Consider the following 72,089-nt stretch of genomic DNA (forward strand, 5'->3'; position numbering starts at 1 on the left):
CTCTAAACCCATGCGATCGCATGGGTGTCGGTGGCAGATTACATCTATAAAACCAACTCGATTCCTGGCTCTCTGGTGCACTCTACCTCTCTCAATATCTCTCTATATATAATTATATTAATTATTAATATTATTATTATTATTATTATTATTATTATTATTATTATTAATATTAAGATTATTAATATTAATCTTATTATTATTACTATTAGTATTTTTAGGAGCGATATTTTTAGTATTATACATAAAATACTACGACGAGGGTACGTAGGAGCGATTTCAAAATGGTATTTCGAGTGGGATAGGGCTAAGGAAATTATGGATTATAGCTATGGAGGTGATGGGTAATGTTCGAGGGTATGCCCAAGAGGTCAAACTAGTGTTTATCATCTCCGTTGCGGCTACGTACTTTCCTGCAATATTGAATCTCATTATTGATACGTGAGCACTCATAACTTAACTTTTATATATTATTAGTGTATCCCTGACTAGTTCTTGAGTATTTAGGATTATGCATGCTTGTACGTTTAATATTGTTGTTAGATAGTTTAGGTTGAATCCTGAATTAGATACATATGTTTCTGAGATATGGTATATGATATGCATGTCGTTGGAAAGCTAGTGAAAAATTAAGAACTTTTCGTTTAGAACTCGAATGGTTTTGATGAACAGATTAGAAGTTATAGTCAACTGAATTTTTGTACTATTGTTAAAATGATTATTATTACTATCGTCGTTATTTTCGCCGTTATTATTATTATCTAATTATTATTATTATTATTATTATTATTATTATTATTATTATTATTATTATTATTATTATTATTATTATTATTATCATTATTAATATATGTATCATTATTTAAAAATCGTTATTTTTTATTATTATTATTATTGTTACTATCATCAAAAATTATTATTATAATACTTATTAGTATCATTATCTTTAAAACTAATATTAGTATTATCTAATTATTATGATTGCGATTATTATCATTATTATGAATGCGATATAAAAGAGAATTAAAAACTATTAAATAAATCGATTAGGAAACAATGAGTATAAGTAGCGTGATGAGATAAAAATATTGTAAGTTATTGATTTAGATAAAAATATCATTTTCATTATTTTATCATTATTATTATTAAAAGTATTATTAATATTAAAACTATCATTTTTACAAAAATTATTATTTATAGGAATATCATTGTTAATATAAAATATCATTATTATTATTATCATTTTAGTGTTAATAAAAATTATCATTTCATTATAATATTATTTTTAGTAAAAATAAATATTGTTATTATTATTAAGAGAATAATAATTATTATTACAAAATAATACAACTTTTACTTACTTTTGTTATTATCAATATTATTTTGTCAAATAAATATATGATACAAAGATATTTTACTACGTGTAATATAATTACATTAATAATACCTATCATATTATTTTTATGATATTAAATGAACTTTATAAATTTTATTACTTAAGATATATAAAAGTATATTTTTTATATATATAAATTTTAATATAAATTTTATAAATGATTTTTATTATTTACTCTAATAAAATCTGTTAAAAATATTTAAATATATAAAATGACTATATTCAAGATATATAATAATCATGAATAGATTTTGGAAGTCATTTTGGTCAAATTGACTTTTGTTGACTTTTACATATTAGTCTCGAGCGTTAGGATTGTGATACACTATGACTTGATCTAAATTGTTAGACAAATATTGACCCACATATAAATATATATATATATATATATATATATATATATATATATATATATATATATATATATATATATATATATATATATATATATATATATATATATATATAATTAATATAGGTTCGTGAATCCGAGGCCAACCTTGCACTTGTTCAATGCCATCATATGCTTAATTACTACGAAATACAATATTGTGAGTTTCATTTGCTCCCTTTTTAAATGCTTTTGCAATATATATTTTTGGGACTGAGAATACATGCGTCGTTTTTATAAATGTTTGACGAAATAGACACAAGTACTCAAAACTACATTCTATGGTTGGATTATCGAATCGAATATTACCCCTTTAGCTTGGTAACCTACGAATTAGGGAACACCACCCCTAATTGACGCGAATCCTAAAGATAGATCTATGGGCCTAACAAACCCCATCCGAGGTACGGATGCTTTAGTACTTCGACTTATTATTATACAGACGAGAGGATTTTGTTTTGGGGATATTCTATATGCATCTTGTTAATGTCGGTTACCAGGTGTTCACCATATGAATGATTTTACCTTAATGCAGACGAGAGGATTCTGCTTGAGGATTATGTTTATAAAAAGAAAATCTTGTGGTTTATTAAAATTATGAAAATGATCGATTATGATAAACTAATGAACTCACCAACCTTTTGGTTGACACTTTAAAGCATGTTTATTCTCAGGATTGAAAGAAATCTTCCGCTGTGCATTTGCTCAATTTAAAGATATTACTTGGAGTCATACATGGCATATTTCAAAAGACGTTGCATTCAAGTCATTGAGTTCAGTAAAGATTATGATTAAGTAAATGACAGATTAGATCATTTATAGTTGGATATTATGAAATGGTATGCATGCCTATCAACTTTCGATGTAATGAAAGTTTGTCTTTTAAAACGAATACAATGTTTGTAAAATGTATCATATAGAGGTCAAATACCTCGCAATGTAATCATATGTTATTGTATTCGTTCTTATTGATTAGGACGGGTCTTTACATGTGGTATCAGAGCGGTGGTCTTAGCGAACCAGGTCTGCATTAGTGTGTCTAACTGATAGTTGTTAGGATGCATTAGTGAGTCTAGACTTCGACCTTAGTTACATGTCAAAAATTTTTGCTTATCATTTCTTATCGGAAATTACCTGCTTATCATTCTTAAGTCTAGACACATCTTACTGCATTGATTTGATGAATAGTGTATAGACAAAATTCATATCTTAGCGTATATGCTAATTCATATCTTAGCGTATCTGTTACTGTAAACTTTGCCTGACATATTCCGTAAATTCCTCCGTAATCTATGAAATCTTTTAATCTACATATATAGATATTCCATGTAAGTAGAATACCATCTGATAGCCATGAATCATTTCATATCGAAAAATCTTTTATTCAATTGTACGAAATGGATCTCCACTAGTTCAAGTCCCTCGAATTCCGATATGGAGTTTCACTCAAGCTCCGAAAACAGTGTGACTGGAATGGACCAACCAATTAGCCATCATCTATTCTGGATGAATTGGGGATGGGTTCGTAGTCTACTTAATCATTGGAGACAAGAAGAAGGCGATCCCTTCCATCCACCACATTGATCTCTTGGCGATGAACCTGAAGCACTTACCGGCGAACCTGTCCGAGACACCATTTTCTCTCTCATTTCCAGAGTGTCTCGTCACGACTACATATTATCTCAAATTCTAGATCTTATTCATCCTCTCGTACGAACCGCCAATCATACCGGTGTAATAGAAGAAGTCAACGAGCTTCGCGCTCGGGTAATGACTTTGGAGGATATGGTGCAAAGGTTGCAAGCACCAGCAGCAGAATCGGCAGCAACAGTACCACCATCACCGGCACCAACAGTACCATTAACAACCACATCCCCACCGCAAACCTCAACTTCACAATCTGTCCCACGAGCATCAATGTCGTACATATCATAGATACCAAGGAGTACTAATAAGAATCAACGATGAAGTATTGATTCATAACTTCATTGAAGAAAGCTTTTGCGGCGATTATGTAATCTCCAAAATCTTAGAGATTATTCTGATTTTGATTACAAATCAGATGAGTGAACAGAGACAGTAGAGTAGAAACCCTAACTGGAATGGTGCACGATTTACAAGCTAGACTCGTTTTACCAACAGCATCAACAGTATCGTCAACATCACCAGCACTGTCAGTACCAACAGCATCTATAATATCACAGGCTTCGCCAGTTCAAGAATCACCTTGGATATCATTACAAATCAACAACGAAGTATTAATTCATAATTTCAATTTCATTGAAGAAATACTTCGTAAAAGTTATGTAATTTCTACAGTTTTAGGGATTATTCAATTCTAATTTCAACTGTAAATCAAATGAGTTTAATTTAATATTAACTCATTAAATCTATGTTACATCTGAAGAAAATATACACTTATATATTTTCATAAAGACTGTAATAAAATTTTTGTACAAAATATTAACTGTGAAATTTTTTTTTTTTAATGGGTAGGTAATACCCGAGAGATATATATAAAATCACAATTAATATGTTACATTCTTCGAATCTGATTCAGCAATCACCAACTATGCTCACTACTCACACAACAATATACATTCTTTTATAAAAATCAAAACAACCATTCTCATCAAAAATTGATTACATATTCTGATTTTGACGAATCAAAATCCAAGTCAAGATTTAACAGAAGACATCACTCTTAGATTCTTACATCTTTCAAAGCTACACTTTGACTTCAAAACTGTGCTAAAACATTATTTCTATTCATAGAACCCAGAAATTATAAACCGTGTATATCGATGCATATAGCAATATAAAAACACGGGAGGACTAAAAACACTATAAAACCAATAGTATAGTAGAAGTAAATAGATTCTTCCGGCGGTAGATGAAAAAGAAGAACGACAGATATGAAAGTGAGGAGTATATCGAGAATCAACACTGGATGGAGCATATTGACGGATACTTTAAAATATGAGTTGAGGGAGAAAGAAAAGAAGGGGTAAGTTGTGGAAATAAGGAAACGAAAGGAGTGAATTTATAGTGAAATATCCGACAGAGTAAATCGATACAGATTATCACATTTAACCGAAGAGGATCCTAATTTTCTTAATTACCGAAGAATCAAATCTTATTACAAAGATTTTCTCCAAATCCCTTGAACTCTGAAAATCAATCCTATAGTGACCCAAACTTTTCCATGTTTATATATATTAAATGAAATTGTTATTTACATGATTAAGTGTTTCCAACATGTTAAGCAATCAAACTTGTTAAGACTTGATTAATTGAAATAGGTTTCATATAGACATTTGACCACCCAAGTTGACCGGTGATTCACGAACGTTAAAACTTGTAAAAACTATATGATGACATATATATGGTTATATATATAGTTAACATGATTTTATGATAAGTAAGTATCTCATTAGGTATTTTAACAATGAGTTATATACATAAAAATGAGACTATTAAATTAAGAAACTCGAAAACGATATATATAACGATTATCGTTATAACAACATCTTACTAAGTACATATGAATCATATTAAGATATTGATACACTTGGTTAATTATGTTAAATGATAAGTAAATATATCATTAAGTGTATTAAAAATGAACTACATATGTAAAAACAAGACTACTAACTTAATGATTTCGAAACGAGACATATATGTAACGATTATCGTTGTAACAACATTTAACTGTATATATATCATACGAAGATATATTAATATATCATAATATCATTATAATGTAATAATTTAACATCTCTTTAGATATAATAAACAATGGGTTAAAAACATTTAACAAGATCGTTAACCTAAAGGTTTCAAAACAACATTTACATGTAACGACTAACGATGACTTAACGACTCAGTTAAAATGTATATACATGTAGTGTTTTAATATGTATTCATACACTTTTGAAAGAATTCAAGACACTTATCAAAATACTTCTACTTAACAAAAATGCTTACAATTACATCCTCGTTCAGTTTCATCAATAATTCTACTCGTATGCACTCGTATTCGTACTCGTACAATACACAGCTTTTAGATGTATGTACTATTGGTACATAAACTCCAATGATCAGTTCTTAGCAACCCATGTGAGTCACCTAACACATATAAGAACCATCATTTGGCAACTAGCATGAAATATCTCATAAAATTACAAGAATATTAGTAATCATTCATGACTTATTTACATGTAAACAAAATTACACATCCTTTATATCTAATCCATATACCAAAGACCAAAAACACCTACAAACACTTTCATTCTTCAATTTTCTTCATCTAATTGATCTCTCTCAAGTTCTATCTTCAAGTTCTAAGTGTTCTTCATAAATTCTATAAGTTCTAGTTTCATAAAATCAAGAATACTTCCAAGTTTGCTAGCTTACTTCCAATCTTGTAAAGTGATCATCCAACCTCAAGAAATCTTTCTTATTTACAGTAAGATATCTTTCTAATACAAGGTAATACTCATATTCAAACTTTGGTTCAATTTCTATAACTATAACAATCTTATTTCGAGTGATGATCTTACTTGAACTTGTTTTCATGTCATGATTCTGCTTCAAGAACTTTCAAGCCATCCAAGGATCCTTTGAAACTAGATCTATTTATCTCTTTTCCAGTAGGTTTATCCACAAAACTTGAGGTAGTAATAATGTTCATAACATCATTCGATTCATACATATAAAGCTATCTTATTCGAAGGTTTAAACTTGAAATCACTAGAACATAGTTTAGTTAATTCTAAACTTGTTCGCAAACAAAAGTTAATCCTTATAACTTGACTTTTAAAATCAAATAAACACATGTTCTATATCTATATGATATGCTAACTTAATGATTTAAAACCTGAAAACATGAAAAACACCGTAAAACCGGACATACGCCGTCGTAGTAACACCGCAGGCTGTTTTGGGTCTGAAAATTAAAAACTATGATAAACTTTGATTTAAAATTTGTTCTTCTGGGAAAATGATTTTTCTTATGAACATGAAACTATATCCAAAAATCATTGTTAAACTCAAAGTGAAAGTATGTTTTTCAAAATGGTCATCAAGACGTCGTTCTTTCGACTGAAATAACTACCTCTTACAAAAACGACTTGTAACTTATATTTTCAACTATAAATCTATACTTTTTCTGTTTAGATTCAAAAAGTAGAGTTCAATATGAAACCATAGCAATTTGATTCACTCAAAACGGATTTAAAACGAAGAAGTTATGGGTAAAACAAGATTGGATATTTTTTGATTGTTGTAGCTACGGAAAATATTGTAACAATTCTATACAAATCATATCCTAGCTAACTTATATTTTATTATACATGTATTCTAATTTATTATGTAATCTTGGGATACCATAGACACGTATGCAAATGTTTTGCCATATCATATCGACCCATGTATATATATTATTTGGACCAACAACCATAGACACTCTATATGCAGTAATGTTAGAGTTAGCTATACAGGGTTGAGGTTGATTCCAAATATATATATACTTTGAGTTGTGATCTAGCCTGAGACGTGTATACACTGGGTCGTGGATTGATTCAAGATAATATATATCGATTTATTTCTGTACATCTAATTGTGGACAACTAGTTGTAGGTTACTAACGAGGACAGCTGACTTAATAAACTTAAAACATTAAAACGTATTAAAAATGTTGTAAATATATTTTGAACATACTTTGATATATATATACATATTTGTTATAGGTTCGTGAATCGACCAGTGGCCAAGTCTTACTTCCCGACGAAGTAAAAATCTGTGAAAGTGAGTTATAGTCCCACTTTTAAAATCTAATATTTTGGGATGAGAATACATGCAGTTTTATAAATGTTTTACGAAATAGACCCAAGTAATTGAAACTACATTATATGGGTGAATGATCGAAGCCGAATATACCCCTTTTTCTTGGTAACCTAAGAATTAGTAAACCGATCTACTAATTGACGTGAATCCTAAAGATAGATCTATTGGGCCTAATGAACCCCATCCAAAGTACCGGGTGCTTTAATACTTCGAATTCATTTTTATCATGTCCGAAGGATTTTCCGGAATGATAGGGGATATTCTTATATGCATCTTGTTAATTTCAGTTACCAGGTGTTCACCATATGAATGAATTTTATCTCTATGTATGGGATGTATATTGAAATATGAAATCTTGTGGTCTATTATTATGATTTGATAATATATAGGTTAAACCTATAACTCACCAACATTTTTGTTGACGTTTTAAGCATGTTTATTCTCAGGTGATTATTAAGAGCTTCCGCTGTTGCATACTAAAATAAGGACAAGATTTGGAGTCCATGCTTGTATGATATTTTGTAAAAACTGCATTCAAGAAACTTATTTTTGATGTAATATATTCTTATTATAAACCATTATGTAATGGTCGTGTGTAAACGGTATATTTTAGATTATTATTAGTTGATAATCTACGTAATGCTTTTTAAACCTTTATAGATAAAATAAAGGTTATGGTTATTTTAAAAATGAATGCAGTCTTTGAAAAATGTCTCATATAGAGGTCAAAACCTCGCGACGAAATCAATTAATATGGAACGTTCATAATCAATATGAACGGGACATTTCAGTTGGTATCCGAACGTTGGTCTTAGAGAACCAGAAATTTACATTAGTGTGTCTTATCGAGTTTGTTAGGATACATTAGTGAGTCTGGACTTCGACCGTATTTTCTTTAAAAACGATTGCTTAACACTTTTGTTGGAAACTATATGTAATTATTATGTGATATATTAACCCCTTAATATGTTTGATATTGTGTGATAGATGTCTACCACTAGTACAAATCCCATCGACTCACCTGATAATAATGAAGAGTCGAATATACTTTGGGAAGATTCAAAAATTCCCGAAGAGGAACCGGAAGAGGAGGAACCGGAAGAAGAGGAACTAGAAGAGGATGAATCGGAAGAGGAGGAACCAGAAGAAGAGGTTCCAGAGGAAGAAATATTGATACCTATAGTAAATCGATTAAATAAAAGAAAATCCTCAACCAACAGACCAAAGTTAATAATGGTCAATGGTGTTTCCGTCGAGGAAGCAAAATATTGGGAAGATTACCAATTTTCCGATGAATCGGATCCCGATGAGGATTCCGATGATGTAATAGAAATTACCTCTACCCAATTTAATAAAGCGAAAGAAAATAATAAGGGAAAAAGTATAAAAATAGAGAAACCCGATTCCAACCCCGATGAACTTTATATGTATCGACAACATCCGTATTTCCTAAAATGTAATAATGACCCGGGAACCTCTAAACCACCAGGTTTTTCTAAACCATTATGGAAAACGACGGCTCGTATTAGAGGAACACCATATATTCCTAGAAAATTAGGAAAACGAACCAAGTCCGAAGAAGAAGAAACCAGTGATTCAGATTAGAGAGTTGTAATCATGTTGTGTATTATATGTATTGTAGTGTGCTTGTTCTTTTATGTTCTATGTAAAAATTGCTTGTATTGTTTGTTAATTATCTTTTACAAATCTAATCCTTATCTATTTTACAGTATAAAAACAAAATGGACGTTAAGGGTAAACAACCAAATATTTTAGAAGACCTACCAGAGGATATGATTGAGGAAATCTTGTCTAGAGTCGGTCAGAATTCATCAGCACATTTAGTTATGGCGAAATTAACTTGTCAAACATTTGAAAGACTTTCCAGAAATACCTTAGTTTATAAAAGGCTTTCCTTTGATAGGTGGGGTATATCACATTGGGGAGACCGTAAGTTACGCCGTGTTTTCTTTAAAGTGTTAAATGCGGGGAACCCAAATGCAATTTTACGCTACGGGTTAAGAACCTATTTTGACTTAACATATCCCAACATAGGATTTCGTGAATTAGAAAGAGCTTCTAACATGCAACATAAAGAAGCATGTTATGCTTACGGATTAGTTATGTTCGCTTCTTACCAAAGTGAGAAAAAGAACATCGGATTGCAACTTTTAAATAAAACCTTCTCACAAGTGACGGATTCAGTAGTTGGGGTGAGAAACAAGGTTTTTAGATTATTACGGGGCTGTTGGACATTACGAAACCCTCGTCCTTTTGATGACATTACAACATGCTGCCTAGCCAGTGGTCATAACGGTTATTTTCCACAAGACCAAGGATGGGAAGTCGTCTTAGTAAAACCAGAATGCATGACTTGTTTCTGGACTTATGAATTACGTGTCTTTATTTCCTTTGCAGAACAACTTGCGTATTAACTAGATTTATCTTCAAAACTGTCCTGTATCAAAGTGTACTATATTTCATGTTATATGTAATATAGTGATGTTGTAAGTTTGAAGAATATTTATATGTGATATATTATTATAATCAGTTTTTCATATGGAATTGTAGTAGTTGAATTGTATATTAGCTACTAAGTATGAACTTAACGGGTAGGTAGTACACGAATTTAAACTTATAAAACGCTAATATGAAGAAAAAGTTTTTTATAAATGAGTTCATATAATACTACGAAATACTATTGACTACTCTTAATATTCTATATAATTAACTCAATTCAGTTGGCTATTTTGAAGGAAATGGCAGCGACTACTTGACACAGTATGAATATGAGCGAAGAGGAAATTCGTACCTTTCTTGCTGCAAACATAGCCGCAGTACAGGCTGTACTACATACCAACAATAACTGTGAATGTAGAAATGCATCTAATGGCGCACGATATCGTGTAGGATGCTCCTACAAAGAATTTACCGCCTCCAAACCTTTGGAATTTGATGGAACCGAAGGACCAATTGGATTGAAACGGTGGACCGAGAAAGTCGAATCGGTGTTTGCCATAAGTAAGTGTACTGAAGAGGACAAAGTTAAGTATGCTACGCATACCTTCACAGGTACTGCGTTAACGTGGTGGAACACCTATCTTGAACAGGTAGGACAAAATGCTGCTTACGCACTACCGTGGTCGGCATTCAAGCAATTGATGAACGATCAGTACCGTCCTAGAAACGAAGTCAATAAACTCAAGGCAGAACTTAGAGAGTTACGAACACAAGGGTTTGACGTTACCACATATGAATGACGATTCACAGAGTTGTGACTATTGTGTCCAGGAGCATTCGAAGATGAAGAAGAGAAGATCGACGCGTTTGTAAAAGAGTTACCAGTAAGGATTCAAGAAGATGTGAGTTCACACGAGCCCGCTTCTATACAGAAGGCAAGTCGAATGGCTCATAAACTCATAAATCAGATTGATGGAAGAATTAAAGAGCAGGCGGCAGAAGAAGCCAACACGAAACAACTCAAGAGGAAGTGGGAGGAAAACGGTGACAAGAGTCACCAGTACAACAACAACAACAACAACAACAATTAAAACCACAATCGCAACAACTATCCCAACAACCGCAACAACAATCGCAATAATAACCGCAATCCTAACAATAACTACAACAAACATCCCAACAACAACAACAACTACAACAACCATTTCAACAACAATAACAATCCCAACAACAACCTCAATAACAACAATGGCAACAAAAACCAAAAACAGCCATGTCATAGGTGTGAAGAAAATCATCAGGGGTTTTGCACGACATTTTGCAACAAGTGTAAAAGAAATGGTCATAGCGCGATAAAGTGTGAGATCTACGGACCAAAATTTAACAGAACTAAAGGAACAAATAATATCGGAACAAGTAATGCCGAAATAAATAGTGCCGGAGCAAGTAATACCAACGCTGTTTGTTATAAATGTGGAAAACCGGGCCACATTATTAGAAATTGCCCGAATCTAGGGAATATTAGTGGGCAGGGCCGTGGAAGAGTTTTCAATATTAATGCGGCAGAAGCACAGGAAGACCCGGAGCTTGTTACGGGTACGTTTCTTATTGACAATAAATCTGCTTATGTTTTATTTGATTCGGGTGCGGATAGAAGCTATATGAGTAGAGAATTTTGTGCTAAATTAAGTTTCCCATTGACGCCTTTGGATAGTAAATTTTTACTCGAATTAGCAAATGGTAAATTAATTTCAGCAGATAATATATGTCAGAATCGAGAAATTAAACTGGTTAGCGAAACATTTAAGATTGACTTGATACCAGTAGAGTTAGGGAGTTTTGATATGATAATCGGTATGGACTGGTTGAAAGAAGTGAAAGCAGAGATCGTTTGTTACAAAAATGCAATTCGCATTATACGAGAAAAAGGAAAACCCTTAATGGTGTACGGAGAAAAGAGCAACGCGAAGTTAAATCTTATTAGTAACCTGAAGGCACAAAAACTAAAAAGAAAAGGTTGCTATGCTGTGCTAGCACACGTCGAGAAAGTAAATTCCGAAGAAAAGAACATCAATGGTATCCCCGTCGTAAAATAATTTCCCGATGTATTTCCGAAAGAATTACCGGGACTACCTCCACACCGATCCGTTGAATTTCAAATAGACCTTGTACCGAGAGCTGCACCAATAGCTCATGCTCCATACAGACTCGCACCTAGCAAAATGAAGGAACTTCAGAGCCAATTACAAGAACTTTTAGAGCATGGTTTCATTCGACCAAGCACATCACTGTGGGGAGCTCCTGTTTTGTTTATCAAGAAGAAGGATGGTACATTTAGGTTGTGTATCTACTACCGAGAGTTGAACAAACTTACCATCAAGAACCGCTACCCACTACCGAGAATCGATGACTTATTTGATCAACTACAAGGCTAGTCAGTTTATTCGAAGATTGATTTACATTCTGGGTATCATCAAATGCGGGTGAAGGAGGATGATATTCCAAAGACTGCTTTTAGAACGCGTTACAGTCATTATAAGTTTATGGTTATGCCGTTTGGGTTGACTAACGCACCAGCTGTGTTCATGGACCTCATGAACTGAGTGTGTGGACCATACCTTGACAAGTTTGTCATTGTTTTCATCGATGACATACTTATTTACTCAAAGAATGACCAAGAGCATGAAGAACACTTGAGAAAAGTGCTAGAGTTGTTAAGGAAAGGAAAAATGTACGCTAAGTTTTCAAAGTGTGCATTTTGGTTGGAAGAAGTTCAATTCCTCGGTCACATAGTGAACAAAGAAGGTATTCAGGTGGATCCAACAAAGATTGAAACCGTTGAAAAGTGGGAAACCCCGAAAACTCCGAAACATATACGCCAATTTTTAGGACTAGCTGGTTACTACAGAAGGTTAATCCAAGACTTTTTCAGAATAGCAAAACCCTTGACTGCATTAACGCATAAAAGGAAGAAATTTGAATGGAAGGATGAACAAGAGAAAGCGTTTCAGTTATTAAAGAAAAAGTTAACTACGGCACCTATATTGTCATTACCTGAAGGGAATGATGATTTTGTGATATATTGTGACGCCTCAAAGCAAGGTCTCGGTTGTGTATTAATGCAATGAACGAAAGTAATTGCTTATGCATCTAGATAATTGAAGATTCACGAACAGAATTATACGACGCATGATTTAGAATTAGGCGCGGTTGTTTTTGCATTAAAAACTTGGAGGCACTACTTATATGGGGTCAAAAGTATTATATATACCGACCACAAAAATCTTCAACACATATTTAATCAGAAACAACTGAACATGAGGTAGCGTAGGTGGATTGAATTGTTGAATGATTATGACTTTGAGATTTGTTACTGAAGGTTTTCGTATGCCCGAGAGACATATTTAATTAATGTGGCTAATATGTTATGATCCAAGTCGGGTCATACCCAATAACAAGCTTACCGACACGTTAATCGTATTTGATCTTAATGAATGGATCATTAAATCAATACGCGACACTTGGATTTTTGAAAATCGGTTTTCTAAAATATTATTACTTGAGATAAATTATTTGGATAATTTGTAAATTAAGGACTTAATTGTTTATAAGGATAAACAATACATTGTGTTATATTTTATAAAAGGTTTATAAAATAAATATGTATGTAACTTAACAAGTCATGTTTTTTTTTATACAAGTTTTATAAAAATAAAAGGGTTATTTTATATAAAACCCATGTGAAGTGGAATGCAGATTTTGGGACTCCAAGACAAGTATCCCATGCTTGTTTTGTTACTTTTAACATAACACAAGTATTAAGGTACATGGGTATCAAGTCCTTGACTCAAGAGAGAATACATAATACATCCATACATGCAAAAACACTCTTTTTTTCAAACTTGCTGCATTCTGGCCGAATTTTGGAGCTAGAATAGAGAGTCCTTGAGCTTGTTTGGAAGCTTATCTTCAAGTGTCAATAAATCCTAACCATAGTATTAGGTGTTGGGTAAAAGTTTGGGGTATTATCTCTTGAGGTTTCATAGTTTTGAGGCTCCATTCACCATCATCTTTCTAGTTGCTGCTGATCAGAATTTTGGGTGCAAATAAAAGGGTTTTAAGCTTGGTTAATTATCTAGTTAAGTGTCTAAATCTTAACTAACTTAAAGGGTGGTGTTGGTTCATCAAAGGATTAGGGTATTGCACACTTGAGGGTTCATTTTAAAGCTCCATTCTTCAACATCTTCATCATCACTTACAAGCTTGGAGTAGGTATAAACTCTTTACTTGCTTGTAGTTTGTAAGCATACTTCATAACTTGATCCTAATTGAGATTTAACTTTAATTGGTTAAAGATTAACAAGTTTAAATGGTAATAACAACATGCTTCCGCTTTAATTTGATTCTTAAAAGGTTTTATGTATCATGAAACTTGTTAAATCCCAACAATGGTATCTAGAGCCGAAGTTGTTGAAATATGCTTCGAGATGGTTTTTTAAACCCTCTAGATTTTTGCATTTTATGAACATGCATGATAGTAGAATGCAAAAATTTTCAGTTTTGGGTGGGTGTATGTTTTGGCCGAATTTGGGAGACCCAAAAGTGGGTTTGGGTTCTTCCATTTTGGTCATATTTTGGTTGTATGTAAATGTTCACAATCTAAGCCTTGACCTTGTGTTTGGTTGCATGCTTATTTGGTTGATTAATTATTCATTTGGTATGTAATATTAATTATTCTTTTGGCATGTAATTTATTCATTCATTTGTTATGTAATTTATTTTATATTTGGTATGTAAAATAGATTAGGTTGTATTTCATTTTCTAGAGAAAAATGTATTAGGATATATATTTTGTAAAGAGAATGAAGATGCACAAGATGGAGCAAAGGAAGAACACATGCATTTGGATGCAAGATTAAGTGGGAGATTTGAAATCTCCTACTTTATGTTATAACCCTTACCGGTGGCATTTGTTTTCGGCTAAACAAATGTCTACCAAATTGGCTTGATTGTGAACATATTTGTTTTGCATGCATGGTTGTTTTTTGTATGATTGTGAATTGCATGTTTGTGTGCTACAAGTTAATCACACAAGTAAAACAACAAGCAAAATGGCAATTTAATTGGTTAAATTAAACATTATTAACAACATGCAAAATGACAATTTAAATGGTTAAATTGAAATGGCAAAAGGACATTAATAAACGGTTAATAAGAATACATAATAAATGGTTATTAAAACACATATAAAATGGTTTATATCAAATCATGTAATTGGCTTAATTACAAGACATGAAAATGGATTTTCATACAAACCATACACTAAATGCATGTTGGTGTATGGTGTAAAAGTTTTCTCAAACTAGAATTAATGAAAACTTAAAATCCCTTATTAACAAGGCAAACAAGTTAAACGCCATCCTTTTGTGTGACACTTAAAAATATTAGGGAACTCATAATGGGATAAAGGTCACCTAACCGTTATGAGCAAACTAATATGATTAAGGTAAATTTGGCACACTTGTGGGATAAAGGTCACCTAACCACTTGTATGTTAGATTTACACGTTTACACAAGTAGGATGACTTGATTTGGGAATCATGAACTTAGGGTCACCGAAGCATGAGGAACAAATAGGCGTTGATGGGATAAATATGCCATGCAAAAGGATTGCATGATTCCATAACTTAGAAGTTGCAAAAGGATTGCAATTGTCATACAATGACTACCTAGCTAAATCAAATGACGGATAAAGGTCACCTAACCGAAATTTGGTTTACCGTTGGTTTCTAAAATTTAATAAATATCAATTGGATTTAAAGGGTATTGATTGTTAAATTAAAATTGATACTTAAACAACTTTGTTAAATTTTGTAGATGGCCGCCAATAACAACAACATTCCAAACGCACCAATCAACTTTAACAACCTATCGTTGAGGTCAATCCTCGAAAAAGAAAAACTTAACCATACAAACTTCATGGATTGGTTCCGCAATCTAAGAATTGTCCTCAAACTTGAGGATAGGGCGTATGTGTTGGAAGACCCCATTCCCGATCAACCGGACGAGGATGATACGGAAGGCATGGCATATTGGGAGAAATATTGCACCGATTCGTTGCAAGTTTCTTGCCTCATGCTTGGGACTATGATACCCGAACTCCAAAAGGACTTCGAGCATCATAGTGCATATGACATGATCACACAGTTGAAGGAGATGTTCCTTCAACAAGCTCGTGTCGAGCGCTTTGAAACGGTCCGAGCACTTCATGCATGTCGGATGGATGACTCCCAATCCGTTTCATCTTATGTCCTTAAGATGAAAAGCCTTATTGATCGAGCAAACCGTCTAAATTTCAACGTGTCTAATGAATTAGCCACAGACCTTATTCTCAACTCATTGTCAAAAAGGTTTGACACATTTGTAATGAATTACAACATGAATGGTTGGGATAAAAGCATTGGCGAATTACATGCCATGCTTAAGACGGCCGAAGCGAGCATGGGTAAAAGGGCTTCACCCATGTATATGATCAATGAAGGCGGGTCCAAAAACAATAACACTTCTAAGCCGAAGGCGGCTAAGAGGAAAGGACCCACCTACCAAGGCAAGGGCAAGGGAAAGGGGAAGATGGTTACCCCAACCAATAACAACAAGAAGCAAAAGATTGCCGGAAAGGCTAACCCCAAGGAAGATCCGTGCTTTGGTTGCGGTGAAATGGGTCACTGGAAACGCAATTGCCCGGTCTACCTAAAAGAGTTGAAAGAAAAGAGGGATGCAGGGCAAACCTCAGGTAATGTATATATGGTATACATTGAGCTTAGTATTACTTCTTCTAATACATGGGTATTAGACACAGGATGTGGAACTCATATTTGCAATTCTTTGTAGGGGTTCAAAAGAAGTGATCAAGAAGCGGGAACAACAAGTCTCTTCATGGGAAATGGAGCAAGGGTGCAAGTGAAATCTCAAGGAGACTTTGTTTTGAAGCTACCAAGTGGTTTGGAGCTTATTTTGAAAAATATTTTGTATGCACCCGATTTATCTCGAAACATTATTTCTGTATCCCGTTTGAAACAATATGGTTTTAATCTTAATTTCATTAATGATGATATCCATGTTTCTTTAGATAATGTGTTCTATTTTAAGGCTTCACCTTCGAATGGTATTTATGAATTGGTTCATGATGACACATCATTCAATAGCTCAATGTTCCATGCAAACACCAAGAAACTCAAAAGGGGTTTGAGTGATTCCTACTTATGGCATTATCGCCTTGGTCACATAAACAAGAATCGAATGCATACACTTCAAAAGAATGGCCTTTTGAAATCAAATGAACTAGACTCGTTTGATGTATGTGAATCTTGTTTAAAAGGCAAAATGACTAAAGCACCTTTCAAAGGGACCTATGAAAGGGCTAAGGACTTATTGGGATTAATACATTCGGATGTATGTGGACCCTTTAAGCCCATAACTAAGAACGGTGAAAGATACTTCGTTACTTTCATTGATGACTTCAGTCATTTCGGATATGTCTACTTATTAAGACACAAGGACGAAACTTTTGAAGCATTCAAGGAATATCAAAACGAAGTACAAAATCAACTCAATAAGACAATCAAGGTACTTCGTACCGATAGAGGAGGTGAATACCTAAGCGATGCTTTCCAAGATCATCTTAAAAGTTGTGGGATTATCTCGCAACTTACTCCTCCTGGAACACCCCAACTTAATGGAGTTTCCGAAAGGAGGAACCGAACCCTAATGGATATGGTTCGATCTATGATGGCTAGAAGCTCATTACCTCTATCATTTTGGGGTTATTGTCTATGCTCCGCGGCTCATATTTTAAATATGGCCCCAACCAAGAAAGTGGAACGAACTCCTCATGAGATGTGGTTTGGAAAACCTCCATCTCTATCATACTTAAAGGTATGGGGATGTGAAGCTTATCCTAAGCGTTACGTCCCTAATAAGTTGAATGCTCGATCCACGAAGTGTATCTTCATAGGATATCCCAAGGATGATATGGGATATTATTTCTATGATCCTTCCGAGCAGAATGTATTTGTTGCTCGGAAGGCGGAATTCCTTGAAACTAAGTTCCTAATGGAAGGTAATAGTGAAAGGAAGATAGATCTTGAAGAGGTTCAAGATCAAGTAGATGATACACAATTGGTTGACACTAGCACTCAACATGAAAATGTTGAGAATGATCAAATGGATGATCAAAGTATACAAGACGTTCGCAAATCTGGTAGGATTAGTAATCCTCCTGAGAGATATGGGTTTCTCATGGATGATTGCTATGTGGTTGATTTGGATGAACCAACTAACTACCAAGATGCTTTATCAAGGATTGATAAAGATAAATGGCAAGAAGCCATGAACGCTGAGATGCAATCCATGTATGACAACCAAGTTTGGGAACTAGTTGTACAACCTGCTAGCTCCAAGTTAGTTGATTGTAAATGGATTTTCAAGATGAAAACCGACATGCATGGAAACTTAAATACATATAAAGCCAGACTTGTAGCAAAAGGTTTCACTCAAACTCAAGGGGTTGACTATGATGAAACCTTTTCGCCTGTGGCAATGCTAAAGTCTATTAGGATATTATTTGCCATTGCTGCTCATTATGATTATGAAATTTGGCAAATGGATGTCAAAACCGCTTTCCTAAATGGATATCTTGAGGAAGATGTCTATATGGTTCAGCCTGAGGGTTTTGTCGATCCGAAACATCCTAACAAAGTATGTAAGTTAAAGAAATCAATCTACGGATTGAAACAAGCATCTAGAATGTGGAATCATCGTTTTAATGAGGAAGCCAAGAAATTTAGCTTCATTAAAAATGGTGATGAAGCTTGTGTATACAAGAAAGCTAGTGGGAGCACTATCATGTTCCTTGTATTATATGTGGATGATATATTGTTATTTGGAAACGATATTCCGACAATGCAAGGTGTTAAGACTTGGCTGAAAAGCTGCTTCTCCATTAAGGATCTTGAAGAAGCACAATACATTTTGGGGATTAGGATCTACAGGGATAGATCCAAGAAATTGATAGGTTTGAATCAAAGTGCATACATTGAAAAGATCTTGAAAAGGTTCAAGATGGAGAACTCTAAGAAAGGTTTGGTACCTATTCAAAGAGGAACGCTCCTTAGTTCATCTCAGTGTCCCACCACAAAAGATGAACAGGAAAGAATGAAGAAAGTCCCATATGCGTCTGCTATTGGGTCAATCATGTATGCAATGATATGCACTAGACCGGATGTGTCATGCGCTCTTAGCCTGACAAGTAGATACCAGAATAACCCAGGAAACAGTCATTGGATTGCTGTTAAAAGTATATTGAAATACCTTAGGAGGACTAAGGATATGTTTCTAATATATGGGTCTGGTGAGGAGGAGCTCACTGTGAAAGGTTACGTGGACGCGAGTTTCCAAACTGATCGTGATGATTCTCGATCACAATCCGGTTATGTCTTCACATTAAATGGAGGTGCGGTCTCTTGGAAGAGTTCAAAACAGGATGTTGTTGCATTATCCACTACGGAGTCGGAGTACATTGCCGCCTCATTGGCAGCTCAGGAAGCTGCATGGATGAAGAAATTCATCGACGACTTAGGAGTAGTCCCTTCCATTCAGGACCCTCTTGAGATCTTTTGTGACAACGAGGGTGCGATTGCTCAAATCAAGGAACCTCGTGCTCACCAAAAGACCCGTCACATTGAGCGGAGATTCAACTACATAAGGGATGAAGTTGAAAAGGGAAAGATATGTATTCGCAAAGTTCACACAGATCTTAATATAGCGGATCCTCTCACGAAGCTCTTACATGGAGCAAAATATGCAGGACATGTTTGTGCATTAGGGCTTCGATATTCTAGTGATTGGTCATGATCTGTTTTAAGTGTTGTAACAGAACGAAATTTGTTCAAACTCATTAATATAATTATGGTGTTAATTTATTAATCACGAGTCAGGTTCCTATTTTGCATATTTTATCCATGAATAAGCTATTATTCTAAATTCCGTAGTCGATCACATTTGTGGGAGCAAGTGTGAGGTTTAGACTATTATGAACTTGGATTGGTATACATTCACGGAATGAATGTGGGGCAAGGTTGCAACCAAGGTTCATAGATATTTGTGGGATACAAATATTGGAAGAACCGCCCTCAAGATTTACTGAATGGAGCCTTTGTGGTTGATCACGTGTAATCTTGAGTAAAGGCGAATATCATTGTATCCTCTGACCTAAGATACATATTGGGTTCGGATATTTATCGAGTATTGTGCCTTGATTCTTTCCTTCGCTATTCTGAAATATGGTAGTTCATAAGGAAGAGCTCAGGTATAATGCAAGGTATATATTTAGGACGTATGTAGTCAAGATGGAATTTGTCCCTCTTATTCGTTGAGAGTCAGATGTCTAAGGCCTGATAAAGTTAAATCTAAAAGAGAGTGATCACTCTGTATCTCTTGGATTTAACATGACATCTAGGATGAAAGGATGTGATGAAAGATTCACCTATTCATATTCGATATGGGAACTCGAAAGGGATGATGTTATTGAATGGCACAAAGTCATAACATATTGGGGGTGATGGACGGTCGTTAGGTGGTATCCATCACTTGCATTAATTTCTTATGTTTCTCGTGCAAGTGGGAGATTGAAGGTTTTCGTATGCCCGAGAGACATATTTAATTAATGTGGCTAATATGTTATGATCCAAGTCGGGTCATACCCAATAACAAGCTTACCGACACCTTAATCGTATTTGATCTTAATGAATGGATCATTAAATCAATACGCGACACTTGGATTTTTGAAAATCGGTTTTCTAAAATATTATTACTTGAGATAAATTATTTGGATAATTTGTAAATTAAGGACTTAATTGTTTATAAGGATAAACAATACATTGTGTTATATTTTATAAAAAGGTTTATAAAATAAATATGTATGTAACTTAACAAGTCATGTTTTTTTTATACAAGTTTTATAAAAATAAAAGGGTTATTTTATATAAAACCCATGTGAAGTGGAATGCAGATTTTGGGACTCCAAGACAAGCATCCCATGCTTGTTTTGTTACTTTTAACATAACACAAGTATTAAGGTACATGGGTATCAAGTCCTTGACTCAAGAGAGAATACATAATACATCCATACATGCAAAAACACTCTTTTTTTCAAACTTGCTGCATTCTGGCCGAATTTTGGAGCTAGAATAGAGAGTCCTTGAGCTTGTTTGGAAGCTTATCTTCAAGTGTCAATAAATCCTAACCATAGTATTAGGTGTTGGGTAAAAGTTTGGGGTATTATCTCTTTAGGTTTCATAGTTTTGAGGCTCCATTCACCATCATCTTTCTAGTTGCTGCTGATCAGAATTTTGGGTGCAAATAAAAGGGTTTTAAGCTTGGTTAATTAGCTAGTTAAGTGTCTAAATCTTAACTAACTTAAAGGGTGGTGTTGGTTCATCAAAGGATTAGGGTATTGCACACTTGAGGGTTCATTTTAAAGCTCCATTCTTCAACATCTTCATCATCACTTACAAGCTTGGAGTAGGTATAAACTCTTTACTTGCTTGTAGTTTGTAAGCATACTTCATAACTTGATCCTAATTGGGATTTAACTTTAATTGGTTAAAGATTAACAAGTTTAAATGGTAATAACAACATGCTTCCACTTTAATTTGATTCTTAAAAGGTTTTATGTATCATGAAACTTGTTAAATCCCAACAGTTACCACCCGGGGAAGGCAAATGTGGTAGCTGACGCCTTGAGAAGAAAGGACAGAGAACCCATTCGAGTAAAATCTATGAATATAATGATTCACAATAACCTTACTACTCAAATAAAGGAGGCGCAACAAGGAGTTTTAAAAGAGGGAAATTTAAAGGATGAAATACCCAAAGGATCGGAGAAGCATCTTAATATTCGGGAAGACGGAACCCGGTATAGGCTGAAAGGATTTGGGTACAAAAATTTGGAGATATGAGAGAAATGGTACTTAGAGAAGCTCATCAAACCAGATACTCAATACATCCTGGAACGGGGAAGATGTACAAGGATCTCAAGAAATATTTTTGGTGGTCGGGTATGATAGCTGATGTTGCTAAATACGTAGGAGAATGTTTGACATGTTCTAAGGTCAAAGCTGAGCATCAGAAACCATCAGGTCTACTTCAACAACCTGAAATCCCAGAATGGAAATGGGAAAACATTACCATGGACTTCATCACTAAATTGCCAAGGACTGCAAGTGGTTTTGATACTATTTGGGTAATAGTTGATCATCTCACCAAATCATCACACTTCCTACCAATAAGAGAAGATGACAAGATGGAGAAGTTAGCACGACTGTATTTGAAGGAAGTCGTCTCCAGACATGGAATACCAATCTCTATTATCTCTGATAGGGATGGCAGATTTATTTCAAGATTCTGGCAGACATTACAGCAATCATTAGGAACTCGTCTAGACATGAGTACTGCCTATCATCCACAAACTGATGGGCAGAGTGAAAGGACGATACAAACACTTGAAGACATGCTACGAGCATGTGTTATTGATTTCGGAAATAGTTGGGATCGACATCTACCGTTAGCAGAATTTTCCTACAACAACAGCTACCATTCAAGCATTGAGATGGCACCGTTTGAAGCACTTTATGGTAGAAAGTGCAGGTCTCCGATTTGTTGGAGTGAAGTGGGGGATGGACAGATTACGGGTCCGGAGATAATACAAGAAACTACCGAGAAGATCATCCAAATTCAACAACGATTGAAAACCGCCCAAAGTCGACAAAAGAGCTACGCTGACATTAAAAAGAAAAGATATAGAATTTGAAATTGGAGAGATGGTCATGCTTAAAGTTGTGCCTTGGAAAGGCGTTGTTCGATTTGGTAAACGAGGGAAATTAAACCCAAGGTATATTGGACCATTCAAGGTTATTGATCGCGTCGGACCAGTAGCTTACCGACTTGAGTTACCTCAACAACTCACGGCTGTACATAACACTTTCCACGTCTCGAATTTGAAGAAATGTTTTGCTAAAGAAGATCTCACTATTCCGTTAGACGAAATCCAAACCAACAAAAAACTTCAATTTATCGAAGAACCCGTCGAAATAATGGATCGTGAGGTTAAAAGACTTAAGCAAAACAAAATACCAATTGTTAAGGTTTGATGGAATGCTCATAGAGGACCCGAGTTCACCTGGGAATGAGAAGATCAGATGAAGAAGAAATACCCGCACTTATTTCCAGAAGATACGACAACACCTCCAACTACTTAAAATTTCGGGACGAAATTTATTTAGCGGGTAGGTACTGTAGTGACCCGAACTTTTCCATGTTTATATATATTAAATGAAATTTTTATTTACATGATTAAGTGTTTCCAACATGTTAACCAAACAAACTTGTTAAGACTTGATTAATTGAAATAGGTTTTATATAGACATTTGACCACCCAAGTTGACCGGTGATTAACGAACGTTAAAACTTGTAAAAACTATATGATGACATATATATGGTTATATATATAGTTAACATGATTTTATGATAAGTAAGTATCTCATTAGGTATTTTAACAATGAGTTATATACATAAAAATGAGACTATTAAATTAAGAAACTCGAAAACGATATATATAACGATTATCGTTATAACAACGTCTTACTAAGTACATATGAATCATATTAAGATATTGATACACTTGGTTAATTATGTTAAATGATAAGTAAATATATCATTAAGTGTATTAACAATGAACTACATATGTAAAAACAAGACTACTAACTTAATGATTTCGAAACGAGACATATATGTAACGATTATCGTTGTAATAACATTTAACTGTATATATATCATACGAAGATATATTAATATATTATAATATCATGGTAATGTAATAATTTAACATCTCTTTAGATATAATAAACAATTGGTTACCAATATTTAACAAGATCGTTAACCTAAAGGTTTCAAAACAACATTTACATGTAATGACTAACGATGACTTAACGACTCAGTTAAAATGTATATACATGTAGTGTTTTAATATGTATTCATACACTTTTGAAAGACTTCAAGAAACTTATCAAAATACTTCTACTTAACAAAAATGCTTACAATTACATCCTCGTTCAGTTTCATCAACAATTCTACTCGAATGCACCTGTATTCGTACTCGTACAATACACAGCTTTTAGATGTATGTACTATTGGTATATACACTCCAATGATTAGCTCTTAGCAGCCCATGTGAGTCACCTAACACATGTGGGAACCATCATTTGGCAACTAGCATGAAATATCTCATAAAATTACAAAAATATTAGTAATCATTCATGACTTATTTACATGTAAACAAAATTACACATCCTTTATATCTAATCCATATACCAATGACCAAAAACACCTAAAAACACTTTCATTCTTCAATTTTCTTCATCTAATTGATCTCTCTCAAGTTCTATCTTCAAGTTCTAAGTGTTCTTCAAAAATTCTATAAGTTCTAGTTTCATAAAATCAAGAATACTTCCAAGTTTGCTAGCTTACTTCCAATCTTGTAAAGTGATCATCCAACCTCAAGAAATCTTTCTTATTTACAGTAAGATATCTTTCTAATATAAGGTAATACTCATATTCAAACTTTGGTTCAATTTCTATAACTATAACAATCTTATTTCGAGTGATGATCTTACTTGAACTTATTTTCATGTCATGATTCTGCTTCAAGAACTGTCAAGCCATCCAAGGATCCTTTGAAGCTAGATCCATTTATCTATTTCCAGTAGGTTTATCCACAAAACTTGAGGTAGTAATGATGTTCATAACATCATCCGATTCATACATATAAAGCTATCTTATTCGAAGGTTTAAACTTGAAATCACTAGAACATAGTTTAGTTAATTCTAAACTTGTTCGCAAACAAAAGTTAATCCTTCTAACTTAACTTTTAAAATCAAATAAAGTCATGTTCTATATCTATATGATATGCTAACTTAATGATTTAAAACCTGAAAACACGAAAAACACCGTAAAACCGGACATACGCCGTCGTAGTAACACCGCAGGCTGTTTTGGGTCTGATAATTAAAAACTATGATAAACTTTGATTTAAAAGTTGTTCTTCTGGGAAAATGATTTTTCTTATGAACATGAAACTATATCCAAAAATCATTGTTAAACTCAAAGTGGAAGTATGTTTTTCAAAATGGTCATCAAGACGTCGTTCTTTCGACTGAAATAACTACCTCTTACAAAAACGACTTGTAACTTATATTTTCAACTATAAACCTATACTTTTTCTGTTTATATTCATAAAGTAGAGTTCAATATGAAACCATATCAATTTGATTCACTCAAAACGGATTTAAAACGAAGAAGTTATGGGTAAAACAAGATTGGATATTTTTTGATTGTTGTAGCTACGGGAAATATTGTAACAATTCTATACAAATCATATCCTAGCTAACTTATATTGTATTATACATGTATTCTAATATATTATGTAATCTTAGGATACCATAGACACGTAAGCAAATGTTTTGACATATCATATCGACCTATGTATATATATTATTTTGAACAACCATAGACACTCTATATGCGGTAATGTTGGAGTTAGCTATACAGGGTTGAGGTTGATTCCAAAAATATATATATAGTTTGAGTTGTGATCTAGCCTGAGACGTGTATACACTGGGTCGTGGATTGATTCAAGATAATATATATCGATTTATTTCTGTACATCTAATTGTGGACAACTAGTTGTAGGTTACTAACGAGGACAGCTGACTTAATAAACTTAAAACATTAAAGATAGATCTATTGGGCTTAACGAACCCCATCCAAAGTACCGGATGCTTTAGTACTTCAAATTCGTTTTTATCATGTCCGAAGGATTTCCCGGAATGATAGGGGATATTCTTATATGCATCTTGTTAATGTCAGTTACCAGGTGTTCACCATATGAATAAATTTTATCTCTATGTATGGGATGTATATTGAAATATGAAATCTTGTGGTCTATTATTATGATTTTATAATATATAGGTTAAACCTATAACTCACCAACATTTTTGTTGACGTTTTAAGCATGTTTATTCTCAGGTGATTATTAAGAGCTTCCGCTGTTGCGTACTATAATAAGGACAAGATTTGGAGTACATGCTTGTATGATATTATGTAAAAACTGCATTCAAGAAAATTATTTTTGATGTAATATATTCTTATTGTAAACCATTATGTAATGGTCGTGTGTAAACGGTATATTTTAGATTATCATTAGTTGATAATCTACGTAATGCTTTTTAAACCTTTATAGATAAAATAAAGGTTATGGTTGTTTTAAAAATGAATGCAGTCTTTGAAAAACTTCTCATATAGAAGTCAAAACCTCGCGACGAAATCAATTAATATGGAACGTTTATAATCAATATGAACGGAACATTTCAAATCCTATCTACGTCAAAAGATATGAAGAATCTACACTTACTCATTTTACTCTTTTGTGAAAATTTCACTCGTACGCTTCACATAAACAATTTGTTTTATCCATATTACTCAATAATGATAAAATTCCATCTACCAACTCATATTCGTCATGAAAACATTCTTATTGTTATCCATGACAACCTCGATCAAATTTCGGGGACAAAATTTCTTTAACGGGTAGGTACTGTGACAACCACGAAATTTTCGAACAAATTTAAACTTTGATCTTTATATGTTTCCTACACGATAAGCAAAGTTTGTTAAGATAAATCACAAGAATCTTAAACTATGTTCATACATTATTTAACCTCGACCAAATTCCGACGATCCACGAACTATTATAAATAAATATGAGTATATATATGTATATATATTATAAATTGTGAATATTAACAAATCATTAAATGAATTATCGATGGACGTATTTGTTTCAATATGGTTATCGATGGAATTAGAAGATAATATCAAATGATTTATTTATCAGATACATTGTATGATTACGAATCTCTGTTGAGAGGTCCACTTTGATTTAGGAAACTTTATTTTTAACGGTATTCGGAATAATTAGTAAAGTGATTTACAAGTAAGAACAAATGTGTCAATTGACGAAGGTTAGACAAAAGTTAGTGGAGAGCTGGATTTCATAATATTCGACTGACCTATTTTCAAACATAAGAAAACGATTTCAAAAACTGAATTATTGTAATCTGTTATTTATAAAGGTAAATTGATTATATAGGATTAGCAGAATTTAAGTTTTTATATTATAAAAGTATATATGGTGTTTCTTAAACGAAAACATTTTTCGTTATAATAGACTTTTATTATTAAGAACGTATTATGACATAATAACTTCTATTATTATAACCTTTGTAATAAAATGATTTTGAATATAAAATAATTTAATTATTAAAATGTCTTTATGAACGTTGGTATATAAATGAATTATATCAATTTTAAACTTTAAAATACAAATGTTACGAAATAATATTTCTTATTATTTAAACGAATTAAAAATATATAAGTTTTAGATATCATTAGTTTTGAAAAACTATATTGTTAAATAAATATTTCAAATTTATTTTTCGAAATGAAAATATAAATATATATATATATATATATTTTAATTTAGTCATAACACGTTTCGATAATATGTATATACAACGAGACGATGATTTATAGAAGCAAATGATCAAAACACTAAAATGCATAAGTTACACTTCGTGTAATATAGTTTACTAATGATTTAAGTCTATATTTTGATAAGGGTACGAGTCACTAAACATAAAGTGCTAGTTTTCTAAGCGCTCGAAAGAGCGTTCGAGAAACCGAAACCGGAACATAAGTTGAGAGACAACGTACGAGTCATCGGAACGAAAATTACAAATTAACTATGCACATAAATAAAATATAATATTTAAATAATTAGAAGAATTAAATAGATTATATTAATAAAACATGTGTTACGTGTGAGAGCTGGATACATTTACCATGCGATCGCATGGTGATAGCTCTCCAAACCCATACGATCGCATGGGTGTCGGTAGCAGATTACATCTATAAAACCAACTCGATTCCTGGCTCTCTGGTGCACTCTACCTCTCTCAATATCTCTCTATATATAATTATATTAATTATTATTATTATTATTATTATTATTAACATTATTAATATTAATCTTATTATTATTAGTATTAGTATTATTAGGAGCGATATTTTTAGTATTATACATAAAATACTACGACGAGGGTACGTAGGAGAGATTTCAAAATGGTTTTTCGAGTGGAATAGGGCTAAGGAAATTATGGGTTATAGCTATGGAGGTGATGGGTAATGTTCGAGGGTATGTCCAAGAGGTCAAACTAGTGTTTATCATTTCCGTTGCGTCTACGTACTTTCCTGCAATATTGAATCTCAATATTGATACGTGAGCACTCATAACTTAACTTTTATATATTATTAGTGTATCCCTGACTAGTGCTCGAGTATTTAGGATTATGCATGCTTGTACGTTTAATATTGTCGTTAGATAGTTTAGGTTGAATCTTGAATTAGATACATATGCTACTGAGATAGGGTATATGATATGCATGTCATTGGAAAGCTAGCGAAAAATTAAGAACTTTTCGTTTAGAACTCGAATAGTTTCGATGAACAGATTAGAAGTTATAGTCAACTGAATTTTTGTATTATTGTTAAAATGATTATTATTACTATCGTCGTTATTATCGCCGTTATTATTATTATCTAATAATAATAATAATAATAATAATAATAATAATAATAATAATAATAATAATAATAATAATAATAATAATAATAATAATTATTATTATTATTATTATTATTATTATTATTATTATTATTATTATTAATAATAATATTATCATTATTAATATATGTATCATTATTTAAAAATAATTATTTTTATTATTATTATTATTGTTACTATCATCAAAAATTATTATTAATATTATCATCATTATTATTATAATTACTAATATTATTATTAATATTATTATAATACTTATTAGTATCATTATCTTTAAAACTAATATTAGTATTATCTAATTATTATGATTGCGATTATTATCATTATTATGAATGCGATATAAAATAGGATTAAAAACTATTAAACAAATCGATTAGGAAACAATGAGTATAAGTAGCGTGATAAGATATAAATATTGTAAGTTATTGATTTAGATAAAAATATCATTTTCATTATTTTATCATTATTATTATTAAAAGTATTATTAATATTAAAACTATCATTTTTACAAAAATTATTATTTATAGGAATATCATTGTTAATATAAAATATCATTATTATTATTATTTTAGTATTAATAAAAATTATCATTTCATCATAATATTATTTTTAGTAAAAATAAATATTGTTATTATTATTAAGAGAATAATAATTATTATTAAAAAATAATACAACTTTTACTTACTTTTGTTATTATCAATATTATTTTATCAAATAAATATATGATACAAAGATATTTTACTACGTGTAATATAATTACATTAATAATACCTATCATATTATTTTTATGATATTAAATGAACTTTATAAATTTTATTACTTAAGATATATAAAAGTATATTTTTTTATATATAAATTTTAATATAGAATTTTATAAATGAATTTTATTATTTACTCTAATAAAATCTGTTAAAAATATTTAAATATATAAAACGATAATATTCAAGATATATAATAATCATGAATAGATTTTGGAAGTCATTTTGGTTAAATTGACTTTTGTTGACTTTTGCATATTAGTCTCGAGCATTAGGATTGTGATACACTATGACTTGATCTAAATTGTTAGACAAATATTGACCAACATATAAATATACATATAATTAATATAGGTTCATGAATCCGAAGTCAACCTTGCACTTGTTCAATGCCATCATATGCTTAATTACTAAGAAATATAATATTGTGAGTTTCATTTGCTCCCTTTTTAAATTCTTTTGCAATATATATTTTTGAGACTGAGTATACATGTGCTGTTTTTATAAATGTTTGATGAATAGACACAAGTACTCAAAACTACATTCTATGGTTGGATTATCGAATCGAATATCACCCCTTTAGCTTGGTAACCTAAGTATGGAACAGTACCCCTAATTGACGCGAATCCTAAAGATAGATCTATGGGCCTAACAAACCCCATCCGAGGTACGAATGCTTTAGACTTTGACTTATTATTATACAGACGAGAGGATTCTATTTTGGGGATATTCTATATGCATCTTGTTAATGTCGGTTACCAGGTGTTCACCATATGAATGATTTTACCTTAATGTAGACGAGAGGATTCTGCTTGAGGATTATGTTTATAAAAAGAAAATCTTGTGGTCTATTAAGATTATGGAAATGATCGATTATGATAAACTAATGAACTCACCAACCTTTTGGTTGACACTTTAAAGCATGTTTATTCTCAGGATTTAAAGAAATCTTCCGCTGTGCATTTGCTCAATTTAAAGATATTACTTGGAGTCATTCATGGCATATTTCAAAAGACGTTGCATTCAAGTCATTGAGTTCAGTAAAGATTATGATTAAGTAAATGACATATTAGATCATTTATAGTTGGATATTATGAAATGGTATGCATGCCTGTCAACTTTTGATGTAATGAAAGTTTGTCTTTTAAAACGAATGCAATGTTTGTAAAATGTATCATATAGAGGTCAAATACCTCGCAATGTAATCATATGTTATTGTATTCGTTCTTCTTGATTAGGACGGGTCTTTACATTAAAAGTTAAGGTTTCATGATTATACCTAGCGAAGCAAAATTGAAACAAGTATCGTGTAGAGGAGAACACATAGGTTCCAAATATGTAATTAATTCGATGATCAAGCGATTGATTGACGGTGATTTGATGATGGTATAGGTGATAGGTGTTTTCTACACTTATTTAATTTAGAACTAAACCTAATAATTAACTCCACACAAATGGAAATATGTTTTGTGAAATATGTTCTATGACCCTTGTCACAAAACGCACATTATCCGATGCACAATAATTATAAAACACATAATTATTAAAATCACTATATTAGCACAGAAGGGTAATTAGGTCATTACCTACTAGGCCCAAATCTAGGCTGTTACAACGTTACCCGAAGATGATAAGGAAGCCAAAATGATAAGAGTCAAAGCTGCAATGTACGAGTTGCGTGATGATATACGCTACAGAAAATCATATCTTGGACCGAGCTTTCACTGTGTTAGACCAAAGTAAGCCGAAAGAATCATAGACGAATTCCACTCAGGAGCTTGCGCTTTGCACTCTGGCTTCCGAGCGGTGGCATAAAAAATCAAAAGTTTAGGTTACTACTGGCCTGGTATGTACAACGATGCAGCAGAAAGAATACGGGTATGCCAAGAATGTCAATTGCACGCTCCCATCAGTAAAGCTCTGCGCCACCCAATGATCCCCATAATATCACTATGGCCCTTCTGCAAAATGGGTTATCGATAAAGTGGGACCATTCCCCACTGAATCTGGTAGTGCTGACTACTTAGTTTTTTCAATAGACTTTTTCACCAAGTGGGTCAAAGCAAAGCTGCTAAACAAAATCACGAGCAAGAAGATAAGAGATTTTTTCTAGGAAAGTATTGTTTGTAGGTTCGGTATCCCAAATGAGATAGTAAGTGAAAACGGGACACAATTCGAAGGAGAACCTTTTCGCAGTTGGTGCCGAGAGACAAACATAAAACAAAGCTTCATGTCGGTCGCACACCCTCAAGCAAATGGGCATGTAAAGTCACTAACAGTGACATCGTCCATGCGATCAAGGCAAGGTTAGGAAAACAATGAAGAGGATAGGTGGATCAACTTCCTAAGGTTCTTTGGGCGCACCGTACGACACCAAAGAATAGCACCGTAGAAACACCATTCAGCCTGGTATATGGTTCAGAAGCGGTCTTGCCTGCAGAAATAGCCGTACCCACAAAGCGAACGTCGTGATTTAATGAAAATAAGAATGCTTGGGACCTGCGCACTAACCTGGATTTGCTCAAAGAGCCCAGAGAAATGAAAGCTGTGCGTGAAGCTATTTACAAACAACGAATTGCAAGGTATTATGATAAGAGGGTTAGGCTTATCACGTATGCGGTCGGTGATCTTGTTTGGCGAGATAGTTAAAAAAGCAGAATTGAAAATACCAAAAAACTAGGACCCAATTGGGAGGGTCCCTACAGGGTCATTGGAATTAGCAAGACTGGAACCTACAAACTGGTGGAGCTCATTGGTAAGGCGATTAAACATACTTGGCCGCTACCGCACCGAAACAATGTTATATGTAATAAAGAAAGTAGAGGAACTGATCATTCCCCTAATTTGTCTTAATTTGCATGTAGCGATACTATTATTACGCGCAAAGATAGTTTCCCAGCTAATTTCACTATTAAACAATGTCCTTAAAGTTGTACATTTTTATACATCAAGTCATTTTCATTCTACAATTTCATGTACATGTATCAAGCAGAATAACTATTTGACTTGAACTGTCCGCGCACATAAGTGGTCTGTGCTGGTCCTGCCTATGTAAGGGATGTCTTCTCTAGTTCCCGCGTGAAAGAAGCTCGTTTGGCGACAGGCTAGCTTTATTTACCGGAGGGCAATGGACATTGGTTTGTCCTAGCCTCACCCGAGCAGAACTAGAGATATGTAAGGCATGACTATAAACGAAAGGGTTGGTCGCCCTTGACCTCAATCCTAAGTGTTGGCGCACTTAGAAGACTCTTGAACACGCGCGAAGAATTGTCGTATCAATGTGTATATTGTGTGCACAAAAATATACATAGAGATCAATACTAATAAGCCTCGAGTATAAAATCGGGTGTATTCTCAAACCCATAGCACTACACGTGAAATGCACACAAGCTCAATATCGAGCAATGAGCAAAATGACTGGTACAACTTTACGCCCAGTAAACAATGACAATAATATGAAAGATGGTGAAAAGGATTATACACATCATATTTTCATAAATTACATAGAAAGCGCAGAGTTACATGTACAATGGAAAAATAAAAATGTCGCAAAACTACATATACGCCAATTACAATTTGACGTTTATCAAATCATGCGCTGTCATCCTTGGATCGCGCGAGTATCTCTTTAGGCGAATAATCTCAATATTTTCTAAGGATTTCGCCACTTCCTTAGCAATTACCTCAGCGTTGGGAGTTAGATGAGCCTCGATAGCAGCTGTTGGAGGGTCAGGAACTGACACATGCTCCTTAATGAAGTTCCAAAATGGAAACTGCTCCCGATCCTGGACAGCTTCCACTAACAATAATTAAGCGCATTGCTGACAATATGAGGAAGTCCGACCTTCAACCATGTGAACTCGCACTCAGACTTGCTTGTCTCCTGGACAAGATCGTAATGATGACCCATTAACTCGTTCATATCCGCGTCCCTCTGAGTTTTCTCTGAAAGAGCGACCCCCAACTTGAGCTGAAATCATCTCTTTCAGAGTTGGAGTTTTCCAGCAACTCACGAAGGCGCTGATTTTCCTCTCGCAAAGCTCGCACCACATCCATTGCATCTACGCCTGTATCATCACTCAGACCTTCATGGGTTAGACGCTCGTCCTGAGAGAAGAATCTGAGGAACCCGATGGGACCGCCCCTTCACCCTCGACATTATCATCGTCATCTGAAAAAGACGAAAAAATATTAAATTAGTAAAACGCAGTAAGGAAATCAAGCGCGCAAGTAGAATTTTACCAGGTCTTCCGCGCTTTGAGGAGGATGAGGGATTATAAACAAAATGAGGAACAAAAGCCGCAAACATGTCGTTGAATTCCTTGGGTGTCATTTTTCGCTTACCAACATAAAATGGGTGACGACTGGACGACCCCGCTTCGGTAGACTCGCGCGTATGTAGAGAACTACGAGGTGCGCCAGATGCACGACCACGCCCAACGGTTCTGTGCAAAGGCGCATAGGAGGCAGCCACATGCGCTAATCTCTCCGCCTTAAGGTATGTCACAAATGGTATCTCTGGAAAGAAGAAAAACGCAAGAAGCAATGATGCATTGAAACAACAAGTCGCACATTACACAAACAAATTCAAAAGAAGTTCGTTAACCTTTGAGATGTTGCGTAAAGCAAGGAAGACAGTCGAGGTGAGGCCAATGTTTAGAGACACCACCAGCATACAAGGCAATGTTCTGGTGCATATGCATACACACAGATTGATCTACACACTTGTCCAACATGTCGCGCTCCATCGAACTTAACGCAGGCACACGATTCAAATCGGCGTTAAAATGATATTGCCATTGCTTTATATTGGCATAAGAGGAAGGGATGAAAGTGTAATCAACAAAGAAGAACATCTCTTTCCAATTGGGAGGGGTTTTTTTAACCAGTGCTCTCGAGTGAAACCGCGGTTGTCGTTGAAAGTACACCAACCCTGATCGACTCGCGTGTAACTGAAGATGTTCTTGAAAAGATTCACCGTTGGCGTAAAATCATGCGCATGGCACCACATTTGAAACACAGAAAGCCTGCAAGCACCATTTGGATTCAATTGCCCAATGCCAATGTTAAAGTTGGATAGTATTAATATATAAATGTTGGTGGGAGGAATACGCATATTACCCCTTTCCAACACCACCTCGTAAACCGTAACCTTTCTATGAGGGGGATGATTAGCGCGCTCATGAAAGCTCGGAATAGAAGGTTTAAACTCCCTAATAGGAGGGTACTATTTGGACAGCTTGTCTATATGCTCTTGACTTATGTCGGACATAATATTCCACAGATTTAAAATAGGTGCTTGCGCTACTTGCAGCCATTATAAGGTTATATGTGTGAAAATAGAGAAGATAGAAGTGAAGCAAAAAGTGAGAAGCTGAGAAGTATTTATAAGAGAGGAAAAGGAGGAGAGATAATACAGAACAAATCTCAACCGTACACGTGTCAGATTAGCTCTGACAGCGGGTAGTTAAATTAAGTACCTGATATGAAATTGATAGTTACGAAACCCAATAGTTATTGCATTAGAACTGTCACCTCACAATCTAATACGAAATGGTAGTAGTTCTATGCCATGCCCGAATATAACTGCGTATACCATAGAACTGGTGGAACTTAATGATGCCCATAAAATACGCTATCATATTGCGCAGACTTATGACTGCATGAGCCTCACTTCACCATCTTCAAAGGGCTAGCATACGCTATATACTTCACAATCTAGCTTGCGACTTTGCGCATCTAACATCGTGCCATCAAAGGATTTGTGAAATAATAACGAGAGCTGAATAAGACAAAAGATAGTACGAGGTACAACGGACAGAATCCTAGTGGTCGTGCAGATGGCAGGACGTGGCAAAACAACACGATATGGAGGGGACCACGTGAGGGCACGATCCATACTGTATAATAGTACTACTCTGTACTATTCTGCCCCCTCCCTCTTTTTCTTGTCGCCTACGTGGCAGAGAAAAGGACGACCACTCTTGCCTATAAATACTCGCATCGAACCTCACATCAAACACATTCAAGATAGAGAGAAAAACTACTAGCCTTCTATATGCGTAATCATAACACATAACGCTTCTCAGGTAACGTTCCTTGAACAATAAATCCTAACACTGTCTAACGAGCCATCAACTCCAGTTAACCCGAATGATGGTGGGTTACGTTTAACCACCCTTTCTGAGATCATCATCTCATGTGAGGGTTATTCACGGTACTCTGAACCGGAGAGTTAAACTAAAAAACCCTTAAATCCCCCTTATCGTTGATCTTTCATGAACCGAACCCTTTGGACCATTTTATGCTTGATCAGTGTGAAACAACCCAACCCGTCATTAACCTGAAATTTTTTTTTTTTAAACATTAGTAAGATTAGTACAACAACACGTTGCATTTCTCGAATCATAATCAAACACCATACACATTTAATGACATTAGAATATTTAGTACAATACTTCGAGTATTAAATGTTTAGTACAATCCAAAATGTAATATCGACCCATGAGTTTAATTGCCAAACAAAACACGAGCATAGCATTTGGGGTTAAACTACTCGACAAGGTCGCATCCGAAAGTACCCTCCAATAGCCCACTAGATGGAGGTCTCTAATCCATGAGCTTACCCTTGCCCTTATCAACACCTAAACCTAAAAAGAGTAAACAATGAGAGGGTAAGCATAAATCTTAGCGAATGCAATAATTATACATATACATATATAATCTACTTACTTGCAAACACTTACACACATTCCGCATATGTGCTAGCAATTTATTTAACATACAATCTCAATGTACAAGCTAAAATCCTCAACATGTCACAAGCTAGCATAACCAATAGCATGTAATATAAATAATGCTAATGTAATCCACACACACAAAATATGGTTAACCATACTCGCGCCATAGTGCTACCGGCTCTTTAGTTCACACTATATGCATTTGTCATGATACTACCGGCTCTTTGGTTCACATCATAACTTGAGTCATACTCACGCTAAGGTGCTACTGGCTCTTTGGTTTACACCCTAACAATACATGCTATAGTGCTACCGGCTCTTTGGTGCAAACTACAACACACATGCCATGATGCTACCGACTTTTTAGTTAACATTATAGCACCAATTCACACATGTTATGGCACTACCAGCTTCTTGGTTCATACTAATAGGTCAGATCATGTTGAGATTAGAAGAAGAGACAAGTTAGAATGAGATTTGGTAAGAATGAAGGAGACTCGGTATGAGAGAGAATCAATAAAATTTACATTCCACAGCTTCTAGAACTCATTTACAATGCAATGGCTATCTAATTAGGACTACTTAGGTTCCTTATATAGCCCTCTTCTAAGGAAACTTCATTTAATCATGTTTCACATTAACACTATACAACTTCGGGGTCCTAACAATCTCCCCCTTAGTGTTAAGTGTGAACTTTATACAATATAATCCTATTGTTTAATCTTGAGAGGTCCAAACGTTAGTTTTCATCGTGTGCCATCTGGTTTTGAAACTTCTACTTGATTTTCTAAAATTTGCTTAGAAGGTTTCCAGAAGCCCCACGCTTTTCTTGGATCTCCCTCATGTAATGGATATTCATCCATTTCTTTAAAATACCTTCTCTTTCTTTGGCCACGAATAATCTCAAACTGTCTTGTACGGCTCCGGAGCTTCAGACGATCTCTAATATGCTTTATAAACTCTCCAAGACCCATTTTCATATCAATGTCATCAACATTGCTTTGACGAATCTTAAGATACTTCAATGCAGCCTTTAGTGTACCATCTGAATATTTGTTTAGTTCTTCAGTGCAGATGAACACTTTTTCTTTCTGAGAATTCACAAATACAAACCCTTCGGGTTCAAATTGCATTTGAAAAATTCTCATATCCTTCAATCCCTTTATCAATTGATTCGGATAGGTTATTCGAATCTTTTTCCTATTCGCTTCGAGACCAATTTGAAAATCTTCACGTCTCATCAGTTCAATTGTCTCCATCATGTATCTTTTCACAGCTTCCAAAGCTTGAGCCTTAGCAAAAGGTCGAATAGTGATGATACTGAGATAGTTGTAGATGTGAATGATGTCAAGCATATCTAGATTTTGAAATTTAGCTTCTGTGAACGTGTATTCCTTCTCATCTTCTCTAATAACATGGAACTGACTGATGAAGTCTCTTTTCTCACTTATCTCTACTTCGACTCGAGTAATATTCAACACATCTGAAATACGATACTTTCTTTGAAGCCATAAATCATCTTCGTTCTTGTTGATATGTTTCCTCCACATAAACTCATACCAGTTTCTTTCACTTGCTGGAAGCAATCGTGAACCTATATAGGTAAACCTTTTACTTCTTGGCATTTCGTTAAGGCGGAAGATCTTATACGCATTTTCCTCGATGAATGTGTTTTGTAATGTTATGAAATCATGTTCAACTCCCAATAACAATCTTTGTTCCCGATTCTTAAAGAACATACCGTTATTGTATTTGAATCTGGAATTCACTGTTACACTTGAAGTAGAGGTACCAGAAGTTGAGCTTTCATTAGCATTAGTTGGATTTGAACTTGATGAAGGTGTAGAATTTGATGAATGATCTATAGGATTTGTCGTATCATCTGTTGGAACATTATCATCTTCAATATGATCGAAGATGTCATCTTTATTTGGATTAACATAAAAATTGTCTTCATCTTCATCAGAAGAATCCATTTCATCGTCACTTTCTGGATCAGGATTCCCTTCATCCACAATCTCTACATCCTTAGGAATAGAAGATACTAAAGATAATTTGCTAAGAATGACAAATCTATCATCATCTTTTTCTTCAAGACAAAGATCACTTAATTTCAAATCCTCTTCTACCGGTCTACTATCAGCCTCAGAATGAACAATTGGAATTATAACTTGCTCAGGCTCCTTATCATCAATATCAACATGAGTAGAAACCATTTCTGATTCTATTTGAACCTTTTGAGCTTGAGAAGCTGATGAAGACCTTAGACCACCACCCTTAGTTGAAATGTTCACCGTTAGATATTCACCATCTACTCCTATCTCCCCCTCATGGCTATTCTGAGGATCAGAATCGTCATGTTCATCATCATGGTGAGGACTTAGAGGAGAAGAGCAGGAAGTAAGCGGATGTCGTACTCTAGCGTGAAACATTGCTTGAAGCAAAGTTCATCGAAGAACATCAAGATTGACTTTAGAAAACATACGACTGAAATATTCTTGCTCCAAAGCATCATAATAATTTGGTGAACGCGTGGGTGATGGTGGTAGAGTAATAATAGAAACAGCAGCAGCAGCATCGATTGAAGGCGATGATGGTGGAAGTGTTTGATTTGCCGTGAGGGCAGGTAAGGATATACGTGCGGTATTATTCTTATATGTAGGGCGATACGTACTACTAGTCAGATTTGTGATATTCCCTTCTGATGGAGGTTGGGCAACAACCGGAGTTGTCGCCAGCGAAGTTTCTTTCGAAGCATCCGCCTCCATGACTTTAGTCTCATGGGACTCTGACAAAGTAGCAGAACTACCCGTCGATTTAGATCTCACAGAGATATTGCTATCACTGACTCCTTAAATCATTGATATACCATGAGGTGGCATATCTCTTTCAGTTAACGACTCTTCCTCCAGACCCTGAGATTCAGAATCCGGAAGAGAAGTGGTTTGAACCAATGGATCAATTTCTTGAACCAGTCTGCCGGAAGTCTGATAAATATCCTAAAGGATTGTCATGTTGACTCGTTTCCATGGGACGCTGCAGATCTCCCTCATCAAGATAAGCTAGACCTCGAGATCTTGTTGTACATAGAGGCACAGGAGGATTTCCAACCGATACGCAGGGTGCCTTTTTAAGACTTTTCGGCTCCCCTTCGGCTGTTCTGGACTTCAATGATTGAGTTTCCTAAATCAATTGAGTCAACGTAGACTTTACTGCAAAGGAAGACTTTACTTCCTTAGATGCTGAAACATCTTACTGGGTAGGATTTATTGTTAAGTCCTGTTTAGATTGGATGGGCTGATTGGTCTTTTTACCATCCGTGCATTTAGCTCTCTTACCTACCGAAGCTTGAGCTTCATTTAGCGTAGGGCTTACTGTTATTATTGGATGTGATACGGAAATGAGTGAGGGTGACCTAATAGGCTCTAGGTCTTGGTCCGTATCACCAATGGTTGGAGTAACTGTTTGGCGGATGATAGGTGTCGAAGTCCTAGATCTAGTTACTCGTAGGGTTGGAGGAGTCTGAATCATCTCATCAGGCATATATCCTATTCTCTTTGGAGAATGTTCGGGAGATGATTCAGTTGCTGAAGAATCGGTGTCACTGCTTGCCTCAGGTGTTGTTGAAAGGGTTGGTTCAATCCTAGGTGAACTAAGTTCCCTGATCCTCATTGGTTGAGCTTGGTAAACTACCCTAGAACGTTTGAGGTTTACCCTAAGAGGATGATTAGCTGGCCCGGGTGGTTGTACTACAGGTTCCTCTACAACCTCTGGGGATGGAACCGCGGCAGGTTTAACTTGTACTTGTTGTACCGGGTTCGGAAGAGGTATTCCTACAACCTCAAAGTATGAACGCATTCGAGCGTCTTGGGGCGCAGCTAGCCCCACTAGCTAATATGGAATTGGCGCAGTGAATTGATTGTCAGATATCACCGGGGTATTCATCTTCAACTCCCCAAATCTCTTCATCTGTAATCCATGTGTACCTGGTACAAATATATTTGCATTTCTGCAAGCATTTATAGCATCATGGATAAAGATACAGAAAAACTTTTCACAAGGGATATAGGAACCCCTTGGTTTATCAACTTGAGCCTGAACCAGATCCCAAAGAAGTTCTGCATAATCTGGAGTTTCCACTCTTGTGAAAGAGTAAAACAATCTCAGCATTGGCACAGTAAGGCTGTCAAATCCACTCCTTGTTATCAGCAAGCATCTGTTGACGATCGAGAAGATCACATACCACCTTGAATGCAGATATTTCTTCTAAAAATTAGCTGGTGCAACATTAGTAGCTCCAACATAACCAAGCTGGAATATTGAACTCATCATCTACTGAGTTGCAGGGAAAGCAGGAGCATTCTGAACAATAGGAAGCTGAAAGATCCTTCTGAAGTCAGCTTTAGTTATACTCCTCATTCCTTGAACCTCGCGAAGTTCAAATTCAAATCTAGCTTGCTCTATTTCTGGATTAGCAGCAGTAGGCTGTGTAGCTTCCACAAACCTAATTGTTTTATTCAGAAGCTCTAGATCTGTAATAGCCACACTGGCAGTAGAACTTAGAGCAGGCCATAATGTATGCCTCTCTAGAATTGCAGTCCAATAATTGCAGGGAATATTGGTTTCAGAGTTGATGAAATGATTGTTCGCCATTTAGCTGTATAAATCAGAGATAGAAGACCACAAGATATTATCATAAAGCACAAATCTCTATTCTTATTTCCTTTGAAATCCTTTGTATTTTTCAGGTTTTATAATTTTTATGGATTTTCTAAGTTATAAAAACCATTTATTCCAAATATGAACAAGCAATTGACAAACATGACATTCATATGATATTCATCTCATTACACAATCATCATATAAAGTCAACTATATAACACAAATAATCAGAACAACACTTAGTCAATTTTGAACACAATTCAAGCAGATTCAGTTTTCTTGAAAACTTCAGATTTGGTAACCAAATAAGCTTGAGTTTTCAATTCAAAGACTTAGATAAAGCATGTTAAATGTTTCAAGTTGAAAATCACATTATTTTAAAGTACCAAATCACAGACTCGGTATCATGCCAAGAACAGATTCGGTATCTTCAAAAATCACACATAATCACCCAAACATGCATATTCAGTCTTATATCATGCAAAAACATAATCATAATCAATTAACAACTCAATCAAATCAGGAAAACATGTTAATCATTTGAACAGACTCGGAACTGAAGCAAGAACACATTCGATATATACAGAATCCATCAAATAATTGTAACGACCCAACCCGTATTTAAACCGGCTCGTAAATTTTTTTCTTTAATACATTAATATTTAGGTCCCAATTATGTTTCCAAAACATATTTAACACAAATAATAAGTTTAATAAACTTTTAAACCATTTATTACATTAGTATAAATATCCGAACGGGCAAACACGACCCGACTATTTTAATTTCCAACAAAACCGAGCATGGTGATTGGGAATACGCTACCCAATCCTAATAAGTCCAAAAGCATGTCTTCTAAGCAAACTATGCAAGTTCACTAGTTCCCACACTTACCTGAGCCACCGCCTCCATACAAATCTATAAAAATATAAATGACGAGAGGGTAAGCTAACGCTTAGTGAGTGAGAATATACTACATACATATATATGCATAAAATGGACACGCCACACAACTAAACAAATAACACACACCTGAGCATCCAAGCATAAGGGCAAACTAATCTAAGCATACAACGATCACTAAGCAACGAGCTAATAACATCAACAATAATAAGTTCACCAACGACGATGTGAACAACTCCAAATAAGCTACACCCGGAGGGTTAGCTACATCACAACAATACAACAATATATACATATATATAACAAAGCGTAAACCGCCCAAGGTTAACCCCTTAACCCAATACCGAAAGTCAATTACAAAAATGAAGATTGGCAAAACTACACGAGCCATAGTAAATCCGCATCCACACGAGACTACTATCTTCAATACCACAACAACATCGAGGTTGGCCGAACTCCACGAGCCTTAGTGGATCCGCAACCACACGAGATCACTACCTCAATAAGATGACCGAACTACATGCGTCATCGTGAATCCGCATCCACACGTGATTCATTTCCCAAATCAAAACCCACATCCTCGGGGTTACTCAACCGCAACTCAATACCAACCCTTCGCCATTGGGGTTATATAATCCACATCACAAGCACATGTGATAACGTACACACAAAGTGTGCACCTCACCAAAGGTGGTCAACCAAATCGCACAACCGTGTCAATTGGACCCATACACAAGTCCATCAAATCTACCTACATGTGAAGTGAGCTCTATAGCCGAGAATCACTTCACCCGACCCACACCCATCCTACACATACATATGCACATAGGATATTAACATTCACCTTGTCGCCTTGATGAATGCCACCGAATAATCCGCAACCGCCAATGGAATGTACCTATTCCATTATCACATAACAAATAACACAATTAGGGTGGATTTACAAACCAACCCAAACTGACAACTAGTGCAATTTCGACCCAATTGCACTTCTAAGCTCAATCCGCGCCCAAACTAACCAATAATCACAAACAATAGTGACAATGGTCCTAATATACCGATTAAACCCAATCATAGGTGTTACACACCTATCTTGCCCAAAATGACACTTAAACCCTAATTTTGACCCATTTCAAAATTAGTCAAGCACATGAACCCTAAAGGCTTCCAACACCTCAATAATCACTAAATACTAGTGATTACACCCATTTGCAAGTCTTACAAGCTTACACTTGCTCACCAAACCCAAAACCCGCCAACATCAACAATAAACCCGAATCTTGGTGTTAATCTTCAATTAACAACTAATGGGGTTTCATTTATGAACATACAATCAAAAGCCCCAAATTTAGATGATGAACACGAAAACGAAATTCAGAGTTAGAGCTTACCGCTAGTATCACCTTGTAGCTAAGAACGAGGAGAACAAAGTTGCCTCTTACGCATTCTATCGAATCGTGAATCTTCCTTTCCAAAAATCCCTTTGAATCAAATGGGGTTTTGAAGTTTGAGAGGAAAAATGAGAAAGAAAAGGAAAAAGAAATGAAAGAAATGAAATGAGTGGATGGGATTTAAGATCCCAATCTGCACACACGTGAAAAGACCAAAATGCCCTTGAATATCTTTTAAAATTACAAATCTGGTACCAGCTCGCCAGGAACGCCGCGCCGCAGCCCCATATCCTTGCGCCGCGACATTATACTAGGTCTGGGGTTCGTTTTGCAAGCCATCTGATCTTGAAACTAGTTAAACGCCGCGCCAACGTGGTATGATCATTTCTCGCATACATGAACTTTAACACACGAACATGTCGCAAACCCTTCATACACTAGTCGTACATACACGATTCACCTATATATCATACACGGGGAAAACGGGGTGTTACAACTCTCCTCCACTCAGATTCGATCACGTCCTCGTGATCCTAATCACTTAACCAATCCGAACCTGCACGCTATGGTTCTCAAACAATCGTTCCAATCCGACTTCCCCACATTACTCATTAATCCGAAGATTAATCCATTAACTAAACGCACACTTGCATGCATTTCGAGATGTGCAATACACACAATCATCCGAAGTCTATAACGATCCCTTAGATTAGGCGAAATTGCCACGTATTCTTCCAACTCCTCTAGGTAATTCTTCTCAAAGAGTCACCATTAACCACACTAAATCGTCACCCGTGATTTATTAAAATCCACAAATCCGAGCACAAGAACTTGCTCAATCCCTCACGTCAGGACAACTCAACAAATCTTGTACCGAGATATTAACTCCTAGCGTACCATACCAAGTACATCGCTCGTAACAACCACATACCAAAATAAAGCCAACCATCTAACCGATGAAGACCGAATAAAGGCGAATCCTTACGGATAACACTTACTACTCAACAATCCTTGTAGTGCGCAACACGACCAATACGCAACTATCGTAACATCATAAGCAAACGGTTAAAACTGATAGCGTCCCAAACGACTATGGCAACGCAAATCCCAAGGTGTACAAAATTGACTATTGTCACACCCGTAACATGTGAGCGAAACACGGCTATCGCATCACTAATCACACAACATGGTCCTCACGACCCCACCATTGGCGTATAAAACAACCAATAGTTCTCAACTAACCACATGAAGGCTGGCCGAAACTACACGCGCCTTAGTGAATCCGCACCACACGCGACTCACTACCTCCAACACAATAACAATCGGGATTGGCCGAACTACACGCGCCCTAGTGAATCCGAACTACACGAGAGTCACTATCCCAAAAGAATGACCGCATCCATACATGTCATTGTGAATCCGAACTACGCGAGACTCACCTCCACAATATAATGACCGCATCTACACCAGTCATTATGAATCCGAACTACACGAGACTCACTTCCACAATATAATGACCGCATCCACACGTGTCATTGTGAATCCGAACTACATGAGACTCACTTCCACAATATAATGACCGCATCCACACGTGTCATTGTGAATTCGAACTACACGAGACTCACTTCCATAATATAATGACCGCATCCACACGTGTCATTGTGAATCCGCATCCACACATGATCCACCTCCCAAATCTCAACACAGGAATGGTACTCCCATTCCCCATCGGTACTCGCATTTCCTGATACGTTATACCTTACCGATATAACACTACTCCCATGATGAAGTTAGCGGACCGAGTCACGGCCATACCCCACCAATCAGACATGCTCTTTTGGCCTCATACAACGAGTAGTGTAACATCGCGCACTGCTACACTATAGTGGATATTAACGGATACCTCTAACCATCATCGTACGCTACGCGTACACAACGCCAACACCATCGAGAAAGAACCACCTATATCGCACATGGGCATAAAACAATAATTCTCTAAAAGAGAATCCGACACACACATCCCTTAACCGAGGGATTTCACCTTGCTCGTCAAACACGTCCATTATCTCTCAACGAGAATTACCACATTACCACCTCGGTGATAATTCAAATCCAAAATCATAAGTACAATTTAACCGAAATTGTACTCTACCACAATCGACTAATTCTAGGTCCCGTCACAATTTTCGGATCTACTAAGAGCATTATCCGAAATCTCACACTAAACTTCCTCGTGCGGGAGTGTAACTCCCCCACTTGGAACTACGTTCCATAACCGCACCTTGTACAACCGTACAATGCTACCAAAGGTAGAATTTACTAACAATTGGGTTCACACTACCCATCACCATATCTTGCTCCAATCTTGAGTATGTAAAGTATTTTAACCAATCCTTAAACACTTCGAACGAAGAGTCACCACAATATGCACAAACTTTACTCTCGCAATCATCCAATTGCTATAGCTTGTCAAATTTCCACCTAGTCACTCATGTACCTGAGGGTTTCTCTTCGGTACCCTAAGTACAATGTAACCGCAACACCATCGGAGTCGATCACCATGCTAGTAGGTATGAAAGAGGCACCTATCGTTGCGTCCCATAGACTTCATTACCAACATTCATCGAGATTCAAAACATTCAATCTCAAGGGTTTCATCCACCCGATGAACCTCACCGCCCATCAACTTCAACACGAGAGCAAACATGCTCTAACATCCGAACACCAAAGCCCACACCCATGGCTTGGTAGAAACATTTCTCAACACTAAGGAATGCTTGGTTGCACCAAGTCTTACGCCCTTCATCCGACAATCAAAACATCCTCATAGGGTAATTCCATTAGGAATGTCACCCATAACAATAACATGCACAACACAATGCCTTTAACAAACCCGAACTCAACGGCACATAATAAATAATCAAAGGACATATTTATTAACACGAAACGTACCTTAACGTCTCCTTGCCGCACCCATCCCCGCTAACTTGGGACATTCCAACTTACGATGTCCTTCCTCTTGCCAATTGAAGCACACCGTGCCATCACCCTTTGGCACCGAACATTCCCAAGACTTGTGACCCCTCACGCCACAATTGTAACATCTAGACACACTAGAATCCGATATACTTTTTCGTGTACCACCCGTGCTCACACCTGCACCTCTAGTTCTCTTACTTGGAGCACCATACGAAACAACCCTTCTCTCACTTAAAGGCTCACCAATCTTTGATCGCGAATACCATTCGAAACTCCTAGCCACCATGAATAACTCCGTAAATGACTTCGCTTGACCCCTGCTAATTTTATTCTTCAAGTCATCATTCAGGGTTCGATAGAGATCTTCCATCAACATACGATCATTCCCTATATACTCCGGGCAAAAATGAGCCTTCGCCATAAAGGTCGTCTTGAGAGTATTCAAGTCCATAGATCCTTGTTGCAAATTTCGCAACTCATCACGCAATTCCATCAATTCGGCCCCAGTCCGGAACTCCTCGAAGAATTCCTCCTTTAAATCGTCCCACGATAACCCCATAAACGTCTCACCACCGATAAGATCAATCTTACCATCCAACTAATCCTTCGCCCTACCTCGCAACAAGCTAGTAGTGAGTTTTGTCTTTTTCTCAGAAGGGCAATCAATAGTACGAAAACACCCTTCGACATCCGAGATCCATGTTGTGCTCACCAAAGGATCCGGTTAACCGTCATACATCGGGGGTTTAGTCCTCATGAAGCTTTTATGACAACGCTCCATTTCGCTACTACTCCAAAATTCGAAATACTTCCTATCCATTTCTTCTCGAAACACACCCATTTGCTCTGCAACGGCGGAAGCAACTCTAGCGTTAAACTCATTGACATTCGTCTCGATCTCGTTTCACGTCGTCATTCTAAAGAAGTCAAAACGATTAGTCCACGAACGTATAAAACCACACACACAACACTGCCCCATCTTCCTAAACACTCGTCGTACATCACTTGTTAGACAAGATTTGCACCCGTAATAAGGTTTGCAAGTCCTTATTACGCACACACGTTGTATCAACTCGTTAGTACAATGACCGCCTCGCTTGATGATATAACCAACACAAACCAAAAATTTTACGCGTTATAAACACACGCAAGAATTACATCACAACACAAGCTAAAATCCTAGTTAGTTCAACTACATGCTAAGGCACTAACCAAGTCCCCGTCTGACCCGTTCACCTATAAGTCCCGCAATAAGTAAGCACACACAAAATTCTAAGTCTAGGCACCTATCTCAATTCGCCTAAATCCCTTAGACCATGCTCTGATACCACTTGTAATGACCCAACCCGTATTTAAACCAGCCCGTAAATTTTTTTCTATAATACATTAATATTTAGGTCCCAATTATGTTTCCAAAACATCTTTAACACAAATAATAAGTTTAATAAACTTTTAAACCATTTATTACATTAGTTTAAATATCCGAATGGGCAAACACGACCCGACTATTTTAATTTCCAACAAAACCGAGCATGGTGATTGGGAATACGCTACCCAATCCTAATAAGTCCAAAAGCACATCTTCTAAGCAAACTACGCAAGTCCACTAGTTCCCACGCTTACCCGAGCCACCGCCTCCATGCAAATCTATAAAAATATAAACAACGAGAGGGTAAGCTAACGCTTAGTAACTGAGAATATACTACATACATATATATGCATAAAATGGACACGCCACACAACTAAACAAATAACACATACCGAACAATCCAAGCATAAGGGCAAACTAATCTAAGCATACCGTACAATCACTTAGCAACGAGCTAATAAACAAAAATAAGTTCACCAACGACAATGTGAACAACGCTAAATAAGCTACACCCGGAGGGTTAGCTACATCACAACAATACGACAATATATACATATATATAACAAATCATAAACCGCCCAAGGTTAACCCCTTAACCTAATACCGAAAGTCAATTACAAAAATGAAGATTCGTCGAACTACACGAGCCATAGTAAATCCATATCCACATGAGACTACTATCTTCAATACCACAACAACATCGAGGTTGGCCGAACTACACGAGCCTTAGTGAATCCGCAACCACACGAGATCACTACCTCAATAAGATGACTGAACTACATACGTCATCGTGAATCCGCATCCACACGTGATTCACTTCCCAAATCAAAACCCACATCCTCGGGGTTACTCAACCGTAACTCAATACCAACCCTTCGCCATTGGGGTTATATAATCCACATCACAAGCACATGTTATAACGTACACACAAAGTGTGCACATCGCCAAAGGTGGTCAACCAAAATGCACAACCGTGCCAATTGGACCCATACACAAGTCCATCAAATCCACCTACATGTGAAGTGAGCACTATAGCCGAGAATTACTTTACCCGACCCGCACCTATCCTACACATACATATGCACATAGGATATTAACACTCACCTTGTCGCCTTGATGAATGCCACCGAATAATCCGCAACCGCCAATGGAACGTACCTATTCCATTATCACATAACAAATAACACAATTAGAGTAGATTTACAAACCAATCCATAGTGCAATTTCGACCCAATTGCACTTCCAAGCTCAAACCGCGCCCAAACTAACCAATAATCACTACCAATAGTGACAATGGTCCTAATATACCAATTAAACCCAATCATAGGTGTTACATACCTATCTTGCCCAAAATGACACTTAAACCCTAATTTTGACCCATTTCAAATTTAGTCAAGCACATGAACCCTAAAGGCTTCCAACACCTCAATAATCACTAAATACTAGTGATTACACCCATTTGCAAGTCTTACAAGCTTACACTTGCTCACCAAACCCAAAACCCGCCAACATCAACAATAAACACGAATCTTGGTGTTAATATTCAATTTACAACTAATGGGGTTTCATTTATGAACATACAATCAAAAGCCCCAAATTTAGATGATGAACACAAAAATGAAATTCAGAGTTAGTGCTTACCGCTAGTATCACCTTGTAGCTAAGAACGAGGAGAACAAAGTTTCCTCTTATGCTTTCGATCGAATCACGAATCTTCCTTTCCAAAAATCCCTTTGAATCAAATGGGGTTTTGAAGTTTGAGAGGAAATATGAGAAAGAAAAGGAAAAAGAAATGAAAGAAATTAAATGAGTGAATGGGATTTAAGATCCCAATCTGGCACACACGCGAAAAGACCAAAATACCCTTGAATATCTTTTAAAATTAAAAAATCTTGTACCAGCTCGCCAGGAACGCCGCGCCGCGGCCCCATATCCTCGCGCCGCGACATTAAACTAGGTCTGGGCTTTGTTTTGCAAGCCATCTGATCTTGAAACTAGTTAAACGTGGAGCTGCGGCTCCTTCTGTCGTGCAGCGACCCAAAATGTTGTCTGATCATTTCTCGCATACATGAACTTTAACACACGAACATGTCGCAAACCCTTGATACACTAGTCGTACATACACGATTCACCTATATATCATACACGGAGAAAACGGGGTGTTACAATAATCAATTAAACATGTAATCAGACTCGGTCAATTGATAGATCAATCAATTTAACATAGATTTGACAAGATTTCATGTTAATTATCCTAATCATATGAGTTTAATCTTAAGAATCAAGATATTCGATTCAGATTCGGTATAATCAACATTTTTCCAAATTAAATGTCACAATCCTGTTATTTGCAATCTTTTCTGGTTTATAAGTACTCAATTATCTCAGATCTACAATATGTGCATCTTAGATTCAATTAAAACAAAGAATTACCAAGAATTTGAAGAAACAGAAGACGAGACTCGGCAGATTAGGCAGACTCGGTAAGATTAGTAAGATTCGGTATGCAATTAATACAAAGTGAGAGAAAGTTTGACTTTGACCCTCCTATTTATAGATACCGAATGATTTTGAAAACATGGGCCTTATCGAATAGGCCTATTTTACCGAATGCAGTCCGTTTTCAAATTTAAATAAATTAACTCCAAATTTTGACAAATCTTTATCAAAAATTATTCAAGATTATCACATTTTCAATGAAAAACATATCTGAGACACTTTTTGAAAATTTTGAACTTACTGAATCTGTACTGTTGGTTGTCAGATTCGGTATAATGCTAAATGTAGCATTTATTCAGTAAAATTCAAGTTTTTTTTTTTTTTTGATTTTATCTTTTCCAATTTTTATGAATTTTTTCAAAACAAGATTTGTACTTAGAAAAACTTTGAATTATGTATAAAGTACAAATCTTCAGTGATACCAACTGTTAAAACGGATTGCAAACTGAGATGTATACAAGCCTTAGTGAATTATTTCAGATATAAAATAAAGATTTTTATGAATTCACTTTGGAAAATCAATTTTCTTTTCATTTTCACCCTTTTTCTCCCCCTCAAAATGTGATATACAAGAAAGTAAATCAACATTTTGATATGTTTCCAAGAAAATGAATTAACTCCCCCTTAAAATATGATATCAATGAGTTACCTCCCCCTTTCGTAACCATTGAAAAATAAACTCAGTAAGTTAACAGAACTCTAAAAAGGCTCCCCCTTGAAAGATAATATCTAAAGCAGAAGAAATCAGTTGATCCCCTAGAAAGTATCTACTCCACCTAAACACAAGATCCCAATTAGAAGTCCCAAAAGATCTAAGGAATGTCAAGCACTATATTCTACCATGCCAATCTCTTTGATCAAGAACTTTAGCCTAAGTTCATCTAAGGGCTTAGTGAACATGTCAGCTAATTGCACTTTGGTAGGAACAAAGTATAACTCTACATCCCCTTTTTCTACATGGTCCTTAATGAAATGATAACGAATATCAATGTGTTTAGTCTTAGAATGCTGGACTGGGTTGCTTGTAATTGCAATAGCACTTTGTGAATCACAGTAAATTGGGGTCTTAGAAATCTTAAAGCCATAGTCCAAAAGTTGAGTCTGCATCCACAAAACTTGTGAACAACAATGAGCTGCATCAATATACTCAGACTCAGATGTTGATAAAGACACACAGTTCTGCTTTTTGGATGACCAACCAACTAACCTATTCCCCAACATCTGAATTGATCCAGATGTGCTCTTTCTATCAACATGGCAACCGCCATGATCCGCATCAGTATAAGCAGTGAGATTGAAATCGGATGCATGAGGATACCAGATTCTAAGGTTAGGTGTACCTTTAAGGTACTAGAAAATCCTAACAACCGCTTTGGAGTGTGATTTCTTAGGGTTCGACTGAAAGCGGGCACAGACAGGTACAGCAAGTTTAATATCGAGTCTACTTGCAGTCAGATACATTAAAGAGCCAACCATGCTTCGATAAAGTGTAATGTCAAAGGGTTCCCCATTAGCATCAGCATCCAGTAAAGTCCTCATTGGGGTTTTCATTGGTTTTAAAGCAGTCATTTTAAAATGTTTTAGCATATCATTGATATACTTTGTTTGACTGATAAAAATCCCGTTTGGTAATTGTTTTACTTGTAACTCCAAGAAGAAATTAAGCTGGTCAAGCATGCTCATTTCGAATTTGTTGGCCATAAGGTCACCAAATTCTTTGCATAAGGCCGGGGACGTGGAACCAAAAATAATGTCACCAACGTAAATTTGAACCAAGAGAATATGACAGTGGTTTTTACAGATAAATAGCGTTGTATTAATTGGTCCACGAGAAGAGCCATTATCCAGAAAATACTTTGTCAAGGTCTCGTACCATGCACGCGGTGCTTGTTTCAGACCATACAAAGCTTTCTCCAAGTAGTAGACATGATTTGGATGAATGGGATCGACAAAGCCTTCTGGTTGATCAACATAAACTTCCTCTTGAAGATGACCGTTCAGAAAAGCAGTTTTGACATCCATTTGAAACACCGTGAACTTCATATAAGAGGCAAATGCAAGGAAAAGACGAATTGCCTCAATCCAAGCAACCAGAGCAAACGTTTCGTCATAATCAATACCCTCTTGTTGTCGATATCCCTTGGCCACAAGACGTGCCTTATTTCGAACCACAATTCCATCAGAATCCTTTTTGTTCTTAAAAATCCACTTAACCCCTATTGGTCATTGACCTGTTGATCTTGGAACTAATCGCCATACTTTTAAACGATCAAACTGATCCGATCAGTTTGGATCTAGTAAAGCTTGAGCAACCGTTGTTGCTCAATCTTACTAAGAAAGGCAGTGTATAGATACATATTCCGAGTAGCCCTTCGAGTTGAGACTGGAGTAGATGCATCACCAATGATAAGATCAATTGGATGAGTTTTAGTCCATCGGTTGTTATGTGGAAGAGGTTGTACATCAGTGGTATCCATTAAAACATCAACCGTTGTTGACGTTGAGCCTTGATCCACTTGATCTGATGTAACACTTTCTAATGGACTCATTTGAGTATATAGAGAAACAACTGGAGTTGTATCAACAGATGTATCTTGAATTGGTTCAAGATTATCATCAAGAGGTGGGAGGGAGGATGAAGAAGCAACAAGTGAATCATTTGGTGTTGTATCTTCATCAAAAAGACTTGGTTGAGTCTCCACAGTAGTTGACTGTGATGGGGCAACCGATACGGCTTGAATATTTGAATTCCGTTGAGGAGCATAAAGACTATCAAACAAGATATCCAGTTCCTCTGTTGTTACCGTAGGAACACCCTTCTTCAAGAAAATTGAATTTTGTGCGGAAGAAGTAGTAGCCAGGTTAGGATCGGGTTTTGAACTGAGTTGTTCAAAAGTCATTCCCGATAACTCATCGAACCGTACATTAATACTCTCCTTGATTGTCTTTGTCCATTTGTGATAGACATGATAGGCAACTTTGTTCGAAGAATAACCCAGAAATATGGCCTGATTGCCATGAGGATCAAACTTTCCTAGGCTGTCAAAATCATTAAGCACATAACATATACAACCAAAGACACGGAAATATTTGACATTCGGGCATCTACCATATAGTAACTCATAAGGAGTTTTATCAAAACGTTTATTAATGATGCAGCGATTTTGGGTATAACATGCAGTGGAAATAGCCTCCCCCCACATTTTTGGAGGTAGTTTGGAGTAAGCAAGCATCGTTCGAGCTGCCTTACACAACGTACTTTTACTTCGTTTGACTACTCCATTCTGTTGTGGGGTTCGTGCAGCAGAGAACTGATGTTCAATGCCTTGTTCTTTTAAATAACTATCAAGCAGGCCATTCTTAAATTCCGTCTCATTATCAGTTCGGATACTCTTAACATGTTTGTTAAAAGAGCGTTGAGTCTTTTTAATGAACTCAATGATAATGGCGGGGGTTTCTGACTTAGTTCACAGAAGAAAAATCCATGTAAATCGGGTATAGTCATCAACAATGACAAGCACATGTTTCCGGCCACTGAGGCTAGAAATTTTCATGGGTCCACATAAGTCCATATGCAATAATTGTAAAGACAATGAAGTACTGGGGTTTTGCTTAAGCGGATGATTGTTCCGTTTCAGCTTACCCATCGTACATGATGGACACACATGATGCTTATCATATTGAAAGCTTGGAATACCATTAACTAAGTCTTTAGAAACTAATTGATTAATAACCTTGTAATTCAGGTGTGACATCCGGTGATGCCATAACCATGAATTCTCCTTTGTTGAACGAGTAGCCAAACACATGGTTGCATGTGATGGTGCGTCATTGAGGTCAATAGTATAAAGTGAAGCACAACGTTTACCAACAAGGAGATCGTTTCCATCGGTGGATTGCACTGAGCATTGACGATGTTCAAACAGAACCATGAGATCTCCGTCACAAAATTGGCAGACACTAAATAAACTGCACCCCAAACCCTCAACATATGAGACCCGTTTGATCGTTATTCCATTCTTCACAAAATCTTAATAACCTGTTATTGCTGTAATCTCATAATTTCCAAAAGTAACCGTTCCTAGGAATTTGTCAACGAAATTGACAAGCAAGGATTTATCGCCCATCATGTGTCGAGAGTAACCGGAATCGATATACCAAGCACAGACGTCGAAACCCTGTAAACGTTAATTTCCTAGATTTTAGGTACCCAAAGTTTCTTGGGTGCTCTACGGTTAGTACCAACAACAAACTTTGGATCAACAATGAGATAATCACATACAACATCATGCAATTTAGACAATAAAGCATCATTTAAAACCACATTACATGAAGCATCATACGCAATATCAAGTTTTACATCTTTATCAAAAGTCTTAACACACAACTTATTCCATGCAGATGTTTTGTTCACAGACGAAAATTGAAAAAACATGTGATGATTTCCTAGGTCGACTAGCAGATTACTTTGGTTTGTTTGCTACTTTCTTAGTCGTGGACTTAGGAACCCATACAGTTTTGTAAGTCAAATTTGGATTATGACCTGTGACACGAAAAACACCTCTGTTAGTTAGACGTCCAAACTTGTCAGTTGACACATGAGATGATTGATTTTTCAAAATTTCTAATTTGATTTTACGTTCCTTTGCATCATACTCACTCAAATCAGGTTTAGGACTCGTGTGTTGTGTAGACTTGACTATCTTTTTAAAAGACTCTCCTTTAATTTATTTGACATTGAAATCATAGGAATCTTTTCAGTAAACACAAAACCATTTTGAGAATGAACCTTCTTGACAAGAAATTGTGTTGAAGGTGCAACATTTGAAACATGTTTACCGAATTGAGAACGTAGAGGGTTTTTAAGAATAGTAATGGGTTTTGCATCATTAGATGTTGTTGTGCCCTTTCCCTTCTTAGTAATCTAACCAACACATTCAGACACATTGGTTTCAACAGAAGATGATTGCTTAAGTGTGTTAGCCTGTTTCAGCTGAATTATCTTTTGTTTTAAGCTTTTAATTTTAAGACATATATTCCTCAACAGAAACTATCACTTCTCTTTCCTTAAAGTCAACAGTACATTCTTTCTTCTTAGGAAGTGGAGGCAATTTATCACACAAAGCAAGCATTTGTTCTAATGATTGACACTAAAGTTGCAAATCAACATTTTCCTTTTCCAGTCCATCTACCTTACGACTCAAAATTTGTAAAGCAGGTATGCTAGTGTAAAATTCATTCAAAGGATCAATTGTTGCATCAAAGTCTATCAATTTTTCAACAGTTGGTTCATCTCGAGGTTCTAACTTTACATCTAAAGCAGTTTGACCTAGGGAATCTGTCTCAAAGAAGACAGTTAGTTCATGTGCTAGGTCTTCACATAAAACATCATCAGAACATGAAGGTAAGGCCGGTAGAATTGGTTTCACATCAAAAGTTGGTTCATCAAACACCTCATCTATGGCAATAATGCTAGAACTAGGTTTGTTTAACACTTCATTCTCAAGCATTAAAATGTATTTCTCTAGCATGAGTGTAGGGATATAAACCAGTCTACGCTTAGGCACATAATTTTCAGGTTGCATATTCTTTTCAGTTTCAACAAGTTCCTTCAAGAAATCAGGATTTGATTTACCCATTTTAGCATTGATTTTCTCATACATTAAGCTAATTTGATGGTATTTTCTAGATTTGTGAGTAACAATAATATCATCAAAATCAGCATCAAAAGCATGCCCAAAATGAGATGGTAAACCAGCTTGAAAGTAATCAGAATGATACAATCCTGGAATCTTTTTGGAAGCATTATCTAAAATCTTAGGATCTTCATAACCCAACCCCCACTTTTCACCATGAATCGTTTTTTGTCTATTCATGAAAATTGTTTGTTTTGAAAGTTCCATATCAATGATAGCTTTAGATTGCTCTGTACGATAGAGTTTTTCCTCATATCGAGCAAGTTGAGCTTTCATTTGAAGAGACTCTTTTCACAATGAAGAAATTTCAGTGTTCTTCTCAATTATGGTATTTTCCAATTGAATAATTTTCTGGTTTAGCTTTGAAAGTATGCGTTCATGTTGAGTTTTCAAATCAAAAAGATCTTTTTCTAAAAATTGAACTTTTTCTGCAAGTCGTGCCGATTTTAGACGATAATCAGTCCTTTCAACTTTAATAGGATGAATTGTCTTTTTGAGATCTTCCAACTCAGTTTCCGTAGAGCTGAGTTGGACTTTCAATCTTTTCAACTCCGATTGTAATTTAGATGATGAAGGTTTGGTCTCATTTAGTTTGATTTTGTCTTTCAAAACCTTGTTTTCAGATTTTAAACCTTTAACTTTTTTTGACATTAAGACCAAGTTCTTCATCATGTCATTTTGTACTTTTATAAACTCATGTGAGATTTCATTTGATTGTACCTCATCATCATCAGATGTTGAGTCAGAATTCTCCATTGTTTCCTTTGCTTTGATGAGCTTGGTCACCTTGCAAACATTTGAATGTTCCACCTCTGAATCTGAATCATCAGTCCAGTTAAACCAAGTATCATCAACCGATTTCAGCTCTCCTCCTATTTCCACAATCTTTGCCATCAACATTTTCTTCTTGTAGTAAGCTGCATCCTTTTTCTTAGGCATCTTGCACTCACGAGAGTAATGACCAGCTTTGCCACAATTGAAACAGATTGAATCATCCTTCTTAGAATCATCTGTTGTTTTGATTGATCAAGTTTCTTGTAGTAGGAGGATGAAGATGAGTTCTTGCGTTGATTGCTTGATTTGCCTTTGAACTTGCGTTTGTTCAAGGCTTTGGTGAACATGGCTGCCATCTTGACTAATTCAAGGTGAGAATCATCACATCAGAAAGATTCAACTCTTCAGAATTAGTTGATTCTTCAACAAGCACTTTCTTGGACAAGCTTTTGGAAGTTGAAAATGATTTGCTCTTCTTTTTGGCAATGAGAGTAAGAGGATCACTTGGAGATGACTCTTTCCTTCCTTCTTGAAGTTTAGAAACTTCAGATTGGTAATGCATAAGAACTCCAACAAGCTCATGAATAGTCAACTTATCAATCTCTTTGGTAGATTGAACAATGGTTCCATAAGGAAGCCAATCATCATTGAGCTTTTTGAGGAACTTCATGTTGACTTTAGCATCCACTTTTATGATCTTGCACCTTTTCAACTCATTGAGAACACCATTGAATCGACGGTAGGTATCCTTGAGTTGTTCTTCGGATTCCTGCTTGAAAGCTTCATAAAATCCCAGAGCCTTATTCAGTTTAGTAACATCTGACATGTCATAACCTTCTTGCTGTCATTTGATATCATCCCATATATCTTTTGCTTTGGTGTTGCTATCTGAAATGTCCCGTTCTTATTGATTAAAAACGTTCCATATTAATTGATTTCGTTGCGAGGTTTTGACCTCTATATGAGACGTTTTTCAAAGACTGCATTCATTTTTAAAACAAACCATAACCTTTATTTCATAAATAAAGGTTTAAAAAGCTTTACGTAGATTATCAAATAATGATAATCTAAAATATCCTGTTTACACACGACCATTACATAATGGTTTACAATACAAATATGTTACATCGAAATCAGTTTCTTGAATGCAGTTTTTACACAATATCATACAAACATGGACTCCAAATCTTGTCCTTATTTTAGTATGCAACAGCGGAAGCTCTTAATAATCACCTGAGAATAAACATGCTTTAAACGTCAACAAAAATGTTGGTGAGTTATAGGTTTAACCTATATATATCAAATCGTAACAATAGACCACAAGATTTCATATTTCAATACACATCCCATACATAGAGATAAAAATCATTCATATGGTGAACACCTGGTAACCGACAATAACAAGATGCATATATAAGAATATCCCCATCATTCCGGGACACCCTTCGGATATGATATAAATTTCGAAGTACTAAAGCATCCGGTACTTTGGATGGGGTTTGTTAGGCCCAATAGATCTATCTTTAGGATTCGCGTCAATTAGGGTGTCTGTTCCCTAATTCTTAGATTACCAGACTTAATAAAAAGGGGCATATTCGATTTCGATAATTCAACCATAGAATGTAGTTTCACGTACTTGTGTCTATTTTGTAAATCATTTATAAAACCTGCATGTATTCTCATCCCAAAAATATTAGATTTTAAAAGTGGGACTATAACTCACTTTCACAGATTTTTACTTCGTCGGGAAGTAAGACTTGGCCACTGGTTGATTCACGAACCTATAACAATATATACATATATATCAAAGTATGTTCAAAATATATTTACAACACTTTTAATATATTTTGATGTTTTAAGTTTATTAAGTCAGCTGTCCTCGTTAGTAACCTACAACTAGTTGTCCACAGTTAGATGTACAGAAATAAATCGATAAATATTATCTTGAATCAATCCACGACCCAGTGTATACGTATCTCAGTATTGATCACAACTCAAACTATATATATTTTGGAATCAACCTCAACCCTGTATAGCTAACTCCAACATTCACATATAGAGTGTCTATGGTTGTTCCGAACTATATATAGATGTGTCGACATGATAGGTCGAAACATTGTATACGTGTCTATGGTATCTCAAGATTACATAATATACAATACAAGTTGATTAAGTTATGGTTGGAATAGATTTGTTACCAATTTTCACGTAGCTAAAATGAGAAAAATTATCCGATCTTGTTTTACCCATAACTTCTTCATTTTAAATCCGTTTTGAGTGAATCAAATTGCTATGGTTTCATATTGAACTCTATTTTATGAATCTAAACAGAAAAAGTATAGGTTTATAGTCGGAAAAATAAGTTACAAGTCGTTTTTGTAAGGGTAGTCATTTCAGTCGAAAGAACGACGTCTAGATGACCATTTTAGAAAACATACTTCCACTTTGAGTTTAACCATAATTTTTGGATATAGTTTCATGTTCATAATAAAAATCATTTTCTCAGAATAACAACTTTTAAATCAAAGTTTATCATAGTTTTTAATTAACTAACCCAAAACAGCCCGCGGTGTTACTACGACGGCGTAAATCCGGTTTTACGGTGTTTTTCGTGTTTCCAGGTTTTAAATCATTAAGTTAGCATATCATATAGATATAGAACATGTGTTTAGTTGATTTTAAAAGTCAAGTTAGAAGGATTAACTTTTGTTTGCGAACAAGTTTAGAATTAACTAAACTATGTTCTAGTGATTACAAGTTTAAACCTTCGAATAAGATAGCTTTATATGTATGAATCGAATGATGTTATGAACATCATTACTACCTTAAGTTCCTTGGATAAACCTACTGGAAAATAGAAAAATGGATCTAGCTTCAATGGATCCTTGGATGGCTCGAAGTTCTTGAAGCAACATCATGACACGAAAACAAGTTCAAGTAAGATCATCACTTGAAATAAGATTGTTATAGTTATAGAAATTGAACCAAAGTTTGAACATGATTATTACCTTGTATTAGAATGATAACCTACTGTAAGAAACAAAGATTTCTTGAGGTTGGATGATCACCTTACAAGATTGAAAGTGAGCTAGCAAACTTGAAAGTATTCTTGATTTTATGTAACTAGAACTTGTAGAATTTATGAAGAACACTTAGAACTTGAAGATAGAACTTGAGAGAGATCAATTAGATGAAGAAAATTGAAGAATGAAAGTGTTTGTAGGTGTTTTTGGTCGTTGGTGTATGGATTAGATATAAAGGATATGTAATTTTGTTTTCATGTAAATAAGTCATGAATGATTACTCATATTTTTGTAATTTTATGAGATATTTCATGCTAGTTGCCAAATGATGGTTCCCACATGTGTTAGGTGACTCACATGGGCTGCTAAGAGCTGATCATTGGAGTGTATATACCAATAGTACATACATCTAAAAGCTGTGTATTGTACGAGTACGAATACGGGTGCATACGAGTAGAATTGTTGATGAAACTGAACGAGGATGTAATTGTAAGCATTTTTGTTAAGTAGAAGTATTTTGATAAGTGTATTGAAGTGTTTCAAAAGTGTATAAATACATATTAAAACACTACATGTATATACATTTTAACTGAGTCGTTAAGTCATCGTTAGTCGTTACATGTAAGTGTTGTTTTGAAACCTTTAGGTTAACGATCTTGTTAAATATTGTTAACCCAATGTTTATAATATCAAATGAGATTTTAAATTATTATATTATCATGATATTATCATGTATGAATATCTCTTAATATGATATATATACATTAAATGTCTTTACAACGATAATCGTTACATATATGTCTCGTTTAAAAATCATTAAGTTAGTAGTCTTGTTTTTACATATGTAGTTCATTGTTAATATACTTTATGATATGTTTTCTTATCATAGTATCATGTTAACTATATATATATATCCATATATATGTCATCATATAGTTTTTACAAGTTTTAACGTTCGTGAATCACCGATCAACTTGGGTGGTCAATTGTCTATATGAAACATATTTCAATTAATCAAGTCTTAACAAGTTTGATTGCTTAACATGTTGGAAACATTTAATCATGTAAATATCAATCTCAATTAATATATATAAACATGGAAAAGTTCGGGTCACTACAGTACCTACCCGTTAAATAAATTTCGTCCCGAAATTTTAAGCTGTTGAAGGTGTTGACGAATCTTCTGGAAATAGATGCGGGTATTTCTTCTTCATCTGATCTTCACGCTCCCAGGTGAACTCGGGTCCTCTACGAGCATTCCATTGAACCTTAACAATTGGTATCTTGTTTTGCTTAAGTCTTTTAACCTCACGATCCATTATTTCGACGGGTTCTTCGATGAATTGAAGTTTTTCGTTGATTTGAATTTCATCTAACGGAATAGTGAGATCTTCTTTAGCAAAACATTTCTTCAAATTCGAGACGTGGAAAGTGTTATGTACAGCCGCGAGTTGTTGAGGTAACTCAAGTCGGTAAGCTACTGGTCCGACACGATCAATAATCTTGAATGGTCCAATATACCTTGGATTTAATTTCCCTCGTTTACCAAATCGAACAACGCCTTTCTAAGGTGCAACTTTAAGCATGACCATCTCTCCAATTTCAAATTCTATATCTTTTCTTTTAATGTCAGCGTAGCTCTTTTGTCGACTTTGGGCGGTTTTCAACCGTTGTTGAATTTGGATGATCTTCTCGGTAGTTTCTTGTATAATCTCCGGACCCGTAATCTGTCTATCCCCCACTTCACTCCAACAAATCGGAGACCTGCACTTTCTACCATAAAGTGCTTCAAACGGCGCCATCTCAATGCTTGAATGGTAGCTGTTGTTGTAGGAAAATTCTGCTAACGGTAGATGTCGATCCCAACTGTTTCCGAAATCAATAACACATGCTCGTAGCATGTCTTCAAGCGTTTGTATCGTCCTTTCGCTCTGCCCATCAGTTTGTGGATGATAGGCAGTACTCATGTCTAGACGAGTTCCTAATGCTTGCTGTAATGTCTGCCAGAATCTTGAAATAAATCTTCCATCCCTATCAGAGATAATAGAGATTGGTATTCCATGTCTGGAGACGACTTCCTTCAAATACAGTCGTGCTAACTTCTCCATCTTGTCATCTTCTCTTATTGGCAGGAAGTGTGCTGATTTGGTGAGACGATCAACTATTACCCAAATAGTATCAAAACCACTTGCAGTCCTTGGCAATTTAGTGATGAAATCCATGGTAATGTTTTCCCATTTCCATTCTGGGATTTCGGGTTGTTGAAGTAGACCTGATGGTTTCTGATGCTCAGCTTTGACCTTAGAACACGTCAAACATTCTCCTACGTATTTAGCAACATCGGCTTTCATACCCGGCCACCAAAAATGTTTCTTGAGATCCTTGTACATCTTCCCCGTTCCTGGATGTATTGAGTATCTGGTTTTATGAGCTTCTCTAAGTACCATTTCTCTCATATCTCCAAATTTTGGTACCCAAATCCTTTCAGCCCTATACCGGGTTCCGTCTTCCCGAATATTAAGATGCTTCTCCGATCCTTTGGGTATTTCATCCTTTAAATTTCCCTCTTTTAAAACTCCTTGTTGCGCCTCCTTTATTTGAGTAGTAAGGTTATTATGAATCATTATATTCATAGATTTTACTCGAATGGGTTCTCTGTCCTTCCTGCTCAAGGCATCGGCTACCACATTTGCCTTCCCCGGGTGGTAACGAATCTCAAAGTCGTAATCATTCAATAATTCAATCCACCTACGCTGCCTCATATTCAGTTGTTTCTGATTAAATATGTGTTGAAGACTTTTGTGGTCGGTATATATAATACTTTTGACCCCATATAAGTAGTGCCTCCAAGTCTTTAATGCAAAAACAACCGCGCCTAATTCCAAATCATGCGTCGTATAATTTTGTTCGTGAATCTTCAATTGTCTAGACGCATAAGCAATCACCTTCGTTCGTTGCATTAATACACAACCGAGACCTTGCTTTGATGCGTCACAATAAATCACAAAATCATCATTCCCTTCAGGCAATGACAATATAGGTGCCGTAGTTAGCTTTTTCTTCAATAACTGAAACGCTTTCTCTTGTTCATCATTCCATTCAAATTTCTTCCCTTTATGCGTTAATACAGTCAAGGGTTTTGCTATTCTGGAAAAGTCTTGGATGAACCTTCTGTAGTAACCAGCTAGTCCTAAAAATTGGCGTATGTGTTTCGGAGTTTTTGGGGTTTCCCACTTTTCAACAGTTTCTATCTTTGCCGGATCCACCTTAATACCTTCTTTGTTCACTATGTGACCGAGGAATTGAACTTCTTCCAACCAAAATGCACACTTTGAAAACTTAGCGTACAATTCTTCCTTCCTCAATACTTCTAACACCTTTCTCAAATGTTCACCGTGTTCTTGGTCATTCTTTGAGTAAATAAGTATGTCATCAATGAAAACAATGACAAACTTGTCAAGGTATGGTCCACACACTCGGTTCATAAGGTCCATGAACACAGCTGGTACATTAGTTAAACCAAACGGCATGACCATAAACTCGTAATGACCGTAACGTGTTCTGAAAGCAGTCTTTGGAATATCATCTTCTTTCACCCGCATTTGATGATACCCAGAACGTAAGTCAATATTTGAATAAACAGACGAGCCTTGTAGTTGATCAAATAAGTCGTCGATTCTCGGTAGTGGGTAGCGGTTCTTGATGGTAAGTTTGTTCAACTCTCGGTAGTCGATACACAACCTGAATGTACCATCTTTCTTCTTGACAAACAAAACAGGAGCTCCCCACGGTGATGTGCTTGGTCGAATGAAACCACGCTCTAAAAGTTCTTGTAATTGGCTTTGCAGTTCTTTCATCTCGCTGGGTGCGAGTCTGTAAGGAGCACGAGCTATTGGTGCAGCTCCTGGTACAAGATCTATTTGAAATTCAACGGATCGATGTGGGGGTAATCCCGGTAATTCTTTCGGAAATACATCGGGAAATTCTTTTGCGACGGGAACATCATTGATGCTCTTTTCTTCAGTTTGTACTTTCTCGACGTGTGCTAGAACAGCATAGCAACCTTTTCTTATTAGTTTTTGTGCCTTCAAATTACTAATAAGATGTAGCTTCGTGTTGCCCTTTTCTCCGTACACCATTAAGGGTTTTCCTTTTTCTCGTATAATGCGAATTGCATTTTTGTAACAAACGATCTCCGCTTTCACTTCTTTCAACCAGTCCATACCGATTATCACATCAAAACTCCCTAACTCTACTGGTATCAAATCAATCTTAAATGTTTCGCTAACCAGTTTAATTTCTCGATTCCGACATATATTATCTGCTGAAATTAATTTACCATTTGCTAATTCGAGTAAAAATTTACTATCCAAAGGCGTCAATGGACAACTTAATTTAGCACAAAAATCTCTACTCATATAGCTTCTATCCGCACCCGAATCAAATAAAACGTAAGCAGATTTATTGTCAATAAGAAACGTACCCGTAACAAGCTCCGGGTCTTCCTGTGCCTCTACCGCATTAATATTGAAAACTCTTCCACGGCCTTGTCCATTCGTGTTCTCCTGGTTCGGGCAATTTCTAATAATGTGGCCAGGTTTTCCACATTTATAACAAACTACATTGGCATAACTTGCTCCGACACTACTTGCTCCGCCATTACTCGTTCCGACACCATTTGTTCCTTTCGTTCTATTAACCCCTGGTCCGTAGACCTCACACTTCGCCGCGCTATGACCATTTCTTTTACACTTGTTGCAAAATTTGATGCAGAACCCCGAGTGATTCTTTTCACACCTTTGGCATAGCTGCTTCTGATTGTTGTTGTTGTTGCGGTTATTATTGTTGTTGGGATGATTGTTGTAGTTGCTGTTGTTGTTGTTGTTGTTGTTGTTGTTGTTGTTGTTGTTGGGCCGTTTGTTGTAGTTGCGATTGATGTTGCGATTGTTGGGATAATTGTTGCGATTATTGTTGTAATTGCTGTTGTTGTTGTATTGGTGATTCTTATCACCGTTTTCCTCCCACTTTCTTTTGACTTGCTTCACATTGGCCTCTTCAGCAGTCTGTTCTTTAATTCTTTCTTCAATCTGGTTCACTAGTTTGTGAGCCATTCTACATTCCTGTTGTATGGAGGCGGGCTCGTGTGAACTTATATCTTCTTGGATTCTTTCCGGTAATCCTTTCACAAACGCGTCGATCTTCTCTTCCTCATCTTCGAATGCTCCCGGACACAATAGGCACAATTCTGTGAATCGTCTTTCGTACGTGGTAATATCAAATCCTTGGGTTCGTAACCCTCTAAGTTCTGTCTTGAGCTTATTGACCTCGGTTCTGGGACGGTACTTCTCGTTCATCAAGTGCTTGAATGCTGACCACGGTAGTGCGTACGCATCATCTTGTCCCACTTGCTCTAGATAGGTATTCCACCATGTTAACGCAGAACCTGTGAAGGTATGCGTAGCGTACTTCACTTTGTCCTCTTCAGTACACTTACTTATGGCAAACACCGATTCAACCTTCTCGGTCCACCGTTTCAATCCGATCGGTCCTTCGGTTCCATCAAATTCCAAAGGTTTGCAGGCAGTGAATTCTTTGTAGGTGCATCCTACACGATTTCCTGTACTGCTAGATCCAAGGTTATTGTTGGTATGTAGCGCAGCCTGTACTGCGGCTATGTTTGAAGCTAGAAAAGTACGGAATTCCTCTTCATTCATATTCACGGTGTGTCGAGTAGTCGGTGCCATTTCCTTCAAAATAGTTAAATGGAACAAGTTAATCATACAGAATATTAAGAGTAGTTAATAGTATTTCGTAGCATAATATGAACTCATTTATAAAAGCTTTTTCTTCATATTAGCGTTTTATAAGTTTAAATTCGGGTAGTACCTACCCGTTAAGTTCATACTTAGTAGCTAATATACAATTCAACTACTACAATTCTATATGAAAAACTGATTGTAATAATATTTCGCGTTCAAACTTTTATACAATATTTTACAAACTTACAATACCGCTTATTTTACATAAAGCATGAAATATAGCACACAATAACTTTGATACAAGATAGTTGTGAAGACAATTCTAGCTAGTACACAAGTCGTTCGGCAAAGGCAATAAAGACACGTAATTCATACGTCCAGAAACAAGTCATGCATTCTGGTTTTACTAGGACTACTTCCCATCCTTGGTCTTGTGCAACATAACCGTTATGGCCGTTGATAAGACAGCGTGTTGTAACGTCATCAAAGGGACGAGGGTTACGTAATGTCCAACAGTCCCGTAATAATCTAAAAACCTCATTTCTTACCCCAATTACCGACTCCGTCACTTGTGGAAACGTTTTGTTTAATAGTTGTAGCCCGATGTTCTTGTTCTCACTTTGGTGAGAAGCGAACATTACTAATCCGTAAGCATAACATGCTTCTTTATGTTGCATGTTAGCCGCTTTTTCTAAATCACGAAGTCCAATATTCGGATATATTGAGTCAAAATAATTTCTTAACCCGTTGCGTAAAATAGCATTTGGGTTCCCCGCAATATATGCGTCAAAGTAAACACATCGTAACTTATGGGTTTCCCAATGTGATATCCCCCATATTTCAAACGAAAGTCTCTTATAAACCAAGACATTCTTGGAACGTTCTTCGAATGTCTTACAAACTGATCTCGCCTTAAATAGTTGTGCCGATGAATTCTGGCCGACTCTAGACAAGATTTCATCAATCATGTCTCCGGGTAGGTCTCTTAAAATATTGGGTTGTCTATCCATTTTGTGTTTTTAAACTGTAAAATAGACAAGAGTTAGATTCATAAAAAAATACTTATTAATACAAGCAATTTTTACATATATCATAAAGCATAAGCACACTATATTACATATATTACACCACACGAATACAACTATCTTATTCCGACTCGCTCGTATCTTCTTCTTCGGTTTTGGTTCGTTTTGCCAAGTTTCTAGGGATATATGATGTTCCCCTAATACGAGCCGTCGTTGTCCACATTGGTTTAGAAAAACCTGGTGGTTTAGAGGTTCCCGGGTCATTGTTATAACTTAAGGACTTCGGGGGTTGACGATACATATAAAGTTCATCGGGGTTGGAATTAGATTTCTCTATTTTTATGCCCTTTCCCTTATTATTTTCTTTTGCCTTTTTAAATTCAGTTGGGGTAATTTCTATAACATCATCGGAATTCTCGTTGGAATCCGATTCATCGGAGAATTGGTAATCCTCCCAATATTTTGCTTCCTTGGCGGAAACACCATTGACCATAATTAACCTTGGTCGGTTGGTTGAGGATTCTCTTTTACTTAACCGTTTTATTATTTCCCCCACCGGTTCTATTTCTTCTTCCGGTTCCGATTCTTCTTCCGGTTCCGATTCTTCTTCCGGTTCCGACTCTTCTTCCAGTTCCTCTTCGGGAACTTGTGAATCAGTCCACGAATCATTCCAATTTACATTTGACTCTTCATTATTATTAGGTGAGTCAATGGGACTTGTTCTAGAGGTAGACATCTATCACATAATATCAAACACGTTAAGAGATTAATATATCACATAATATTCTTATGTTAAAAATATATAGTTTCCAACAAAAATGTTAAGCAATCATTTTTAAAGAAAACATGGTCGAAGTCCAGACTCACTAATGCATCCTAACAAACTCGATAAGACACACTAATGCAAATTTTCTGGTTCTCTAAGACCAACGCTCGGATACCAACTGAAATGTCCCGTTCTTATTGATTAAAAACGTTCCATATTAATTGATTTCGTTGCGAGGTTTTGACCTCTATATGAGACGTTTTTCAAAGACTGCATTCATTTTTAAAACAAACCATAACCTTTATTTCATAAATAAAGGTTTAAAAAGCTTTACGTAGATTATCAAATAATGATAATCTAAAATATCCTGTTTACACACGACCATTACATAATGGTTTACAATACAAATATGTTACATCGAAATCAGTTTCTTGAATGCAGTTTTTACACAATATCATACAAACATGGACTCCAAATCTTGTCCTTATTTTAGTATGCAACAGCGGAAGCTCTTAATAATCACCTGAGAATAAACATGCTTTAAACGTCAACAAAAATGTTGGTGAGTTATAGGTTTAACCTATATATATCAAATCGTAACAATAGACCACAAGATTTCATATTTCAATACACATCCCATACATAGAGATAAAAATCATTCATATGGTGAACACCTGGTAACCGACAATAACAAGATTCATATATAAGAATATCCCCATCATTCCGGGACACCCTTCGGATATGATATAAATTTCGAAGTACTAAAGCATCCGGTACTTTGGATGGGGTTTGTTAGGCCCAATAGATCTATCTTTAGGATTCGCGTCAATTAGGGTGTCTGTTCCCTAATTCTTAGATTACCAGACTTAATAAAAAGGGGCATATTCGATTTCGATAATTCAACCATAGAATGTAGTTTCACGTACTTGTGTCTATTTTGTAAATCATTTATAAAACCTGCATGTATTCTCATCCCAAAAATATTAGATTTTAAAAGTGGGACTATAACTCACTTTCACAGATTTTTACTTCGTCGGGAAGTAAGACTTGGCCACTGGTTGATTCACGAACCTATAACAATATATACATATATATCAAAGTATGTTCAAAATATATTTACAACACTTTTAATATATTTTGATGTTTTAAGTTTATTAAGTCAGCTGTCCTCGTTAGTAACCTACAACTAGTTGTCCACAGTTAGATGTACAGAAATAAATCGATAAATATTATCTTGAATCAATCCACGACCCAGTGTATACGTATCTCAGTATTGATCACAACTCAAACTATATATATTTTGGAATCAACCTCAACCCTGTATAGCTAACTCCAACATTCACATATAGAGTGTCTATGGTTGTTCCGAACTATATATAGATGTGTCGACATGATAGGTCGAAACATTGTATACGTGTCTATGGTATCTCAAGATTACATAATATACAATACAAGTTGATTAAGTTATGGTTGGAATAGATTTGTTACCAATTTTCACGTAGCTAAAATGAGAAAAATTATCCGATCTTGTTTTACCCATAACTTCTTCATTTTAAATCCGTTTTGAGTGAATAAAATTGCTATGGTTTCATATTGAACTCTATTTTGTGAATCTAAACAGAAAAAGTATTGGTTTATAGTCGGAAAAATAAGTTACAAGTCGTTTTTGTAAGGGTAGTCATTTCAGTCGAAAGAACGACGTCTAGATGACCATTTTAGAAAACATACTTCCACTTTGAGTTTAACCATAATTTTTGGATATAGTTTCATGTTCATAATAAAAATCATTTTCTCAGAATAACAACTTTTAAATCAAAGTTTATCATAGTTTTTAATTAACTAACCCAAAACAGCCCGCGGTGTTACTACGACGGCGTAAATCCGGTTTTACGGTGTTTTTCGTGTTTCCAGGTTTTAAATCATTAAGTTAGCATATCATATAGATATAGAACATGTGTTTAGTTGATTTTAAAAGTCAAGTTAGAAGGATTAACTTTTGTTTGCGAACAAGTTTAGAATTAACTAAACTATGTTCTAGTGATTACAAGTTTAAACCTTCGAATAAGATAGCTTTATATGTATGAATCGAATGATGTTATGAACATCATTACTACCTTAAGTTCCTTGGATAAACCTACTGGAAAATAGAAAAATGGATCTAGCTTCAATGGATCCTTGGATGGCTCGAAGTTCTTGAAGCAACATCATGACACGAAAACAAGTTCAAGTAAGATCATCACTTGAAATAAGATTGTTATAGTTATAGAAATTGAACCAAAGTTTGAACATGATTATTACCTTGTATTAGAATGATAACCTACTGTAAGAAACAAAGATTTCTTGAGGTTGGATGATCACCTTACAAGATTGAAAGTGAGCTAGCAAACTTGAAAGTATTCTTGATTTTATGTAACTAGAACTTGTAGAATTTATGAAGAACACTTAGAACTTGAAGATAGAACTTGAGAGAGATCAATTAGATGAAGAAAATTGAAGAATGAAAGTGTTTGTAGGTGTTTTTGGTCGTTGGTGTATGGATTAGATATAAAGGATATGTAATTTTGTTTTCATGTAAATAAGTCATGAATAATTACTCATATTTTTGTAATTTTATGAGATATTTCATGCTAGTTGCCAAATGATGGTTCCCACATGTGTTAGGTGACTCACATGGGCTGCTAAGAGCTGATCATTGGAGTGTATATACCAATAGTACATACATCTAAAAGCTGTGTATTGTACGAGTACGAATACGGGTGCATACGAGTAGAATTGTTGATGAAACTGAACGAGGATGTAATTGTAAGCATTTTTGTTAAGTAGAAGTATTTTGATAAGTGTATTGAAGTGTTTCAAAAGTGTATAAATACATATTAAAACACTACATGTATATACATTTTAACTGAGTCGTTAAGTCATCGTTAGTCGTTACATGTAAGTGTTGTTTTGAAACCTTTAGGTTAACGATCTTGTTAAATGTTGTTAACCCAATGTTTATAATATCAAATGAGATTTTAAATTATTATATTATCATGATATTATCATGTATGAATATCTCTTAATATGATATATATACATTAAATGTCTTTACAACGATAATCGTTACATATATGTCTCGTTTAAAAATCATTAAGTTAGTAGTCTTGTTTTTACATATGTAGTTCATTGTTAATATACTTTATGATATGTTTTCTTATCATAGTATCATGTTAACTATATATATATATCCATATATATGTCATCATATAGTTTTTACAAGTTTTAACGTTCGTGAATCACCGATCAACTTGGGTGGTCAATTGTCTATATGAAACATATTTCAATTAATCAAGTCTTAACAAGTTTGATTGCTTAACATGTTGGAAACATTTAATCATGTAAATATCAATCTCAATTAATATATATAAACATGGAAAAGTTCGGGTCACTACACTATCAACATTTTCAAACAACTCATACGGGATAGCTTGCATAACAATGTTCTTTGCCTCTATGTCACCCTAAGCACTCTCACATTTATCACCAGAAAGTTCATAGACTGGAATTGGCATACCAGTATCCAGATGATAACCTACAACTGGACCATCTATCCGAGAAGCCCATATGTACTTTGCTTTCTCAGCCTTGTAGTCTATGTACTGAGTGATATGGTGAAGCCACTGAGTGTACTTGCCATCAAACAACACTGGAGGATGGGAATCTGATCCAATGATCAAAGTATCTTGAGTAGACATCTTGAAATTGAGGTAGATTCAGTAAAGATTCGGTATTACACAAATGTAGGATGAAAGATCACAATAATCTAACAAAAATGTCAGATTCAGTATCTGGTTCGGTACTGTAGCAGATTCGGTAAACCAGATTCTGTATCAGAAGCTGATTAGTAATACAAGTAACACACAAATTTAGTATAGTTTCGGTAACCACAAGATTTGTAGCTTTAGAACACTTAAAACCAATGTATTAAGTGATACCGAGATCCTGATTCGGTATATGACTCGGTAGTCAAATTCTGTATGATTTTGAATGCAAACACAATCCAATTGCTTTGAATTAGATTCGGTAACCTTGCTGCACAAGGAAACAAGTTAGTATCACACAAAATATCAAAGATACTGAATGTATTGGATACCGAGTGTTAACTGTAGCAGTTGACAATACCGAGTCTAAGTATGAAAACTTAGAAATTCAAACGAATCCTTTCTCAAACCACACCAATTAGCTGCGTAAGATCAAACCAAATATGATAGAATCACAAACACACCACAATCTGCAACACTTAATGAGAATTAACAACTTTGAAGCAGATTCAGTATGGCAGTTACGATACCGAGAGTTGATCAAATCTTCAAAACTTGAAGAATTGAAGAAATTAAACCGTCAGAAATGTGATTAAATACATCACGATCACAACTGAAACCTCAAACCTTTACTAAAATACAGAATCAATCTAGAATTGATCAATTCCGAGAGTTTTAGCCACGAACTCTAAAAATCAACTTGATTCTTCATGATTGATGTTAAAAAGCTGTAATGATGATCGAAACTCTTTCTAATCAACCTAATACACCTTCGCTGAACTTATCACAAGAATCTGAACGTCAGATTATCAGATTCGAAGATACTGAATCTGATTCAATATACCGAGAGTGTTCAAATTCTGTAATCTTCAATCTCTGGATCAATCTAGTGATGTAGTATCTCTCTCTGGAAGCTCTGATATCAAATGATAGGTCAGATCATGTTGAGATTAGAAGAAGAGACAAGTTAGAATGAGATTCGGTAAGAATGAAGGAGACTCGGTATGAGAGAGAATCAATAAGATTTACATTTCATAGCTTCTAGAACTCATTTAC

The sequence above is a fragment of the Rutidosis leptorrhynchoides genome, chromosome 10 (genome assembly GCF_046630445.1).
Source record: "Rutidosis leptorrhynchoides isolate AG116_Rl617_1_P2 chromosome 10, CSIRO_AGI_Rlap_v1, whole genome shotgun sequence".
Taxonomy (NCBI): domain Eukaryota; kingdom Viridiplantae; phylum Streptophyta; class Magnoliopsida; order Asterales; family Asteraceae; genus Rutidosis; species Rutidosis leptorrhynchoides.